The sequence below is a fragment of the Triticum urartu genome, chromosome 3 (assembly GCF_003073215.2).
Source record: "Triticum urartu cultivar G1812 chromosome 3, Tu2.1, whole genome shotgun sequence".
Lineage (NCBI taxonomy): Eukaryota > Viridiplantae > Streptophyta > Magnoliopsida > Poales > Poaceae > Triticum > Triticum urartu.
This window is the reverse complement of record NC_053024.1, coordinates 741474112-741540206: the sequence shown is the minus strand read 5'-3', so window position 1 is coordinate 741540206 and position 66095 is coordinate 741474112. Positions and strand designations below refer to the sequence as shown.

General features: G+C 43.3%; 4 protein-coding genes and 1 pseudogene across 4 annotated transcripts; 4 read left to right on the top strand and 1 right to left on the bottom strand.

The window, feature by feature from the left end:
- Nucleotides 1–10480: 10480 nt before the first annotated feature.
- Nucleotides 10481–13767, bottom strand: LOC125549573 (pectin acetylesterase 5-like). Its single transcript, XM_048712952.1, has 11 exons — nucleotides 13363–13767; nucleotides 12622–12754; nucleotides 12424–12503; nucleotides 12259–12348; nucleotides 11990–12114; nucleotides 11831–11891; nucleotides 11528–11581; nucleotides 11355–11432; nucleotides 11163–11268; nucleotides 10916–11061; nucleotides 10481–10802 (listed from the first exon to the last, which is right to left on the bottom strand). Exons 1-11 carry the CDS (start codon nucleotides 13654–13656, stop codon nucleotides 10692–10694), a joined length of 1278 nt encoding a protein of 425 aa, XP_048568909.1. The 5' UTR covers nucleotides 13657–13767; the 3' UTR covers nucleotides 10481–10691.
- Nucleotides 13768–19887: 6120 nt separating this feature from the next.
- Nucleotides 19888–23101, top strand: LOC125546383. The gene is made up of 4 exons (XM_048710638.1): nucleotides 19888–20289; nucleotides 21316–21656; nucleotides 22312–22598; nucleotides 22696–23101. Exons 2-4 carry the CDS (start codon nucleotides 21330–21332, stop codon nucleotides 22850–22852), a joined length of 771 nt encoding a protein of 256 aa, XP_048566595.1. The 5' UTR covers nucleotides 19888–20289; nucleotides 21316–21329; the 3' UTR covers nucleotides 22853–23101.
- A 96-nt stretch (nucleotides 23102–23197) lies between these two features.
- LOC125546384 lies at nucleotides 23198–26165 on the top strand (annotated as a pseudogene).
- A 3187-nt stretch (nucleotides 26166–29352) lies between these two features.
- On the top strand, nucleotides 29353–32094 carry LOC125546380 (pectin acetylesterase 5-like). Its single transcript, XM_048710636.1, has 12 exons — nucleotides 29353–29569; nucleotides 29628–29710; nucleotides 29965–30091; nucleotides 30252–30331; nucleotides 30406–30495; nucleotides 30601–30725; nucleotides 30800–30860; nucleotides 31121–31174; nucleotides 31260–31337; nucleotides 31416–31521; nucleotides 31602–31753; nucleotides 31838–32094. The coding sequence occupies exons 1-12, from the start codon at nucleotides 29353–29355 to the stop codon at nucleotides 31946–31948; spliced, it is 1284 nt and encodes a 427-aa protein (XP_048566593.1). The 3' UTR covers nucleotides 31949–32094.
- A 17341-nt stretch (nucleotides 32095–49435) lies between these two features.
- LOC125546381 (pectin acetylesterase 5-like) lies at nucleotides 49436–52832 on the top strand. The gene is made up of 11 exons (XM_048710637.1): nucleotides 49436–49739; nucleotides 49917–50049; nucleotides 50508–50587; nucleotides 50663–50752; nucleotides 51446–51570; nucleotides 51649–51709; nucleotides 51971–52024; nucleotides 52121–52198; nucleotides 52281–52386; nucleotides 52479–52624; nucleotides 52722–52832. Exons 1-11 carry the CDS (start codon nucleotides 49440–49442, stop codon nucleotides 52830–52832), a joined length of 1284 nt encoding a protein of 427 aa, XP_048566594.1. The 5' UTR covers nucleotides 49436–49439.
- Nucleotides 52833–66095: the final 13263 nt, after the last annotated feature.

Genomic DNA, 66095 nt, shown 5'->3' with positions numbered 1-66095 from the left:
AAATAATGAAGAAGAAGCTTCCAAAGGATAACGAATTGCCTGACAGTACGTACGAAGCAAACAAGGTTCTCTGCCCTCTAGGATTAGAGGTGCAGAAGATACATGCGCCCTAATGACTGCATCCTCTACCACGATGAGGAGTACAAGAATTTGAATGAATGCTCGGTATGTGGTGCATTGTGGTATAAGATCAGACGAGATGACCTTGGTGATGTTGAGGGCGAGTGCTACCTCTTGAGCTTGCGTTGGTTTTTCCCTTGAAGAGGAAAGGGTGATGTAGCAACGTAGAGTAAGTATTTCCCTCGGTTTGAGAACCAAGGTATGAATCCAGTAGGAGACAACAAACAAGTCACCGAATACCTGCACAAACAATCAACAACTTGCACCCAACACGATAAAGGGGTTGTCAATCCCTTCACATTTATTTGCAAAAGTGAGATCTGATATAGATAGATAAATGGTAAAGTAAATATTTTTGGCATTTTTGGTTTATAGATAAAGTAAAAGATTGCAAAGGAAGTAAATTGGAAACTAATATGATGGAAAATAGACCCGGGGGCCATAGGTTTCACTAGAGGCTTCTCTCAAGATAGAAAATATTACGGTGGGTGAACAAATTACTGCCGAGCAATTGATAGAAAAGCGCAAAGTTATGACGATATCTAAGGCAATGATCATGAATATAGGCATCACGGCCGTGTCAAGTAGACCAACTCCTGCCTGCATCTACTACTATTACTCCACACATCGACCGACTCCTGCCTGCATCTAGAATATTAAGTTCATAGAACAAAGTAACACATTAAGTAAGATGACATGATGTAGCGGGATAAACTCAAGTAATATGATGAAAACCCCATCTTGTTATGCTCAATGAAAACAATTCAATACATGCCGGTTCCCTTTCTGTCACTGGGATCAAGCATGGCAAGATTGAACCCAAAACTAAGCACTTCTCCCATTGCGAGAAAAACCAATCTAGTTGGCCAAACCAAATCGATAGTTCGAAGAGACTTGCAAAGATATCAAATCATGCATATAAGAATTCAGAGAAGATTCAAATAATATTCATAGATAAGCTGATCATAAATCTACAATTCATCGGATCTCGGCAAACACACCGCAAAAAGGTATTACATCGAATAGATCTCCAAGAACATCGAGGAGAACATGGTATTGTGAATCAAAGAGAGAGAGAGAAGAAGCCATCTAGCTACTAGCTATGGACCCATAGGTCTGAGGTAAACTACTCAAGCTTTATCGGAGAGGCAATGGTGTTGATGTAGAAGGCCTCAGTGATCGAATCCCCCTCCGACAGGACGCCGGAAAAGGCCCCTAGATGGGATCTCACGGGTACAGAAGGTTGCGACGGTGGAAAAGTGTTTTCGTGGCTCTCCTGATTGGTTTTGGAATATTTGAGAATATATAGGTGGAAGAAATAGGTCGGCGGAGTCATGAGGGGCCCACAAGGGTGGGGGGGCGCGCCCTACCCCCCTGGGCACGTGATACGTCTCCGTCGTATCTATAATTTTTGATTGTTCCATGCCAATATTCTACAACTTTCATATACTTTTGACTACTTTTTATACTATTTTTGGGACTAACATATTGATCCAGTGCCCAGTGCCAGTTCCTGTTTGTTGCATGTTTTTTGTTTCGCGAAATATCCATATCAAACGGAGTCCAAACGGGATAAAAACGGACGGAGATTTTTTTTTTGGAATATATGTGATTTTTGGGAAGTGAAATCACTACAAGAGATTGGACCTACTGTGACGAGCTCAAAAATGTCATGTAATAGCTAACAACGTCACAAAATACTCATGTGTGACATTTTTCAGGCGTCACTAGCATCGTCACGGAATCCCCGTCACAGATGATTCCTAGTGACGCAGCGCGCAAAAAACGTCACCGGATATAGGACCTTCGGTGACGAAGCTGTCGTCACTAGATTTTTGCTGGGCTAATGCGCACTCGGTTTCCAAATGGGCCTAGCCCAATAATTTAGCAAATTTTATATTTCTAGATCTAATTTGTGTGTGGCCCATAGTCAATTTGGAACCCAATAGTGGAGCCCACCTTTATATGGAGCAGTTGACATTTTATTTTAATTATACTTTTTTCCTCTAATATTAGTTTGGCCTGCTTCGATACAAACAAATTTTGGACTTGTGGTCTTTTTAAGGCCATCTTTCCATTGACCATTTTCACATCACATTACAAGCCAAGTTGTCTCTAAACAGTGTACACATCATACTTACATTCCCCATCCAAAATAACAATAAGCTACACATCCAATACAACATCTTTCATTTTTATTTTTGGAGGTCATCAATAGAGACTTTGTTGGTGTGAATGTTAGGTTCCACCTTCATCAAAACCTGGAACCTTCGTTGGACACCTCTTCTCGTGACTTCTTGAAGGCAACTAGAGTTGATTTGATCCTCCTTTGTCCATATCAACTTCTTGAAAGATGACTTATGAATTATCTTGTTAGAAACAAAGAGCAACATGCAAGTTATAACTCGAGCTCTAGGTTGGAGTCATAACAAAAAAGACATGTTAGTACTTGTCTAATAAGTAATATGAATAGAACTAAAGATATGTATTTGTGAGCAACACAGGTTAAAATGGTGTGAAAAAACAAAATATTTGACAAAGCCATGAAGGAAGAAACCTTCAAGCAGCCTAGAACCGTGAAGAAAGCATGAACTTTTTTGGTTGTTGTCCTTACACACATTGATTGGAAGTGTGATCAATAATTCCATCAGAAAAAATCTGTACGGGATGGTCACATGCCGAATAAAAATCTCATTTAGGCTTCGACCTTTACAGTTGCCGTATCTACTTGCTTGGACAGTAATCTGCACTAGCATATAGTCAGTATCACTTCCGATTGCCACAAACGAGTGTAGTAAATTAGTTCTGCATTAGTAATTTACCCAAATCATGTTGAATCGCTCATAAAACTCCCAACTGCAATTCAACAACATCAATTCATGTGCAAATCTATTCACACTCCCTCAAACAGAGTTGCCACGAGCTCAGAACAGGTACTGGGGGAGGATCATCATAATGAAAATATTGTACTGGAGCCAACTATTTAATTACTAACACATTTCAGATGTACTCCCTTCGCTCCTAAATATGTCTTTCTAGAGATTCCAACAAGTGACTATATATGGAGCAAAATGAGTGAATCTACACTCTAAAACATGTCTACATACATGCGTATGTTGTAGTCCATTTGAAATGTCTAAAAAGACTTGTATTTAGGAACGGAGGGAGTTCTATCTAGATTCTCATAATAATTTCTCTAAAAGATAAATCAGAACAGGTACAATTCAATTACAATTTTCAACTTGGTGACATGTATAAACTAGCTTCCAGGAGTTTAAGATTACTTGCACAGCAATGATTATCTGACCTAGCAAATACTGGGGAGTATTATACAAGCATTTCATGATTGGCCAATAAGAACTCACTAACCAGGAGGACAAAACAAAACTAATTTCTGAATCAATCCCCACACATAAGCAATTCACCTAAACTGAGAACAGAGAGTTGAGCATCGTACACATGTTAACCCAGATTGTTGGTTGAGCTTTATGGTCCTCCTGTGGAACTCCGGCGTACCACTGTGGTCTGTGCTCCATGTCAATATGACGGACAAAATCCAAGAAAAAAATAGAGGGTCAAGAGGATGTACTGACAAGTGTGAAAGATCAGAAGACTACGACCCGACTCATTAATAAATCATACCATGTGGCGGTAGTACCTGATGAAGGCGACAAGGCGGGTATCTTAGGCGAACCCAAGGTTCCGCTCAAGGAAGCCATAGCCAGTTCCCTGCAATCACACGAGAGGGATCAGAGGACGCACGCACGTGTGTACTCACACTGAGAACGCACGTCACGAAGATAGGCTGGGCCGCCGCCATGCGACTAGGCTGGTCCGGCCATGGCTTACGCTGGGTCCGCCGCTGCATGCCATGGTGGGCCCTGACGCCACTAGCAGCTTCCGCAACGGGGTGCCCTCAAGGAACCTGACGGGAGAGGGTCGTCGTCGCGTTTGGTTTCCTCTGATCTGCACCCGCCGCCGCAAGAGCGAAAGAAAGCGAGATCTAAAATAGAGAGGGTTTCGCTCGGGGAGGAGAAAATGCTGGCTATATGTGCGGTGCGGTTGAGCTGGCTTCAACCCACGTATAATTGTTTTTAAAGAAAGATGTTTTGCTGGGCTTGCCAAGCCATGGGCTGTGTTGCACCGGTCAAATACGAAGTTAAGAACTTTCTCAACAAAAAAACGAAGTTACAAACAGCTGCACAGCACGGCCGTGCTGTGCCTTGCCTCTCTCCGCGACGTGACGCCGACTAGAACCCGGGACAGACGAACTGATCGAGACACACACGCCCCGGGGAAGAAATAACTAACCTACTAAGTGTTATACGAGTGTGTGTGTATATATATATAATCCAGGACCATAAATTTTTCCCCGGATGCATAATATTTTTTAGCACAATTTACATTTTTTTTGTGCAGGAGCACAATTTACATATAAATATCTAAATAAAATTCTAGCCTATTAGCAACGCGGTTTGCTCAGACCATAATGGTCCCGGGTTCAAACTCCGTGTACCAAACTTTTACTTGTTAACCTATATTTCCATTTTTATTTTTTGATAGAATGAAACAACATCAGCTTAGGAATGCATCGATTCAAGTTTTTTTACCCGACCACTATCTATTTACATTAGATGGAACAAAATAAGTTTTTCACTAGCTATTACCCATCTATATTAGATGGACTTGACAATTGATGAATAGACTGAAAATTTTCTCGCAAAAAAAAGAAGAAAATAATTATAGAGCTCACTAGACTCTAGAAAAACTAGGTGTGTCATATTCCCCACACTGGTACACAGGTCCTAACGCTCAATAACCCATGAAGCAGCTATGGCGGGTCCCACCGATAGACACTACCTGAGAAATTTTTATCATAACACATTCGTAATATTTGGCGACTCTATTAGGTTCGTCATGGAAATTACCAAACCATCGTAGAAATTGGTAGCCAGGTACACTCAAAGGCTGAAACGGTTGAGTGACGTCTATCCTCGCCGATTGCGGTAATCAGTGACGCCACCCACAAAAACATCACACATTAGGTATTTCCATGATGTTGTCCATCTCCGTCACGAGGATTTTCGTCACAGTATCTCAGTTTTCTTGTAGTGAATCAACACGAGACGATGCTCGAGGGGCCCACGAGGCAGGGGGCGCGCCCTAGGGGGGCAGGCGCGCCCCTGACCCTCGTGGTTACCCCGTAAGGAGGTTGATGCCCTTCTTTCGTCGCAAGAAAGCTAATATCCGGATAGAGACCGTGTCAAAATTTCAGCCCAATCGGAGTTACGGATCTCCGGGAATATAAGAAATGGTGAAAGGGAAGAATTTGAGAACGCAGAAACAGAGAGACAGATCCAATCTCGGAGGGGCTCTTGCCCCTCCCATGCCATGGAGGCCAAGGACCAGAGGGGAAACCCTTCTCCCATCTAGGGAGGAGGTCAAGGAAGAAGAAGACGAAGGGGCCCCCCTCTCCCCTTCTCTTCCGGTGGCGCCGGAACGCTGCCGTGACCATCATCATCATCACCGCGATCTACACCAACACCTCCGCCATCTTCACCAACATCTCCATCACCTTCCCCCCTCTATCTATAGTGGTCCACTCTCCCGCAACCCGTTGTACCCTCTACTTGAACATGGTGCTTTATGCTTCATATTATTATCCAATGATGTGTTGCCATCCTATGATGTCTGAGTAGATTTTCGTTGTCCTATCGGTGGTTGATGAGTTGCTATGATTGATTTAATTTGCTTGTGGTCATGTTGCTGTCCTTTGGTGCCCATCATATGATTGCGCGTGTGGATCACACCCTAGGGTTAGTTGTATGTTGATAGGACTATGTATTGGAGGGCAAGAGTGACAGAAGCTTCAACCTAGCATAGAAATTGATGCATACGGGATTGAAGGGGGACCAATATATCTTAATGCTATGGTTGGGTTTTACCTTAATGAACATTAGTAGTTGCGGATGCTTGCTAATAGTTCCAATCATAAGTGCATAGAATTCCAAGTCAGGGATGACATGCTAGCAGTGGCCTCTCCCACATAATACTTGCTATCGGTCTAGTAAAGTAGTCAATTGCTTAGGGGCAATTCCGCAACTCCTACCACCACTTTTACACACTCGCTATATTTACTTTATTGTTTCTTTATCTAAACAGCCCCTACTTTTTATTCACGTGCTCTTTATTATCTTGCAAACCTATCCAACAACACCTACAAAGTACTTCTAGTTTCATACTTGTTCTAGGTAAAGCGAACGTCAAGCGTGCGTAGAGTTGTATCGGTGGTCGATAGAACTTGAGGGAATATTTGTTCTACCTTTAGCTCCTCGTTGGGTTCGACACTCTTACTTATCGAAAACTGTTGCGGTCCCCTATACTTGTGGGTTATCAGCACGCCCTCCGTCCTTGTGCCTGCCTCGTGGCTTCCTTGACTTGCACTCCAAGTCCTATGGATGTCTTCTGGTCCAAAAAAATCATCGTGAAAGTTTCATTCCGTTTGGACTCCATTTGGTATTCCTTTTCTGCGAAACTCTAATACAAGGAAAAAACAGAAACTGGCACTGGGCTCTAGGTTAATAGGTTAGTCCTAAAAATAATATAAAATAGCATATTAATGCATATAAAACATCCAAAACAGATAATATAATAGCATGGAACAATCAAAAACTATAGATACGTTGGAGATGTATCAACGAGCGCCCTAGAAAGAGGGTTCCTGCCAAGGTGATGTGGTATGCTCCTACAATACCACAGTTGAAACGTCTGTTCAGAAACAAAGAGCATGCCAAGTTATTGTGATGGCACAACGAAGACCGTAAGAAGGACGGAATATTGAGAGTACCCGCTGATGGGTCGCGGTGGAGAAGAATCGAGAGAAAGTGGCCGGAGTTTGCAGATGATGCAAGGAACTTATGGTTTGGTATAAGTGCAGATGACATTAACACTTTTGGGGAGTAGAGCAGCAAGCGTAGCACCTGGCCTGTGACTCTGTATCTATATCCTCCCTTCTTGGTTGTGCATGAAGTGGAAGTTCATTATGATGCCAGTGCTCACCCAAGGTCCTAAGCAACCCAGCAACGGCATTGATATGTACCTAAAGCCATTAGTTGAAAAACTTTTACAGTTGTGGGATATCAAAGGTGTACATGTGTGGGATGAACACAAACATCAGGAATTTGACCTACGAGCGTTGTTGTTTGTAACCATCATTGGTTGGCCTGCTCCTAGTAACCTTTCAGGACTGACAAACAAGGGATACAATGCATGCACGCACAGTTTAGATGAGACTAAAAGTATATATTTGGACAAATGTAAGAAGAATGTGTACCTGGGACATCGTCGATTTCTTCCGGGCAGACATCCGTTAAGAAAGAAAGGCAAGCATTTCAAAGGTGAGGCGGATCGCCGAAAGAAGCCTGTCCCCCGTACTCGTGATGATATATTTGATATGGTCAAGGATTTAAAAGCAATCTTTGGAAAGGGTCCTGACAGACAATCTATTCCGAATGACCTGACGAACACACACCCATGTGGAAGAAGAAATCTATATCTTGGGACCTACACTATTGGAAATTCCTAGAGGTCTACTCTGCAATTGACGTGATGCACGTGACGAAAAATCTTTGCGTGAACCTGCTAGGCTTCTTGGGCGTGTATGGGAAGACAAAAGATACACTGGAGGCACGAGAGGACCAGTAATGTATGAACGAAAAAGGTGGCATGCATCCAAAGCAATATGAAGGTCCTGCCAGCTACGCTCTTACCAAAGCAGAGAAGGAAATATTTTTTGAATGCCTACTCAGTATTAAGGTCCCGTCTGGCTTCTTGTCGAATATAAAGGGAATAATAAATATGGTAGAGAAAAACTTTCAAAACCCAAAGTCTCATGACTGCCACATGATTATAATGCAATTGCTTCTGGTTGCATTGAGGGGGCTTCTACCAGAAAATGTTGATTAGCCATTGTGAAGCTATGTGCATTCCTCAATGCAATTTCTCATAAGGTAATCAATCCAGAAATCCTACCAAGGTTACAGAATGATTCGGTCCAATGTCTTGTCAGTTTCGAGTTGGTGTTCCCACCATCCTTCTTCAATATTATGACACACATCCTAGTTCACCTAGTCGACGAGATTGCCATTCTGGGTCCTATATTTCTACACAATATGTTTCCCTTTGAGAGGTTCATGGGAGTCTTCAAAAAATATGTTTGTAACCATGCTAGGCCAGAAGGAAGCATCTCCAAGGGCCATGAAACAGAGGATATTATTGAGTTTGTGTTGACTTTATTCCTGACCTTAAGCCGATTGGTGTTGGCATGAGGGGAGACTTAGTGAAAAAGGCACGCTAGGACCAAAATCAATAATATGTAGGGACGGGCATTCTTGGGCGCAAGCAGACTACACAGTTCTACAAAATTCTACCTTGGTGACTCCGTATATCAATGAACACAAAAATATTGTACGCTCCCAACACTCAGGGCAGTCTGACGACTGGATTACACGTGCACACATGTCGACTTTCGGCGGTTGGTTGCAACCATATCTCATGAATAACACCATTATTGGAGATGAGATGTACTCGTTGTCCAGGACACCATATTCGACTGTATTGACTTTCCAAGGGTACAAGATAAATGAGAATACATTTTACACGATCGCCCAAAATAAAAAAAGCACCAACCAAAACAGTGTTATCCGCTTTGATGCAATAAAACCAATAGGGAAAAGGACACATATTATGATTACATAGAGAAGATATGGGAACTTGACTATGGACGTGATTTTAAGGTCCCTTTATTTCGGTGTAAATGAGTCAATCTTACAGAAGGCGGGGCAATGATAGACCCGCAGTACGGAATGACAACAGTGGATCTCAACAATTTTGGATACACATATGAACCATTCATCCTAACCAATGATGTCAATAGGTCACGGCCCGACGCGAAGAAGTACTCTTCAATAATGCCTCCAAGAAACATCAACCCCCACCAAAGAACAAAGCTTTCGCCCAAAGCGTTATGCCTCGCCACCTCTGACCCAAGGTAGGGCCTAGGCGACTGTGAACCTTGCAAGATCGATCCTCGTGGCAAACGTCGTGAACGAGACCAAGAGGAACAAAAGGCCATAATGGCCACACCGCCATGCTTGACTACTTGCATCGATGTCCGCACCACCACCACCACTGCAACGAAGGCACAAACAACACTGGCCGTGCACCACCGCATTGACCCGTTAATAGCAACACGCAGATGCGCCATGGTTGAGGCCCACGCGAGACGTATCCAAAGAGTGAGGAGCATGTCTTGTACGACCGGAGGCATGACCACCTACACCATAAGGAGGCACATAACCCAAGTTGCCCGATGGTTCCAATTGACACCACTCCGGCAGGAACATAACACAAACCCAACATCTGATCCATGGCGCCACTATCCGCAGAGCAACCAACCCCATGGCCCAAATCGGGCAACCTCGCGCGCAAACACCACACAGTCACCTTGCCAACCGCGCGACAGAGAACGGTCAACGCCACCATAGACCCGCTGCAGCACGGTGATGGCCCGCAACCACCGGATCCAGGAGCAAGGCCCTGATCCACTGCGACACAACACGCCGCCAAGACTCCACCACGAGGAGAAGGGAAGGATGAGGTTGCCGTCCTAATGCACCGAAGCGGATGAGGTCTCCGCCGTCGCCTCAATCGATGGAGATGAAGACCGGCGAGAACACTCCCATCCACTATTGGGAGATGGGGACCGCCGCCGCCATGGCACATAGGCAGGCAACATCGGCGGAAGGAGGGGGTGGAGGGCGGTGTGGCCGCTCTAGGGCATGCGGCCCCGGTGATGGAGTCTTGGACTAGGGGTACTCACTACATCATCTCCGAGCCAGTGGGCCGGGCCAATGAGCCCCATGGCGTTTCACTAACGGGCCGCATCCAGAAGACCTGCACAACCTGCACAACGAGGATTCCTGAAGGCTTGGCACACACTCCAAGATCAGAAATTGTGTACACCACAATCTTCTAAATATTTGTAACCCTAGACCCCAGGGTACCTATATAAATCAGGGGTAGGGCACGTAGAGGCCATAGACAATCTCGTGGTAGAAACACATTACTTTATACTCCATCCACAATCAATGAAATCCAGTGCAGAACGTATGGTATTATCCCTTTGAGGGAGCCCGAATTTGGGTAAAAACCTTGCGTCTCTTGTTACCATCATACTTAGGCGCGCAGCTCGGGACCCTTTACCCGAGATTTGCCAAAATCGACTCTGACACCCGGTGTCGTTGCTGGGGAGCAACATAAGGGGAAGGGGAGTGTGTTACCTCTGTGTGACGAAACGAAATTTAGGGAGGAGGAAGATCCATTCCAAATATTTATAACCTCATTTTTTCGCACAAATGGGAACTTTTTTACTTGACGCATTGTCATTCATCTGAGTATACTTATTTTCATTCTAAATTGACACTAGCCTTTCACTATGATGGACATCACAAGATAATGCTATCTGCATTTGCCCCTTGACATAATTAATCTCGACAGGATCTAATAATAAATCATGGAGGCAACTGTCCGCTGCATGTTGGGTTGCATGGATACTCGCAGTCTATCTCTTTCTCTCCTTGGCTCCTTCCATGGTACCAATCTCCTGCGGCCTCTGCAATGCTCTGCTCGACAAAATTGTGATAATCCGAGTAACAACATGGTGGATCAGATGCCACAGGTTCCTCACAAAAGAAATAGATGACATACATAATGTGTTTTACGTTAGATGCCCTACCTTATTTCCAAGCCTCGGGGAGATTTCTGAATTCCAAGAGATGCCATATAGGGATTGGCAGTGAGTGAAGCATGAATCAACGAACAATCCCCAGTCCTCCTTATATTCGACAACCTTGAATGCACCCACCATTGTGTTCCTGAAGCCTAATGACACAGAAGCTGAATATTCAGTGCTTCGTTGCACAGAAAAGGCATTGGTGTTGAATGAGAGAGGAAAAATAAACGGAATGACAAGCTAAGCTAACCATCAAGGACTTTGATTTGTGTGGAATTGCAGTTCCGGATATTATCCTTGCAACTCGACCACGGCTTATCAGGAGCCGATGAAACTGGTACAAGAACATTTCGTATCTGTGGCAAAGATTCAATGATACAACAGTAAGAACTTTAAAAGAGAAGTGGGAAGAAGAATAAGAAGAAAAAACATTCCAAATTACCTGCCATGAATCATACGCCGAGTTGAGAATAAACATGGGGGTCCGGATGCTCTTAATAAGCTCCGCGGGGAAGAAACACTAGGAGCAACATTATTTCAGTTAACAAACTGACTGTCGTGATCTATTACAGGAGCAAGAATGGCAAGAAAATCAAACTGAACAACGGAAACTACCTCGGTTGGCTCCTTGTTGGTAAGGCAGTCCTTGGGCAACACTTCTCTAACATTCTGAAATAAATTTATCAAATAAAGAAAAAAAAACTCAACAGCATTTAGTACAAAGTGGCATTAATCACATGGACAGAAAAATATTGCAGTGTTTATTGATTGTTGCACAATACTAAGCACTTGAAAAATCAGAGTTTTATAAAATTTCTGGTATTCAAATTTTAGACAAGTGCAAAAAAGGACTACAAGATGACCACAAGGCTTGATTATAAAATAAGGCATGCCTTTTAAACTTTGAAGCATGCTAACCTGGAGGTGAACAACGCCATCATAGACAGACCAAAAGGACCTTTTCCCAGAAATATCCTTTCTGTCGAAGAAAAAGGTACTTTAGTTCAAGTGCACTGCAATCATCGCGGTTGGAACAATCCTTAGCTGGTGGGTCACATTTGTTTTCAAGAGTCTTACACGTCAAGAAAAAAACCAGCATCAGCGAGGCATTTAACTGAAACATTGAGAGAAAACCGTGCACTGAAATCATCGCAATGCAGTATCGTGGCTAGACCACCAGCAGAACAGCCTGTGAGGAGGGCCTGAAATGTGTGGAAATATGAGGAATGTCGCATGGTGTTGTTCGCAACAAAATAATCAATGTTGCTGCTGAAAATGACAGAGTAATATGTATGTACTGCCGGTTCATGTTTAAAACTACACGAACTTTCTAAGTTAAGTATGACCTGTGTAGCATTGGCAAGTCCTTTTTCCATGAGTTCGTCAATAACCGCTTGGTAGATGCGCAATCCTCTGAAGTGAAGTGTGCTTCCATCCTACATCATCATGAAACAGAACATTACTTGAAGCAACGAAGACAGCAGCATGAGACCAAGACTCAGAAAATTCACCTGTGCTCGACCTTCCGCGTCCCCAGAAAACGACGCCCCATCACAATACCTCACAAACACTTTGTTCCAGTTGTAGAAATCTGATTACACGCTGATCAAAGTTAGTGGGAAAGACATATCAAACAGGTAAAAGAAGTACGATTATGCAAACAAACAGGAAAATGATAATGGAACAAATAGATAGGCATCAGTGATTACCAGGATTTTGCAGCTGGTCACTGCCGAGGATCCCAGCACCGGCAAACCGCATCGGTTTCATGAAATTGGATGAACCGAGCGCGTACATTCTGCGGTTGGAACAATCCTTGATTGTGCTGCACCAGCCTCCACCCTGATTGTTTGTAATTGAAAATAGACAGGTCAGTCAACTATTTCCCTACCTTGAGTCTACCTGCTTTTCTCGATAAAGAACATTTCATTGAATTGATATATCAAGGTGATACAACCGCATCAAAAAAATGCCTGGCCTCTGCATAGCAAGATGCATACAGCCAACAAGTCCAACAAACCCAGAAATAAACATCGTTTTATAGTAAAAAATAAATCAATCTAGCCTAGGGTGCGGCAGTTCCTATCCAGAGATAGAAACTACCTGCTTAACATCCCTATCATGTGGAAGGCATCTTTTTTGATAGAAAAAATTAACAACGAAAAGGCATCTCCTTGTTGGTGGCAACAGAAATTAGAGCCCGGGTCTCTATCTCGAACCATACTTTGGTTATGGAAATTGTACTTTTTTGGTTATCGAAAGTGTATCTTTTGAAAGATCATCCACTACATTTGAGCTTCTTCTTTTGTTTGGTAATTTGAGGGAGACGTGAATAAGAAAAGTAAAATAGCGATACAGTTTATAAGAAAACGGCTCAAGAATGGATGAATCGTGATAATAAGAAGCAACGGGTGATTCATGGGTGGGATGATAGACAGTGCGGTACGAACCTCTAGATGGATGAGCCAGCGGTTGGATCCGTCGCCGGAGCCTCTCTGCAGGTGGTACCCCGGCGGGGTCCCGTCCAAGCACACCGCTCCCTTCTCCTGCGCGCCGGCGAGCAGGGTCAGCGGGACGGTCTCCGGCGGCGGCACGCGGAAAAGCGGCGGACGGAGAGGACCGGAGGCGGAGAGTAGCAGCAGTATCAGAACTGCCGCCGGGAGCCCCCACGCGAGCCAGTCCGGCGGACGCCGGCGCTGCTCCGGGGGCTGGAGGAGGAGCGGCTCGGTTGTCCCCAGCGCCATGGTCGTCGCGTGGCCGGTAAGAGAGAGAGAGAAATGGTTTGATTCCGGCTTATGTTGCTTCCTCTAAAATATTGTTGTAGCCGGCGAGGTGAGGTCTCGTGCACTCCACTCACCACCCGTCCTCTCGTAAGTTGGCGCGAAGCAAAATAATTGCGGAGATATACCCGCCAAATCTTGGAGCTGAAAAGAGCTTTGCTACTACCATTTGGTACAAGCAATAGCACCTTCTACGGTTTTGCTAGATCCAAGTGGCCTCGGATAGATTTCCCTTGCGTATGAATCCATGTCTTCACGTGGGTTGAGATTCTCTCCATGGATATCAAGATCGACACTCAATGGATATCAAGATTAGATCAGAGGGATAGCACCAGCTATGTCATCTCCACATATAAAAAAGTAGTACAAATCAATGTTTTTTGGTCCCCCTCCTTTCCGGTTTATAGGGCTCAATTCAAAAATGTCACCAACCAACGTAGATGATGAGTGGTGGAATAATTTTCGTGGTTTGTAAAAGCACTCAATTAATAAGCTTGTTTTTCTCAAAGAATTGTGTTTACCAATGCATTAATTGCAATGCATGCATGCCTAAAGTATTTCATGCATTGGTCAAGTTTCTCATAATCCTTGCATGCAATGAATTAATGCACCTTGAAATCTGAGCATGTGATGGGAACAATCAAATTGAAACTTATAAAACGGGAAACCGAAAATTTTGAGGTAAGCCCTATAAACCGGGAAGGAGGGAGTAGACAGCAATACAAAAAGAAGAGGGATCCACAACAATAACTTTTTGTCAGGTGAGAGAGTGAGAGAGGACAGAGGCGTGTTGCATGCACAGAACATTGCATGACCAACCGAAGACTTACGTCTAATTTTTATCATATAATTTTGAATGGCTCATTACTTTTGAACCTATATTCTGATTTCAAAACTTTTTATATACTTGAACTGTTGCAAAGACCTTCAAAACAAGACCGATTCTTTATACAATTTAAACAAGTTCAAAATTCACGGAACATATTTCACTCTCTTGAAATATTTTTGATAAAGTGATTTCCATCACTTTCACAAGTTGGCATTTCAGTTTCGTATACTTTTTTTTCAATTTCAGAAGCTACATTTCACTTTGCACTGGGTTATTCAAAAAATCACATGTATTTTAAATGCACACTTTTGAAATAACATATTTCACTCCTTTGTAATAAGCTGTTACACATTTCCAAATATTCACTTCCACATGTTGACATTACATTTCACTTTTCGCTGGCTTGTTTCACAAAAATCACATCTATTTCAATTGCATATTTTTGTAAAAACATAACTATCACTCTTTTGAAATAAACGGTTACAGATTTTCTTTAAATCAGTTTCACATGTTGACATTACATTTTACTTTCTCCTGACTTGTTTCACAAAAATACATCTATTTTAATGAAAACCTTTTCAAATAACATATTTCACTCTTTTGAAATAAACTGTTACACATTACCAAATAATCAGTTTCACATGTTAACATTACATTTCATTTTTCACTGGCTTGTTTCACAAAAATCACATCGATTTCAATTGCATACTTTTGTAAAAACACATTCCACTCTTTTGAAATAAACGGTTACACATTTCCAAAAAATCGATTTCACATGTTGACATTACATTTCACTTTTCCCTAGTTTGTTTCGCAAAAATAGCATCTATTTCAATTGCACATTTTTGAAATAACATATTTTACTCTGTTGAAATAAAATGTTACGCATTTCCAATACCAGTTTCACAAATTGACATAACAGAATAACATATTTCACTTTTTTCAAACTAGTCAAAAAGTATCCAAGATTGATCTTGTTCTAAAAGTCTTTGCACCAGAAATTCAAATATATAAAACATTTTGAAAACGAGTTTATAGATTAGAAGATATGAGTGATTTAGATTTTCTAAGGTAAAAGAAAGTCTATGAATTTGTTTGGGAGAGAGAGAAGTGATGATGCATGCACATTATAGTGACAAAAACTAGTACTATGGGACCCATCAAAACTAACAGACTAAAAAAAATACCAAAAAGTGAGAAAGCAATACAAATAATATCCATGTGCGTGGACCATACCTAGTACGAATCACAAAAAAAGTGGTGTGAGATGTACCGACAAGTACCATTAACGCGCAAAGTGACTTTTTGGGTGTCACCCTATTGGCTAGGCTCACAAGGAGTGAGCTAGCCCACCCGGGCTTGAGTCCCTAGTGGCCGTGATGTTTAGAGATTTCTTATATAAAAATATGCCTCCAAGGGCTAGTCCTGAATGGTCTTGTTTCTTAACTTACAAAGCTAAAGATTTCTTTATTTTTTTCTCAAAACAAAGCTAACTATGAATTGAATTTGTAACAGGTGTATGAATTAATAAATAACACCTCTTTTTCTCTGGGAATTTTCTCTGTTGATTTGGTGCTTGAACTATAAGACAACACCGTACAACCAATGAACTAATAGAGGTGATTGGAAAAGGCTGAAGCCTAGGCCCCACACACTATGTTAATGCATTGCTCGTAGACAATTCCTATTTGGCGCTTTAGGCGCTGGTTACCACTGCTTTTGCAAACCAGCGCCTGAAGCAGCTCACTCGCGCGTCTAGTTGGGCCTGTCCATATTTCTTTTTTTCCTATTTTCTTCAACACGCAAAAAACCTGCAGGTGCATAGGCGTGATTCAAACAACAGCTTCCTGGTAATCAGCACACTACACTAACTAACCTAGCCACATCATCTTTGTGATTACTATAGATTTTCATTTCTTTTCTTCTTTCTTTTTTCTTGCAACTATTTTGATCGTTTTTCTATTTCTTTTTCTTGGAATTGGTTCGTTAATTTTTTTCTCTTCTTTCCTTTTTGCCCATTGCGTGAACATTTTCTTCAAATTTGTGTTTTTTTAATTTCAAAATTGATGAATTTTTCTTCAAGATCGATGAACTTTCTTCCAAATTTGATAACCTTTTTTCAAAATTTCTGATTTTTTTTCGGAATCAAAGATTTTTTTATAGAATTGATAATGTTTTTTCAAATTTGATAAACTTTTCTCAAGTTTGATTAACTTTGTTTCAAATTTGATGAACGTTTTTAAAATTGGATGAACTTCTTTCAGAATCGATGTACTTTCTTCAAATTCATTTTTTTTTCAAATTTGATGAACTTTCTTTCAAATTCGACTGTCCAAGTTTGATGAACTTTTCCAAAATTGATGAACTTTTTTTAAATCTATGAACTTTTTTCAAATTGTGTGCACTATTTTTCAAATTTGATGAAGTTTTTCTTCAAAATTGATGAACTTTCTCCTAATTTTGTGAATATTTTTTCGAACTGGTGAACATCTTTTCAAAATTTTGAATTGTTTTCATGTTCGTGGTTTTATCAAATTTTCAAGTTCGTGGTTTGTTCTATATTTTTGTGAATTCTTTTTCAAGTTTATGTTTTTGAAAAAATTATACTCGGTGTATATGCAATAGGAAAACGGTCTAGTAGTATTGTTTGCTGTTACTAAACATCAATGTGAGGTTGCTCTATCGGTTAATGCGCACGCTTACTAGCGCTTAGAGCGCTAAACAGGAGCACCCTTGCTTGCCTATAGGATGATGCACTACCGAGCCGGCCCAGTTTCAGAGTTGTCGGCTCGCATGCTGTGACTAACTTGATCGCTAGGTTCGCTCGACCCCTTTTTTTTCTTTCATATTTTGTTTAATTTTCTTTTTTATTTGGTTTTCCATCAGTATTCTTTTTTTTTACTTTGGTTTCCTTTTTTTCTCGCTTTTCCTGGCATCCAAAACTCTAAATCAAACTCTCCACACGTCGAGATTCACTCGATGGATATCAAGATTAGCTCAGATGGATAGCACCATCAACGCCATCCCCGTTTTCCCCCCTTTCATGAAAAAGTACATATCGACGTCTTTTGGTTTTCCCCCATCTTTCCATTCTCAATTTACAATGCTAGAGATTTCTCCATTTTGTTTCTCGGAACATAAACTAGCTATGAATTGAAATGTCTGAAAAGTGATCATGAATTAGTAAGATAGCATCTCATCTTTCTGGGAAATTTGTCATGCTGATTTGGTGTCCGAACTATAAATAACTTCAGTGAGAACACTACTACGACCAATCCTTCGTGATGATCGCAAACACATTTCTCGCGTGTTACAAATCGTAATAGGTCTCGCCTATAGTGTGGAGTTACTGAGCTGACCCAACTTTGTAGCTGTGCACAAGTTTTTCACTATTTTGCATCGGTTTCCTTTAGGTTTTCTTTGTTTTTTTATTCTTTTTTTCCTTTCTTTTCCTTTTTAACACATTCATAATTTTTCATACATATTTTACATTTTTATATAAAGTAACAATATTTTTATACATGTTTAATATTTTTCAAATACATGATTAACATTTCTTCAAATGTATGTTTTGATGTCTACTTCGTTCATATGCATTCTACATATTCCGTATACATCTAAAACACAGTTTTATATACATGTAACATTTTTAAGTACATAACTAACATTTTTTCAAGTACATGTTTTGAACATTTCTATTTTGAATATGTGTTAAACATTTAAATTTTTATGCTGAAACAATATACAAATATATGTTGAAACATTTTTTGAATGATTCAGATTTTTTTCTAAAATTATAAAAATGTTTTTTACATTTTATAATTCTTTTTAAATATCACAAATATATTTTTGAAATGCTTGATTTTTTTAAATGTAACATACATTGTTTTTAAATTACACTAAACAATAGTCTTTGAATTATACAAACATTTTCTTACATTTCATAACGTTTTTTTAAAATGCCACTTCCATTTCTTGATACATGTTAACATTTCTGAAATCTCATTTTTTTAATAATACAAACATTACTTAAAAGTGGAGAAAACCTTTTTTTTACAATGTATAGACATTTTGAAAATATGCAATGGACACTTCAAAAATAACTGAATTATTTTTGCAAGCTATATTAGCTTGCAGAAACGTTTTATATTATGGGACGAAGGGAGTACTTTACAAAATATAAACAGAAGTTTAAAAAAAAACATGCATGCCATCAACGTGACAAACCACAAGGTTATTAGGCCACACCACTACTGGCTCCCTGTAGGCGATGTGTTCTTCTATCTCCGATAACTTAAGAAATGGACTTGCCCTTCTTCAGGCTTCCTCACCATTTTGTGTGTGCTCACGCAGGTGGCGCTGCTATGACCCAGGCAACATGCGAAAAATATTGGTGTCATCATGGTTCTATGGGTTTGCACTACCTCCGGGGGAAAACTATGCATTTGGCATTTTTTATCTAATGGTATTTGGCATGCTAATTAACAATTTGCTTTTGTTCAATTGATTGAAATGAGAACTATTCTGAAGTTTGAAATATGCGTGATAACTAAAGTAGTGACATATAGAAAATTAAGTTAAAATAGTATGCATGTGTATTTCCAAATTCACATTCTTTAATTTGTATTGAATGTTAGATCCTTTTTGTTCTTTTGTTCCATGTTTATATATGATAAAAGGTACACTCTACTACTTAAGAAGAACATAAGGTCTCATCTTATGTCAGTTTTTCTCCCCATCACTGATTCTTTCTGCTTTTCTACCCCCTTTGGATTTTCATGAAACCAATATTTGGTAACCGTATAAACTAAATCAACCTATGGTATAGCAATAACTCCACGGTCCATAAAAAAATTGTTTCTTATGATAAAATTGGTACTACTACTTTGGTAACCAAACAATAGCAATAAACTCACGGTCCGTAAACAATTTCTTTAGAAATTAATCTATTATCTTCCATATAACACAATAAAGCAGATCAATCATGGGCATATACATATTTTGTCAGCTTAAGCAATGGCAGAAAACCCACGCTTCGTAACCAAAACCTAATCTTATTTTGTGTATTTATTATTTAGGATCAAGATTTATCCTGTATGATCCTCGTATTGCCTTAAAAAAATATGTTTTTATTCTTTATTAGAGTTGCCTCGTCAGCTTGTATCGGTTCAGTCGTTTGCACTTTATTATAAAGCGGGGCAAAAATCTGTTTCGACGAACATGCACGGATAGGTCAAAAAAAAATTTGAAGAGAAAAGGCAAAAATGATAAGCAGGTACGCGGGCCTGGATCTTGACCAGGGCATCTAGAAGGCCCATCGGCGCAGATATTTCCGACAGAGGGAACAAAGTGGCCTCGTCCTCGGTCCAGTCGTCGCCGTCGCCGTCCTCCCACACTCCATTCCATCCTCCAAACACAAGCCAACAGAGGCTTCCATTCCCATCCATCCAGATCTCGCCGCCCCTCCCCATCCCTTCACACCGCCGGCTCGGCCACGATGCAGCCGGTGCCGGGGGCCACACCCTCCTCCTCCTCGTTCGGCGACGCCCGGCTCAAGCCCCCTTCCCCTTCCCCCCGCCCTTGGCACTCCCATCTCTCCTAACTCCCTCCCATCCCCTACTCGCCCTCTCACCCAGCTAACCCCTCTGCCTCTGCCTCGCCGCCCCTCCCCCGGCATTTCTCGACAGCTCGGACCGGACCGGATCTGCTTACTCCGTGGGCTCCGTTCATCGCCGAGTGCTTCCACCCAGCTCTCCTCAGCAGCTCAGGTACTTTACAACCAGGGATCGTGCCCCGCCGATCTGCGCCCTCACAGCATGTGCGATCCTGCCCTGTTTGTTTCTAGTAAGATCGCACAGAATGAGCCGGCCACGATTGTCGGATGTATGAGGCGGAGTGCCAACTAGAGAGTTCACAGAGTATAAAAGGGATGGGGGACTGGGGAGTTCAAGGGCTAGTAAACTCTTCTGCCCAGCAGGATGAATCATCACTGGCCAGAGTTTTTTTTTTCTTCCTCGTAATGCAACAAGTTCCACCCTAGAGAAAGAGTAGAGTGGGTTAATAGAGGCATTTCACAGATTTGTTATCTGCTGATATTGTATATGTATCTCTGTACGTCATTTCCATTGTTGTTTTTGGTATTTGAATTAGGGGAACATGGTTGCTATGTAGTACTTAATCTGTTCAACCAATGTCATTCATCATGCAAAACTTTTTTCATTATGAAGTAAACCTTGCTTCAGAAATGACAAGTTGGTTGGAAATTTGAGCGGTCACTGCCACTTCTTGTCGCGTATTATGATCCCTCAAATGTATTGTAAGCACGAGTAGAATGTATCTCCATCCACTCCACACTCACACTTTGGTGATAACCATAAACTTTATCAATTGATGATATGTGGTTTCACATTCACAGATTTGTTAACCACTGATATGATATCTGTTATTTAGTTTGCGTTGTTGTTTTTGGTATCTGAATCAGTGGAAGTTGACTGGTTGCTATTATCTCTTCTGCCCGTCCTTGACGTAATGTAGTTAATTTGCTCAACAAGTGAGATTCATCATGTGAAGAAACTTGTTTGGTTATGAATTTAACCTTGGCACACAACAAGTTGGTCAGAAATTTGACCAGCCACTGGCACTTCTGGTTGCTTCTTATGACCCGTTGATTATATCTTAGACACATGCAAAGAGATCCCTGTCCACCGTCACACTCCGCTGACGACCATACCTTTATCGATTGATGGTCTGTAGTTTCTATGCATTTCCGCTAATATCTATCTGCCTTCTTGTAGTGACAAGCGACTCCATGGGTGATTTGGCTTGTGATTCTGAAAGAGTGCTCATGGAGGGTCACGGTGCCTCTTCTGTCTGCAAGGATGACATGCTTCTGCTAGAGGAGGCACTTCCTCCAGCTGGGCAGACTCCAGGTTCTTGTGTGGAGCTCCGTCATAACCTGGAGGGAACTCATAAACAAGCAAGGGATGCTGGTTCTTTGGACACTGAAGTTGATATCTCAGGTTCTCCCAGCTCAGGAATAAAGAGAGGCAAAGGAGGTGATGGAAACTCCCATGCAATCTCCAATTACAGTGAACCAAAGTCCTCTTCACCTTATGAGCGCTTGCCGTCCTTTCCGGTGAGTTCAGCATGTTAGATTATGCCGTGATTGCTTCAGCTATGTCGATGCTTTTAGCTTACTCTGTGTGGTATCTTTATGAACGGGGAACGGGTGCTTGAGATCTAGTGCAGCCACTAGCTAAAGGGAAAGTAGGAAGGACACCAGGAAGATGGGTATTCTTGCTATAATATCCGGAAACTGATTTTCATAGGTGAAAAACGTTTAGCAAACTCAAAAGGCAGTGATAATTTCTTGTGGCGTGTCACTAACCTCTCAGCCGTGTTCATGTTGTGAAACATGTTCACCTATCCGCATTGAGAATACGGAAGTTCTAACTGACTTGTTTGATGTGACCATGCCATTTAATGTTCAGTTCCCAGGCCAATTATACTATTTGTTGCGCCTAATGAATTATTTTGGCCAGTTGTCTAGGTTCATCAATCTATGGTGTGAATTTGAATGAGCTAAGCAAACTAAACTTGTAATGTTAAATTGATCATGAAACTGCGCTGAGTAGTTCTGTTCCTACCTGCTATGATGGTGCTGTAGTGGTATTGGTACATTTAAGCTGGGCCTTCACGGTAAGTTGATACTGTAATCGTGGCAGTTTTTCTGATTTATAATACAGTTTTATCGTTGCCTGACTCACATTCCCTTCCTATTTTCTGTCTAGTCGACGTCAAGGCTTCTCGTCTCCGCTATGAAAGGAGGCCGTGAGAGAAGCAGCAGTGAAGCATCGCCAACTGGAGCCCGCCACGTGAATTGGGCCTCAGATGTATATGACCCCCCAGTCACCTCTGTCGACCACACGGTGAAGGGCCACCAGCAGCGCTCCAGGTCCAGGAAGAAGGACAAGGGCAAGCAGAAACAGAAGCAGAAGAAGAGGAAGTCGCGCGGGAACGGCAAGAAGAGCGGCCTCCATGATGCCGCCCACAACCCGCCTGCTCTCGACGTGCCCGGGTAAGACCACAGACATTTCGTATTACCACCTTCGGTTCCACGCTCCGGGAATCATGCGTGTGAAATCATCGTACGCTGACAGACATTTTCTCCTCAGGCCATCTTCGCCCGACGAACTAGGCTTAGGCGAAGTGGAGGAGGCCGAGGTGCTGGACTACAGCGCCTTCGACAGCCAGGAGCCCAAGTGCGGAGGCGGCTTCCCACACGAGATCGCCGCGGCGTGGACGTGTTTCCCCGCTGCCGAGGCGTCATGAGGGCCGACGGTGGCCCAGGACCCCGGCCAGACCCCAGAGGAGGTGTAGATAGATACGGTTGGTGTACATAAATAAGAGAAATCCAGGCTGTGTGAGTGCGATGAGATGAGATGCCCTTTCTATATAAGCTTTTGGCTGGCGTCCTTTATTAGTAAGTAGTGTAGCGTGCTACACGTTGTGTGCTGCTGTTTCGTTTGTAGCCACGGACTGATGAGATCTGCGAATAATTGAATCCCCTTTTGAGGTTGATGCCGAGTCCTTGTGCTAATCTTATCTTGGCTCCAGTGTCATCCATTGCTCATTGGTCTGTGATCAGCAGCAGCAGCTGTTCCTGCTCGACAGTAGTGGTATCAGGTCACATCAGTCATGACTGTTGAGCTAGCTAGCTGGTTACTTAAAGCGGCAAGGCTGGTGTGTGTTCACCATGAGAGGAGGAACGAAGCTCAAATCCACCAGAGCAGAGCATTGATCCCTCCCTCACGGCCATGGCCGCCGCCACCGATCAGCCCCTCCTCCCCCAGGAGCAGCCCCGCCGTCGCCGACTGGTATGGGGGCTCGCGGTTGCTGCCCTTCTGCTGGTGCTGCTGCTCGCCGCCACCGGCCCTCTCCGTCCTAGGCTGTTCCGCGCGCCGCCGCCAGCAGAGCGCGTCGCGCTTACCCTCCTCTCTGGCGCGAAGGAGAAGGGTGCAGGTACACTATATACTGTATATCTAGGTTTCTTCCTTCCAGCCATTCATCTGGAGTTAATTTGGTCTGGTTTCAGTGTGCGTGGACGGAACACCGCCCGGTTACCACCTGCAGGGGGGCTCCGGCTCCGGCGCCGACGGCTGGCTCGTCCATCTAGAGGTACGTACCATACCATCCATCAATTATGCTATAATATTGCTCTGTTTTTTTCCCTTTTCATGAGTTAGGCAAATCAAATTAGCGGCCACCAAAATTATATATTACAACAAAATGTCATAACCAAAATCTGCTTTGACATGAGAGAGACCCGGCTCCTAACTTCTGTCGCCATCAAGCACATGCCTCCCAATGTCACCTTTTTCTTTTCTATCAAAAAGGTGGTCTTTAATTAGCAAGTGGACTCAAGGCAGTGCAAATAGTTGATTACTTGACATTCATGCATGTTTTTCCAATAAAAAACGACCATTCAAGGGAGGAGGCTGGTGCAGCACAGTCAAGGAATGTTCGGGCAGCAGACTGTCCACCAAAGGTTCATTCAACTTCATGAAACCGATACGGTTCATGGGTAATGGGATCCTCGGCGGCGATCAGCTACAGAATCCTGGTAACCACTGATGCCTCTCTCTTGTAGTGACCCCTCACTATTTGTTCCATCTCTTTCCATGCCCTTTCGCTAATTTTGGTCGTCGTGTTGACAGATTTCTACAACTGGAACAAAGTCTACGTGCGGTACTGCGATGGGGCGTCGTTTTCTGGGGACGCGGAAGCTCACAGGTGATTTTTTTTTCTGAACCTCTGTCTGATGTATGTCGCCGTTTTGGTTGCTCGAAGTAATGTTCTGTTTGTACTTATGTAGGATGGAACCACACTATACTTCAGAGGATTGCGTATCTATGAAGCGGTTATTGATGAACTCATGGAAAAAGGACTCACAAATGCAACACAGGTCATCATACTTAATTTATTGGATTAATATAAAATTAGCAGCGGAAATGAAAAGAACTCATTTTTCTATGCATTTCAGGCCCTCTTTACAGGCTGCTCTGCTGGTGCTCTATCCATGATGCTGCATTGTGATGATTTTCGTGCAAGATTTCCGCAGGAGGTTTCAGTTAAATGCTTTGCAGATGCTGGGTTTTTCCTTGATGAGTAAGGCTCTTGAAAATAAATGTACCACTAGTGTTGCACCTGAACTAAATTACCACTTTTTTTCTGGCAGAAAGGATATATCCGGAAAAAGGTCCCTTTGGTCTCTCTACGACAGAGTCATTCACCTCCAGGTTAGCTGCCCAACATTCTTGAAACTTTAGCAGACATGTCTCATTTATATTCAAGCCTTCTCGTCATCTTCTGATTCTTGTTGTACTTCTCTACAAGAACAAGCTTTCGTAAAACTCTGTTTTCTCATGTGGATAGTCTTGTGCAATATTTTTTTTATCCTAGCGATTGATGCTATTTGGCACAAAATGCCATTGAGATCTTTCCGTCTTCATTTTTTTGCTAAATTTATTTCAGAATGTTAGAAAAGTGTTGCCCAAGGACTGCCTTGCCAACAAGGAGCCAACCGAGGTAGTTTCCATATTATAATTTGGTTTGCATTGGCCTGTCATCAAATTATGTCAGTAAGTTCGTTAGCTGAAATAATGTTTCTCGTAGTGTTTCTTCCCGGCAGAGCTTATCAAGAGCATCCACACCCCCATGTTTATTCTCAACCCTAGTTATGATTCATGGCAGGTAGTTTTCAATATTTCTTCTTGTTTTTATATCCATGTGCCCGTGTTAGAATTCTCAGTGTCTTGTCCATGATTCTTCGCTAGATACGAAATGTTCTTGTACCTGATTCATCTGCTCCTGACAAGTCATGGTTGAGTTGCAAGGAAAATATCCGAAACTGCAATTCTACACAAGTTGAAGTCCTCGATGGTTGGCTTAGCCTGTTAATCCATTTCTTTTTTTCCTCCCACCTTCAGCACAAATGGTTTCGGGTTCGTGAAACACTAAATTGTTGTTCTTCTCCATCGATAGGATTAAGGAATAAGATGGTCAATGACTTGAAGGTCGTCGAAGATAAGGAGGACTGGGGCATGTTCATTGATTCATGCTTCACGCACTGCCAATCGCTCTCCGGCGTGTCTTGGCATTCACCAACCTCCCCGAGGCTTGAAAATAAGGCATGGAGTTAAAGAAATGACTACCAAATCACATTGCGTAGCCATGTTATCTTTGGTGCACCATATTCTTGTTGTATTGATATATTTTGGTCACCATCTTTTTGGAGCAGACCATTGCAGAAGCTGTTGGAGACTGGCACTCTGGAAGGAGCCAAGGAGCGAAAGAGATTGACTGCATGTATCAGTGCAACCCAACATGCAACAGTTTGCCGCCTCCACGAGATGTTACTGCATTTGACCATGTCGAGATCTACTAAGTAAAGGTTCAAGCATATTGTACTGGCCATAAAAATGAAAATAATATTCATCATGAATGAAAATAATCATCATCAGGATATTCAAGTTAGAACTTCTGGTGTAGACTTGGCTACACTCTGTTTCAGATAGTTTTGCTGCTGACATTTGTAATGACTTTGATCTTGCTGTTATTAATGATTAAGGTCTGCAAGTGACAATGCGCCCAGTGAAAATGTGCATTGAATGAGAACTAAAACTGAAGTTATTTAGAGTTTAAAGCGCCAGATGACGCCCACGTTGCCAGAACCATGACTTGATTTCGAGACCGTATGGGTTTCAACTCTAGCATATCCCAACTTGTTTGAGACTCAAAGGCTTTGTTGTTGTACTCCCTCCATTTTTATATACAAGGCCACAAACTCAAATTACATGTACCAATGTAAAATGTAATGCCTGCTTTGCAAGTCAGCTTTTCTTTTTGTTTACCGGGATCGTATGGGTTTCAACTCTAGCTTATAACAACTTGTTTGAGACTCAAAAGGCTTTGTTGTTGTATTTTATAGTTAAAGCGCCAAGCCGGTATGTGGAATTTCCAAAAGAAGGAGCGGAGTTGTTTTTCTTAGTTCACCAAACGCTGCTTCAAATTTCAATTCACAGCCAGCTTTCGTCTCAAGAAACAAAAAGGAGAATTCCCTAACATTGTAGGCTGAGAATATAAAAAGGAGTACTCCTTTTACAAATAGGGATGGCGTCTGATCCGATCTTGAATTCTTGATATATATCCATCATGCGAGTGAATCTCGACGCGCGGAGGCATCGATTTAGACGTAAGAAAAATCCGTGCGAGGCCATCATGATATATATCCACCCGGAGCAGCTTTCTAAGCTGTGTACATCATGTTTTTTGTGCAAAACCAGAGACATGCATTTTTTGGAATAAAAATAATAATGACCTTCATGTTTGGAATTCCTTTTACTTTCTTGGAAAAGGCGTAAACATAGATTAAACGGTTGTGCTAAATCTCAGCCGCAAGTCTCAGTCGACGCACCGAGCGTTGGATGGACATTGCTTCAAGATTCACGACTGTTACTTGTCTCGTGTCGTTTCAGCCTGCTACGGCGTGATTGGCCTGTTCCTTTTTCTTGGTTTTTTTTTACTCCTTGTGTTGGGCAGGGATACGTGATGCCAAAGAGGGGGCTCTTCTTTATCTGCTAGGCCTTTTTCCTAGGCGTGCAAGAAATCTAGCTTGTGTGTGATTTTGTTTTAGACTCTCTGTATGTGTGTTTGGATATCAGAGGAATCTATCAAGCTATATGTTTTTTTTCTCAATTTGGTGGTGCGTGACCGGCATGTTTCTTTTTCTTGTGCTGTTTTTTTGTTTCTCTGGTGTCGGTCAGGTATGCGCTATGAGCTGGGCTTAAGAGTTTCTTTTCTTATCTGGTTAGAACTTTTTTTTTCGGGCAGCAATTTTTCAGCGGGGGAAACAGACCGCTCGAAGAGGGGGACGGAAGCAGTTGCGAACTATCCGGACAACTATTTGTATCGATTTCTACTGTTTCTTTATATTTTTTCTACAAAAGACTTTCAATATATTTTTCTTTATGTGTTTCTTGTGATGTTGATTTTTTACTTGTATTTTTAGCATTTTCTTGTTTCCCTTTTCCTCTTCTCTTTTGATTGCTCTTTTCAAATTTTTTTTGCTAATAGCACGATTCTTGCTACTTTTGGTTTTTTTTATTAAACAACAACTTGTAATTTTGAAAATTGAAAATATTGTTGTATGGTTGGACAATCACCTCGAATGCAACTATATGTCTTCAACGTGACTCTAACTCGGTGGTGTTTTTTAGGGAGGAGGAGAGTTGCATGTCTACCACTAGTTACGCAACTGCAACTATCGTGTCCCAACTGCAACTGCATATCTTTGACGTGACTGCAACTCTGTGATGTTTTGTTCGGGGAAGGGCCAATTGCATGTCTGTCACTGGGCATGCAACTGCAAGTGTCGCTCTCGACTGCAGCTCTGTGGTGTTTTGTCGCGAGAACAGTTGCTTGTCTGTCGATAGGCATGCAACTGCAAGTGTCACCACCGACTGCAATGGCATGTCTTCAGCGTGATTGTAATATATGGTGTTTCGCAACTGCAAGTGTCACCCTTGACTGCAACTCTGTGGTGTTCAATTGAGGGGGGGGGGGGGGGGGGTGGGGGGCGCTGCCGGGGGGGGTGGGGGGGGTGGGGACCCCCTGCCACTAAGCATGCAACTGCAAGTGTGTCCTTCGACTGCAACTGCGTGTCTTCCATGCGAATGCAAGTGAGTGGAGTTTTGTCGAGGGAGAGGGGCAGTTGCGTGTTTGCCACTAGGCACGCAACTGCAAGTGTCGCCTCCAAGTGCAATTGCATGTTTTCCAAGCAACACATTTTCACATGTGTGGTGTGATGTCTCATAGTTAGGCTTTTTTTTTCATCCATTTTCAAATCAAAAGGCACTAGACAAAATAAGAAAATACAACAGCCAACCACTACCCCCAAATAGAAACGTGGACAGCCCAAAATAACGAGGGCAACACCAGAGAAAAATAGAACAGAAAAAGGCCCAAGAAAAGCCCAAACAGAGTAGATCGTGCCACGAAAACAGGACAATGCAGATTGTGCATGACGTGTAGAATGACGTCAGCCGACTGAGACTTCGCGAAGTCTCAGTCGACTGAGTCCTAGCCAGACCCTAGATTAAAAGTACAAATATGATTTTCAACCTAATTTTACCATTTTTTAATGCACTTGATAGTAAATTATATTCACTAAATGCTTAAAAGTTCATTAAATGCCTAGAGAGAGGGAAAGAAAGCAAAAAAAAACTAATGTAAAAAAGAACATAGCATAAAAGGAAAAAAATAAAACAAACAATCAACAAAAGAAAAGAAAGAAGAAGAAAAAGGAAAAAAAAATGTTCGCCGCGAATGCCAACTCGGCAAAGCTGAACACGCGGCAAAGCACGTCTTTGCTGCTATGCAGGCAACACTCTGCGAAGCACGTCTTCACCGAGAGTGTCAGGCTTTTGCTGAGCGTTTTCTTTTTCGCACTCGATTTCCTTATCATTTACCGTGTGTCAGACATTATGCACTCAGCAAACCGGCCGGTACTCGGTAACTTGAGAATGGAAAACGGAGAAAAAAGAACAAAATGCAACTATAGGTACTTTCTGTAAATGAGGATGACGTAGATGTTGCTATCTGTCTGATCTAATCTTGGATGTAAGAAAATTTGGCGCATTTGTTTAACAGCGGGCCAACTTACAAAGGAGGACGGGGAAAACGACGAATGGGGCAACAATATTTCATGAGAAGAAGCCGCAGCAGCAGTGATCCAACCATTCTTCTCCTTATTCTCTTGTCCCTTGACTGCAATGGCACCAGGGACAGCCCAGGCCGAGCAGCTCCTCCTCCACACGGCGCAGCGCCGGCGTGCGCGGGATTGCCGCCATGCATGGGGCCTCTCGGCGGCAGTCCTGCTCCTGCTGCTGCCTTCCGCCGCCGGCCTTCTCCCTCCTATGATGTTCTGCGCGACGCCGCCGGAGACAGTCCCGCTGACCCTCCTTTCCGGTGCGCAGGAGAAGGGAGCAGGTACGCCGCACTATATTAGATTCTACCGTCCATTCATCTCAGATTAACTTGAGTTCAGTGTGCTTGGACGGGACCCCGCCGGGCTACCACCTGCAGAGAGGCTCCGGCACCGGCGCAAACAACTGGCTCATACATCTAGAGGTTGGTAGTATCACCCACCCATTTTCCTACTCTATATATGTTGCTATGCTTTCCTTAGCCACCAGCAAAACAAAAAATGTCATACTGATGATGACGTGATCTTACAATATTAATAACTAAGCCTAACCATATGTTTTGTTTATACCTTTGTACCATGATGTTGATATTCACTCCCTTTGTTCACGTACAAAGTAGATTCAAGGCAGGTCAATTAGTTGATTGAACTATATATTTTTCCACTGAAAAACACCCAGGGAGGAGGCTGGTGCAGCACCGTCAAGGATTGTTCCAGCCGAAGAAATTCCGAGCTCGGTTCATCCAACTTCATGAAACCGATATTGTATGCCGGGATCCTTAGCAGCGATCAGCCACTGAATCCTGGTAATCATCAACGCTTCTCTCCACAAACCACACCCTTCCATCATCTGGCCCATAATTTTACATTGCCTCTCTTCCTGTTTGGTTGGATAAAGTGAGGCTTTCGTCTCATTTTTACCTCTTTGATATGTCCTTGCACTAATGTATATTAGTGCTCGATTAGATTTCTACAACTGGAACAGAGTGTATGTGCGCTACTGCGACGGGGGATCATTTTCTGGGGATGCGGAAGGTCAAGCGCCGGTGATTATTCTGAATCCTGGTACGATGTCGCTATTTTGGTTGCTTGAAGTGATGTTATGTTGGTGATGATGTAGGATGGAAGTACACTTTACTTCAGAGGATTGCGCATCTATGAGGCAGTTATTGATGAAGTCATGGAAAAGGGACTTGCCAATGCTACAAAGGTCATACCTAATTTACTTAGTTCATACAGTTTTTAGACGAAACATTAGATGTGAACAAGAAAAATATGAAAATGAAAAAATTACTTATCTTTCTACACATTTCAGGTTCTTCTTACAGGTTGCTCTGCTGGTGCTCTAGCCACGATGCTACACTGCGATGATTTTAGTGCAAAATTTCCTCAGGAGGTTTCAGTTAAATGCCTTGCCGATGCTGGGTTTTTTCTTGACGTGTAAGATTCTTGATAGTAAATGTAATCCACTAGCATGGTATGTGAATTGAAGTACCACTTTTTGTTTGATATAGAAAGGATATATCTGGAGAAAGGACCTTTTGGTCTGTCTTCGATGGTGTTGTTCAGCTCCAGGTTAGCTCTTGGAAATGCCTCAAACTTTAAAAGACATTCCGTATGTTATGATCAAGTCGTTTGATCACCTCATCCTTTGTGTACTTCTGTAAAATATGACTAATAGATCAAGCTTTTTAGAACTCTGTTTTTCTTTTCATGTGGTTAATTTGTGCCAACACTGACTAGAATATTGCAAAATTTCATGTAATGGATGCCGCTTTGTACGAAATGCCATTGAGTTCTTTTCCCCTCTATTGTTTTTGCTAAACTTATTGCAGAATATTAGAAACGTGTTGCCCAAGGACTGCCTTGCCAAAAAGGAGCCAAAAGAGGTAGTCCCCCCTTGTCTAACTCGTTCTAATTCCCATGCTTACATCTGTCATCATATTACGTTGGTAACTCTGTTTCTTCCCCTAGTGTTTCTTCCCCGCTGAGCTTATAAAGAGTATCCACAGCCCAATGTTTATTCTCAACTCTGCATACGATTCTTTTCAGGTATTTTGAAATCTTTTCTTCCTCTCCTTCTTCTCTTTTAAGTTTCTCATTGATTTATCCATGATTCTTTCTCCATAGGTACGATATGTTCTCATACCGGATTCGTTGGCTCCTGATAATTCGTGGTTGTGTTGCAAACATAATATCCGGAACTGCAATTCCACACAAATGGAATTCCTTAACGGTTAGCTTGTCTAGTCAATCCATTCATATTTCCTTCTTTGTTTCTCGAAACAAATAAATAATCTGCTTCTGCATCGATAGGATTCAGGAACGCGATGGTGGATGCATTGAAGGTTGTCGAAGATAAAGAGGGATGGGGATTGTTCATTGATTCATGCTTCACTCACTGCCAAACGGTCTCTGACATCTCTTGGAATTCGCCCTATAGTGAGTCGTATTACAATTCACTGGCCGTCGTTTTACAACGTCGTGACTGGGAAAACCCTGGCGTTACCCAACTTAATCGCCTTGCAGCACATCCTCACTATTTTGTTCAGACAATTGCTGAGGCTGTAGGAGATTGGCAATGTGGATGTAGCGAAAGAGTGAAAGAGATTGACTGCGAGTACCCATGCAACCCAACATGCAGCAGACAGTTGCCGCCATGATTTATTACTACACTTCACTGGATCGCAACGAGATTTACTATGGGAAGATTCAAGAAAGAAGGGGCAAATGCATCTAGAATTATGCAGTATTGGATATCATAGTGAAAATAATGAAAACTTAGCATGAAAAGAGTATGCTCAACTGAATGACAACACGTCAAGTGAAAAGTTCCGCTGTGTGAACATCTGAAATTATTTACCGTACATGCACTAAATTAGCATGGGAAATTTCTGAAAAATATATGTTTCTTCAAAATTTCAATTCACATTTATTTGTGGTTTGGGAAAACATAAAAGAGAAATCATAACATGTTCCAAGTTTAGAATGGAGAAGGGTGAAAACGAAAAAAATCATTGTGCAGATGATTGGTTCTTTTTGTTTCTCGAAACAAAAATTTGAACTTGAGAATGATTTTTATTAGATGTTCGATATATCCTCAATATTTTCTATATGTTTGGCTGGGTCAGCGCTTGTTCATCAGGATCATAAAAAAAACCCACAGTCGGGCGCTCGCCACACATACGCCGATGATGCTCGTCTTGTTTCTCGAATTATCTTCGAAGGTATTATTCTTAATTTATTTATTTTGGGCTTAAGAGTGTTGTTGTATGGTGGGCGGGTACTAACTATTAAGTAGCAGTCTGGGAGCTCCTATCTGCCGCTTATTGCGGCAGTCTGTTGGGCAAACGCACAGACGACCGACTGGGCTGACGCATGAGCAGATCTGTACGGAGAAGCGATCAAGCATTGTAGCATAAATTCACAAAAAATTGTGTGTTTCCAACTATCAACCAGAGATAATCAACGCGTAAGATTACTGGGCAGTTCAAGTTAATAAGAACAAAAACAACGCAGATCCAAACTTTTTTCCTTCTTTTTTCAGATTTTCAATTTTGTATTTTTGTTTTTTTTTTGCTCAAAATTCCAAAAAATGCTCTCGATACTGAAATTTGTTCAGAAATTCAATTTTTTTTTTCATATTTTAAGAAATTATTGGTTTCTGAAAAAATGTTTAGGATTTCAAAATTTGTTCATGTTTGTTTTAAAAAATATATAAAAATTAATGAAACGAGAACATTTGTCAATATATTTTGTTGAAAAACACAAACATTTCTAAAAACATGAACATTTTTTTGAACATCTGAACATTTTTTAAAACGTGATTAATATTTTAAACTCTTAAGAAAATTAGAAAACGTGAACATTATTTAAAACTACCAAACAAACTTCAAAATAGGAACATTTTTTGAAATTTGGGAACAATATTTTAAAACACGAACTATTTTTTGAAATACAAATGTTTTCTGAAAACACAAACATTTTTTGAAATTGCAGAACAAATTGGAAAACATGAAAAATTTGTTTAAATATGAATATTTTTTAAATTTTCTTCTTTTTATGAAAAAAGGAAAAAAAATTGGAAACGCAAAAGTGTTTTGAAAAAGCGAACATTTTTTGAAACGGTGGAAATGTTTTGAGAACGTGAACAATTTTTGGAAAGATGAACATTTTTTGAAAATGATTTTTCTTAAATCCCAAATTTTTGTAAGATGCAAAAAAATTATAAATTTGTGGACAATTTTAAGAAACACAAACATTTTTTGAAATAGAAACAAAAAATAAAAATGAAATAAACAGAAACAGAAAAAATGAGAGAAAATAAAAAAGAAACAGGAAAGAAGAAAGAAGAAAAAAGAAGAATAAATTGAAACAGAAAAAAAACCGGTTTAGGAACCTCCTAGAAGGTTCCCAAAACCGAAAAAAGCAGCTAGGTGTTCGCACACGAACACGTCACCGTGTACCTCCAACACCGAGGGTGATGCACCGCAGCTCACGTCGAAGGAGACCCGTCCGGAAGCGCGGTACGCAAGCAATCCAGCGGGTGCTTTTGAGGACCCGAAACCCCACACGCCCGGGAGGGACCTCGTCAGGGCGCGCAGCGGCTATGGGCTGCCCTAGGTCGGCCTAACCGCCCCTAGGGATTCGAGATTCGCCGCCCTGCAATGAAGAAGAACGAACGAAAAACGAGGAAGAAGAAGAACAAGGGAGAAGGAGAAGTAAAGGTAAAAGATATAGATAGATTTATTCGATTGTGTGGTGTTGTCCAATCGGCCGTCACCTCTTATCTATATAAGAGGCGGATGGACTTCCCATACAAGAAAAGGACTTGCCTTGCCGTCTAAATCATCAAAATCGAACCAAACTCAGACTTCTCACGACCTCCGGCCCGGATGTCCGGCTCTAGGCCCGGATGATCCGGCCTAGCCCAGTTTTCTGATTGCAGCTCATTGTTTTGGCTCTAGAATCCACATACGACCTCGGATTTGGACGTTTTTTGTATCAAAATCAACGGTCTCGACGAGACGCACAACTTTCATGCTGAGCACTTTTCGATCCGAGGCCATCTTGATGGTGTTTCGGGCCGTTTTCTAAAGTCTGTAGTAGAAAAAGCTGTACGGACGTCCGGACTTCTATCCGGATTGTCCGGCCTCCATCCCGATCATCTAAGAATGGACCCAGATCATCCGGCTTTATCATAAACCTTTTGTTGTTTTCAGTGCTTCAATTTCCCGGATGATCCGGGCCCCGGCCCGGATGATCCGGCCAAACACTGCTGCAGCGCACGATTTTGCCTGTAACTTTCGCATACGACCTTGAATGGGGACGATTCTTATATCAAAATCGTCCGTTTCGACGAGACGAAGAACTTTGCAGTTGAAACGTTTCCCATACGAGACCATCTTGGGGGCGTAATCAGCCGAATAGTGTTCTGAATACAAAATCTGAGTACTTCAAACATAACTTCGGCCTTAGAGATGAGACCGGATGACTATGGCCCAAATATCAAAGTTTTTCCTTTTGACGATACGGAACTTTCTCACTTTGAGCACTTCTCCATTTGAGGCCATCTTAATTAAGTTCTTCACCGTGCCAAAATCTGGTGTCAACACATGCCCTCTGTTTTTCGGCAAACTTGTGTGCCGAAAAATAACTTGCACGATGCTTTTCCTAAGGACGATGTCAACACTCCATCGTCCATTTTATGTTCTTAGGACGATAAGTATATATCAGCCATTTGGATTAGCAACAAAATTAAAGCTAATCAAACATATGATGATTTGGTAATACCCTTTCATGATGTAAGAAATTATATTGCATCCATGGTTTAAAATAAGCCCATTGAGGGTAACCAATCATACCTGATGAGAAATTCCATGGCATAGGCATCAACGACATTGTTGAAGAAAATGGATAATGTGTGGACCAAAGATGTTGAAACCTTTGGCTTGGTCCTTCATAGTTTTCACTCTTTTCCTTCTTCACATTTGCCGCACTCCTTGTAAAGGAAGCTTGCACATAATTCTTATTTTCAATACTTCCTTTGGGAACCCATGCCATGTTTCTCTTTTCAAGTTCTTGTGCACTAAGCTTTTGCAACTTCTTCTTTTGCCAATATGATAAGCCGAGTGGGCACCCCGGCTGCGATTTTGTTTGAAGTAATGTCAATTCTTGTTTTACCTTATGCACTCTCAACTTCTTCCCTTCAGATTTGGCACTTGATTGATTTGCCTTATTGCCTTTTGAGCCAATGTCGACACTTTACTTGGCTCTTTTTCATTTGAGATCATATCTGAAGTGGCACTCTTACGACCATCTCGTTTGACGCGGTAGACTTGCTTGACCACCTCATTCTTGTTCATTGAGCTCCGGACCGATTCCTTATGATTGAAATTGTCTTTGACATGTGATTGTTCAAATGTTGATCTTTTTGGAGCTGCATAATGTTTGTGAGATGATCTAAAATAAGATGAAGAATGCGCCCATGTATCATACCTGTCCCACGATGGATATGGATTTACATGGTCATAGGAAGGTATCCATGGCATTGGCATTGGCGGCACAAAGTATGGATATGAATATACCGCATTAGAGTTCTCATTTTGCCAATACCGATCCTTGGGTTTGCGCCTATGGGGTGATCTTGATGCCTTTGCATTAGTTGGACGATAAGCACTGTTCTCCTCACTTATCTTCTGATATTTTTCCAATAGTTGTGCGAAAGTGACTTTCGACTTTTTATCTTTGTGCTTACGTCGGCCTTTATTTTCTTTGGTTGTGCTTGCACCGATCTTTGGATTTTCTTGTTGCCCCCCAGTCCTTGGCATCTCCATTGTAACTCCGATGGAATTCTCGCCCTCAAGATTATGTTCATTATGCTCTTCAATAATTTCTTTACTTGAAAGCTTGATCCCATCACTTGCAGTTTTTACCTTCTCTTTAAATGGATCGGCTTGAAGCAGCCGATGCAAAAACCTTTTACCATTGGGACCAATTGGAATGGACTCGTCATTTCTTGGTGTCTCAACAAATTTCAATCGTCCTTTATCAATGGCCGATTTAACTATTTGACGAAACATGTTGCAATCCTCAATACTATGCTTGAACGAATCATGCAACTTACAATAAATTTGTCCTTGGATAGATGTCTTGACATGGTGATCAAGAATTCTAATGTAATTATTTTTCAACAACAAATCAAAGATTTGATCGCAAATGTTTGAATCGAAGGTATACGTTTTGTTTTTAGCCGATCTTGGTGTGCGAACGGCTTTGTAAGTAAGCAAATGAATGGTTCAGATTTAGAATCTCCCCGTTCGGCTATGCATTGTGTTTTACACCCTATCTCCGATGTATTTGGATAAGATATTATATTAGCATCGGATTTCTCAAAAGAATTTGACCTTGGCTTTAAATTTCTGAAACGAAAATAGTTAGAATACACATGTCTCAATTGAGACCAAGTGCAAGCCAAGTAAGAAACAAGGAAAGCTACCCAATTAGATATGAAATTTTGATAAAACAATGGGAAAAACTTTGGCTGCAATAATAGGTCACTATCGGTCTTTATAAATGGCACAATAGATTGACCGATATGTTCTATAACAGTTTTATTGCTAACAAGTAAATTTCCCTTCGTCATTGGTCTTTCAAAATTACTTATGAGAATTTCTCTTATAGAAGCATCAACGATAAAGTTGCAACCAAATCGGAAGATAGGTAAATCACTTGCCAGACATACCTTTTCAAACACATTGGGAGAGCATGATGGTTGTGTTACTTGAACGATAGGTTGTTCCTCTTTCGAATAGCTCCCCAACACCTTGTCATCCTGTTTTTCTAGAATAGATTCGACATACGTAATATTTGATTCGGTCTTTTCAATAGCCGAATTAACTTTGTTATCTGAATCACCATCTTTTTTGATAATTCTATCCACACCCAATGCTTTCTCTTTTTGACATAATCTAGCTTGAATTGCAGCAGAATTAATAGGCTTTCCCTCTTTTATTAATTCATGTAGAACAACATTGCATTCGTCCTAAAAAGACGTAAGATTTTTCTTAATGACCCAATCTGGATAGAATTGCCCCCCGACACTTTTAGACTCTTTTGGTAACGATGTCACCAAAATTCTGTAATTTTGCAAGGGAAACATTGTATGCTACGATACTAGGTGAAGACACATGTGATCCTATAGAATTTTCACTTATTCGGCTATTAGCGTGAAGGTGCGAAGCCGAATTATGAATACCCATAGTTGCATATGGTGCCAAACAATTAGTAGCATGAGGTGTAGCATATGATGATTGAGGGTAATTGGCCGGATAACTAGTAGTAGCATAGCCAATTCCCGTATCCACCGGCATGTTTTGATTAACATATTGCAAGCTAGTTGCCGATGAATAAAAATGTGAAACACTTTGTTGCATACTATCAGAAGTTCCTATGTGAAGTGTTTCAACTTGATTAACATAACTCATCATGTTGTTCATCGGCATATGGATTTGTGGGGCTGCTGATGCATGAGAGTTCGTATACATATGTTCCATGTTGCTAAAATTATATGAGGTAGAAGCATGGAGATTTTGTTGCATCGCCTCTTGCACATAATTAAATGCATGATTGATAAAGCTAGGGCTAGCCGATACATTATGCTCATTAAACGATCTAGCAACAACATATGCATTATTTGCATCTACATAAGTGAATTGGGTATTCATGTTACCTTTGTAGATTGCAAACCCTAGATGACGATCTCTTCGTAGCAAGAACGGGCCGGAGACCGTTCAAAGCTTCGATCCTTAGCGGAGTCGCCAAAAAGTGTGTTCGCACACGAATACTTCACCGTGTACTTCCAACGCCGAGGGTGATGCACCGCAGCTCACGTCGAAGGAGACCCGCCGAAAGCGCGGTACGCAAGACAATCCGGCGGGCGCTTTTGTAGACCCGAAAACCCACGCGCCCGGAAGGGACCCCGTCAGGGCGCGCGGCGGCTATGGGCTGCCCTAGGTCGGCTTGACCGCCCCTAGGGCCTCGAGGTTCGCCGCCCTGCAATGAAGAAGAACAAACGAAGAATGAGAAATAAGAAGAATTAGGGTTGGCTTCGATTGTGTGTTGTTGTTCAATCAGCCGTCACCTCTTATCTATATAAGAGGCGGATGGACTTCCCGTACAAGAAAAGGACTTGCCTTGCCGTCCAAATCATCAAAATCTAACCAAACTCGGACTTCTCACGACCTCCGGCCCGGATGATCCGGCCTAGCCCAGTTTTCTGATAGCAACTCACTGTTTTGGCTCTAGAATCCACATACGACCTTGGATTTGGACGTTTTTATATCAAAATCAACCGCATCGACGAGACGCACAACTTTAATGTTGAACACTTTTCGATGTGAGGCCATCTTGATGGTGTTTCGGGCCGTTTTTCTAAAGTCTGTAGTAGAAAAAGCTGTCCGGACGTCCGGACTTCTATCCGGATTTTCCGGCCTCCACCCGGATCATTCGGGACTGGACCCAGATCATCCGGCTTCATCATAAACCTTTTGTTGTTTTCGGTGCTTCAATTTCCCGGATGATCCGGGCCCTGGCCCGGATGATCCGGCCAAACACTGCTGCAGCGCACGATTTTGCCTGTAACTTTCGCATACAACCTCGGATGGGGACGATTCTTCTATAAAAATCGTCTGTTTCGACGAGACGAAGAACTTTGCAGTTGAAACTTTTCCCATACGAGACCATCTTGGGGGCGTAATCAGCCGAATAGTATTCTGAATACAAAATCCGAGTACTTTGAACAGAACTTCGGCCTTAGAGATGAGACCGGATGACTATGGCCCAAATATCAAAGTTTTTCCTTTTGACGATACGGAACTTTCTCACTTTGAGCACTTCTCCATTTGAGACCATCTTAATTAAGTTCTTCACCGTGCCAAAATCTGGTGTCAACACTAGAAACCTGCTGGCAGGTCCCAAAACTGGAATGGTTGAAGTGCTGGGCGGGCCAGCCCAGATCCTCTCTCGCTCTCAAACCCTTGCGAAAGCTCGACAACTTGATGCAACGTGCGTCATATAGGATTTTCCAGCTGCTTGATTCTATTAGTATATATGTATGCCTAATCGGCGGGGGACCCGTGTGACCGAACCGGCTGCAAATGCTCAGGGCCGGCCCTGAACCACAGAGAATAAAAATACAATTTCATGGCTACAATACTGGGCCGGCCCAGTATCACCGCGCTAGACGTGAGCCAGAGTTCTGCCTTGTAGTAGGTGATAGATCGATTCTTACTTAGCGCAAAAGGTGTCGTTTACTAGGTGCGGTGTTTCTGGTGTGCCCGTAAGAAGTTCTGGCTTAAGTGGCGGATTGGCCTTATTTTGGTCGCATGAAGTGGATGTAACTTTGAACAACTATTCAGATCAGCATATAGATGTAAAGGTAGAGAATGTGGGGTCGGATCGCAAGACGTGGCATTTCACTGGATTCTATGCTAAAGCCCGTCGAAGTGATAGAGCCCAAAGTTGGGATCGATTGAGGCAGTTGAATGCACAAAGCTCTTTTGCCGTGGCTATGTGGTGGAGACTTCAATGAGATCACTGATAACAGTGAGTATTTCGGGTCACATGATAGAGCGGAGTGGACGATGGCAGGTTTCCGCGAGGTGATAGCGGATTGTGATTTCCATGACTTGGGATTCACGAGTATCCCTTACACGTGGGATAATAGACAGGATGATGATGCTAATGTGAAAGTAAGACTGGACCGATTTCTTGCAAACCCGGCCTTTTTGAGCTTGTACGAAGCAACCAGAGTTCGGCATGTGCCTTCCCCAAGGTCGGACCATTGCTTAGTGTCAGCCCGCATTAAGAAATTAGATGCGGATGATGGGGGGGGGGGGGGGGGGGGGGGGGGGGGGGGAGGGGGGGGACAACGTCGGTTTATGTATGAGGACGCGTGGCATCGGGAAGAATCTTACGTATCCGCAGTGGAGAGTGGCTGGATGCATGGGACGGGGAACTTTTCCCTCGGGGACCTCCAAAGAAATCTTGTACACATGCAAGGACACCTCACTGACTAGAAAACAAAGAAATTTGGTGATGTCAGAAGGAAACTGAAGAAGCTGAGAAAGGAATTTGAGAGGGAGAAGAGTAATTCCCTGTACAGGGGATCATCTCAGCGGGAGAAGGATCTTGCCAGGCAGCTGAATGAGCTTTTACTGAGAGAGGAAATAATGGCGAAGCAAAGATCCCGAGTCAACTGGCTGCGTGCGGGAGATCGGAACACTGGATTCTTTCATGCACAGTCTACTGCTAGACGCGCGCGCAACAGGATCTCGGCGCTGGTGGACTCCAATGGACAGGTCTGTGAGAGCAAGGAGGCCATCCATGAAGAGGTCCAGAATTTCTATACCAATCTCTATACGGCACAGGAAGAATTAGTTATAGACGAGGTGCTGCATCATGTTCCGGCTAAGGTAACTGAGCAGATGAACGAGCGGCTGTCGAGACCGTTCAAAGAGGAAGAAGTGAAGGCAGTGCTATTTGGAATGGCGCCTTCGAAGGCTCCGGGCGAGGATGACTTCAATGCAGGTTTCTACCAACGGCATTGGCACCTAATCGGGGAGGATGTGACTGCTGCTGTCCTCACCTTCCTGAATGAGGGACAAATGCCGGAGTCGGTAAACAGGACTATGATTGTTCTAATACCAAAGGTTAAAAATCCTCAAAACATTACTCAATACAGACCCATCTCCTTGTGTAATGTTATTTATAAGATGTGTTCGAAAGTTTTGGCTAACCGTCTTCGTGAGATTTTAGATGAAATCATCTCTGAAGAGCAAAGTGCCTTTGTGCCAGGACGGCTCATAACTGATAATATCTTAACGGCATATGAGTGTGTCCACGCAATGAAGAGGAAGAAAGGGAAGCAGGGATGGTGTGCAGTTAAGATCGATATGATGAAAGCATATGATCGAGTGGAGTGGGACTATCTACAAGGTATCATGGTCCAACTCGGTTTCTCTGAGGACTGGATATCTCTGGTGATGAAATGTGTCAATTCTGTATCCTTCCAGGTCAAAGTTAATGGGGAGCTCCTTCCTTCTTTCCACCCGTCGAGAGGCCCGCGTCAAGGTTGCCTGTGTCCCCTTACCTGTTTCTGTTATGCGGGGAGGGCCTTTCATGCATGTTGAAAAACTATGACGGGGGATGGATTGACAGAGGCATTAGAGCAGGATTGAGGTCCCCATGGATTTCACACCTGCTATTTGTGGATGATTGCTTGATATTCATGAAGGCAGATAGTAGAAGTGCAGTACGTCTCAATGAGATTTTGACTGCCTATAGCCTTGGCTCAGGTCAAAATGCTAATAAACACAAAAGTTCAGTGTTCTTCAGCCCAAAGTGTGGGGCATCGACGAAGAGAGGTGTTAAGAATGTACTGCAGATTTAGAGAGAGGCCCTCTCAGAGAAGTATCTGGGCTTGCCAACCGCAGCAGGGAGGATAACAGACCAGAATTTTGAGCATATCGTTGAGGCGAAAGGTCTAGGGTTCAAGGATGGGATTTCCGGAAAGCATCGAGTGCGGGGAAAGAGGTGCATATCAAGTCAGTGGTCCAAGCACTACCGGCCTTCTCTATGAGTTGTTTTAAACTCACTAAAGTCTTGTGCGGTAGAATTATGACAGTAATGTCCAAATATTGGTGGGCAGGATCTCTTGACAAGAAAGGTATGCATTGGCAAGAATGGCCGAAGATGACTACCCCGAAGTCTAAGGGGGGGGGGGGGGGGGGGGGGGGGGGCTAGGGTTTCGCGACCTGGAGCTCTTTAATGATGCAATGTTAGCCAAGCAAGCTTGGCGACTGCTAGTAGACCCAGAAAGTTTATGTGCAAGGGTCTTGCGAGGCCGCTACTACCCAGAGGGGAATTTCCTTCAGGCTGGGTGTCCGGCTAGCTCATCTCGCACTTGGCGGGCGATTTTACAAGGGCGGGAAGTTCTCAAACAAGGTTTGATCCGCCGGGTGGGGAACGGACAGACAACTGAGATTTGGCATGACCAATGGATAGATGGAACGACCTCAATGATGCCGATCTGTAGGTTGTCTAATGAACCTTTGCAGCTCGTCTTTGACTTGCTGCACGAGGAGAATGGGCAGTGGAACATGGAGCTGCTACAGAAACTATTTTTGAGGACAGATGTCGACGCAATTTTGAACTTGCCGAGACCAAGGACAAATGAAGATGATTTCTGGGCTTGGGCCTGGGACCGATCTGGCGTCTTCTCAGTCATATCGGCGTACCGAGTGCTAAAACAGAAAAAGGACGAGGGTCACAGCTTGGCGGGCAGTTCATCGGGAGAGGAAGAAAGTTGGAAGCGTCTATGGAAGCTGAATGTTCAACCCAAATTTTGAATCTTCTGGTGGAGGGTGATGAAAGGTTTCCTACCTGCCAAGGCGGAGCTCGTAAGGAGACATATTGGCGAGGATGTGATTTGTGTGCTGTGTAGACATGAGGATGAGACTTTGTTTCATTCTCTGGTTACCTGCACCCATGCACAAGTGTTCTGGGCAGAGGCACATATATTTTTTGGCTGTAGCCTCCCTACGATGCTACCTTTGACTTGGACAAGGGATCTACTCGACCCCAGCTTCATTGCAAAGGAGGATGCAGCCATTGTAATCTCAGTGATGTGGGCAATATGGAGCGACCGCAACAAGTATACTCATGAAGAGCGGCAGTACCAGCCGCTCAGGTCTATGGAGCTAATACAGGAGCACTTGAGAGCTCTGAATATACCAGCCAACGACACAGTCGCACATCGGCGTAAAGAAAGGTGGAAAGCCCCGGCAGAAGGTGTGGTGAAGCTAAATGTGGATGCTGCAACTGATGCTATGGGATGCAGAGCTGGGACGGCGGTAGTTGCAAGAAATCACAAAGGAGAGTTTCTGGTAGGGAGATATGTCTCTTATGAGGGGCTCACCGATCCATTTGTATGTGAGGCGATGGGGTGCAGAGATGCTATGTTGCTAGCTATGGACAGAGGATGGCCTAGAGTGGAGATCATATCAGATTGCAAACCAGTAGTAGACGACTGGAACGCTGGGATACACTGTTCGGTGAGTGGTCCTATCTTCAGAGAGATGTCTTCCTATCTCTCGCTTTTCCAGGGGGTAGAGATTCAGCACAATGGAAGAGAAGACAATGAAGTAGCTCATGTTTTGGCTAGGCATGGTGTTACTGCCGTGAGGAGCAGTATGACCTTTTTTATCCCCCTGTTTTCCTAAGTGCAGCTTTGCACTCGGATTGTGTACGGTCTATGAATGAATAAAAACGCCTAAGGGCCGTATCTCAAAAAAGGTGCGGTGTTTCTGCAACCACGCTCAGCTGCACCCCGTCGATGAACAGTAAAATTGTAAAAAAGCAAAGAAGATCATAAAATTCTGAAATTTATACACATGAAAATTGAGAGAAACTTCTAGGTGCGTGCAAAAAGTAATAGTGTTTGGACATTCAAGGAGCTCATGGCAAAAATAACAACTTTGGCTTCTCAAAGAAACAATCAAAAAGTGCAATGCACATACCGGATTTTTGTTTTTTCACAAGCTCCTCAAATGTCCAAACACCTTGACACTTTGCACGCACCTAGAAGATTCTCTCAACTTTCATGTGTAAAAATTTCAGATATTTGGGAAATTTGTTTTGCTATTTATTTTAAATTACAGCTCGTTAGATGCGGCTGCTCCTGGCTCAGACATGGATTTCTGTCGTTTACTGCATTATTCGTACACGACACCTAAGCATATATTCCCATGGGCTGCCCCATGTAACTTTCTGGCTCACCTAAGATTGTTGGGTGCAACTAATTGGAGGGCACTCCTCACTGGGTGTCCCCGTGGACACTTGTTCTGTGTGGGACTGCCCCAGCATGCCATGAGGCGCATGCTAGCGCCGCCACATGTCACGTGCTGGTTGCTTCTCGCATCGGGATGCTTTTTCTTTGATTTTTTCTTGGGGTTTATGTTTTTATTTTATTTTCATTTTTAGTTTTTTCTTCAGCTTTTCTGGTTTTCTCTCTGTCAGAAGCATGAAAACACGTAATGCTTTGCGTGAAGCACAATTGTGCTCCCGCGTGAAGCACAATTATGCTTATCACGTGAAAGCATAACTGTGTTTTTTTTTTGAAAAATGAAGCATAGGTGTGCTTCTGCGTGAAGCACATTTGGTTTTTTCTGAAAACTAAAGTATAGTTGTGCTTTCGAAGTCAAGCATAGTTCTGCTCTTCTCGAATGAAAAGTACAACTGTGCTTTCCGAAAACTGAAGCACTGATGAGCTTGTGAATGAAGCACATATGTGCTCCACATGAAAGCACAAATGTGTTGTGCTTTTACCAAAAAGTGAAGCACAGAATGTGCTTTCGCATGAAACACAATTGTGCTTCCATGGTATTTTCTGTTGTGTTTCTTTGACAATTTTCTTTATCAAAACCTATCAACATAGGATCTGGTCTCCTAGATCTTGACACCGGGAACACAACGTTGAAAACAATTCGTGATTTGGATGTATGATTCAAGAGATAAAACATTTGAAAAAGGTGAATCTACGAAGAAAGCACAAACAAACCGATCTGTGCCTCCACGTATGGGAAGACATCCCACCACAAATTACCAAGTTGCGACAAGTGTCTTATATGCAACGCGTCACTTCTCACCAACACAAAAGGGACAGTGACCTTTACAAGCGTACCCTTCATTATTGATTTTGAAGATGTTTTTACAATGGGCCCCTGTTTTCGCTTGCCTGAGAAAGCCTTTGTTTCCGAGGCCTAAGAAACCCGCCATGTGTGAACTTTTGGTAGCGGGTCTTTTTGGCCCATCTCATCAGCGCTATCTGATTTTTGGGAGAAACTAACCAAGGGTTATCTCTTGGAGGGCAGCCGCAAGGGCCATTTTTTGGTCTAGGAGCGCGCCACGTGGTGTGTCCAGCTGCCGCCACGTGTCGTGTGCTGGGTGCTTCCTTTGGATTTCCGTTTTTATTTTTCTTTACGCGTTTTCAGGATTTACATGGGTTTTTTCGTCTTTTCAATTTTTGTCAGATTTTCCCTAGGTTTTGGAGATTTTTTTTGCGAAACACTATTGTGTTTCTCAATTTTTTTTGCTTCCATGGGAAGTATAGATTTGTTTTAGCGAGAAGCATAGATTTGCTCCCACGCGGGAAAAAAATATTGTGTTTCCGTGAGCTGTGATTCTTGGAAAAAAGTGCTTTTATGAGAAATACAGATTTGCTTCTCGTGGAAGTACAAAATTTGCTGGAAAAACCACAACCATGCTTTCGGACTCCAGTTTTTTTCTTCTTTTTCTCGGTGTTAGTATTTTTTTTTCAGTTGCCAATTTTTCTATTTTCGTTTTTCTTTTCGGTATCATTTTCCCAGTTTTTTCCTTTTATCATGAAAAATAAGTTCATTGAAAACCTACTAACATGAGATTTGGACGTGAGAAATCCAACAATGAAAACGGTTCAAGATTTGGACGCATGGTTCAAGAGATAAAACATTTTGAATAAACAAATCGATAAAATAAAGGGAAAACATTGCATGTGCATCACTTGTAACACCAGAGGTGGGGTGACCTTTAGAAAGGGGTAACCCTTAACTTGTGATTTCGTTGATTTTTTTACATGAAGAGAAAGGTGTGATAGCTCTCGGGTGCAGGGACACCCTCTATAAATAGTAAATGCGAAAAAAGTCAAAATATGATGAAACCTTGCAACATCAAAGATGATCAAACGTTTTAGGTTCTCGCAAATTTTAATAACAAAATATCAAGCAGAAGGTGTACACATGAGCTTCTCATTTGGGTGCTAAACGTTTTAGGTTCTCGGAAATTTTCATCACAAAAATTTGAGCACAGAATCTTTTTTCTTGTTTAGAGCTCCTCGAATGTTTTTTCGGCATGAAAACTTCCAAGCACCTACAAACTTTGATCATATTTGATGTGGCAGAGTTTCAGATTTTTTTATTTTGTTTTCTAGTTTTTTTGAATGTACTGTTCATAGAGGGTGTCCCTACACCCGGGAGTTGAAAAACCAGTCTCCTACGTGAATGGTACGGGGATGACATAGACGAAAGGACTAAAATGTACTCAACTTTCTTGATGTAAGTTGATGTCTGATCTAGACTTGATATGCATTGTCTCTGTACAAATCTCAACCCGTGGAGACATCAAACCTCGATTTAGAAATGAGAAAAATCTATCTGGGGTCATTTGGAAGTAGCAAAACCGTGGAAAGGTACGATAGCTTTCCAGCTCGTTGGTTTGGCGGGGTTTGCGAAAGAGGAGACGAGGAGTTGAGTGGAGTGCAGCACGAGTACGGCATTCTTTAGAAGAGCAAGAAGCAGCTGCTGCTGAAAACCAAGTCATGCAACCTCCGCTAGTGCAGCACACAGCCACACCATTTTTGGCTTACTGGCAGCGTGACGCGACGGCCATGGTGCTGAGGACAGGGGAGCCGATCCTCCACCTGGAGCAGCGCCAACGTCGTCCACCAGACGACCGTGTCCTCATGCTGCTGTACGCCGTTGGCCCTCTCCGTCCAATGCTGTTCGGCGTGCCGCAGCCAGAGCCCGTCGCGCTCACCCTCCTCGCAGCCGCACAGGAGAAGGGAACAGTGTGCTTGGACGGAACCCCCGCCGGGGTACCACCTCACATCCATCTGCAGGTACGTGCAATCCATCCTTCCAATATTCCCTGAATCTTTTTCCCCTCTATATACATGGGACCCACTGATCAGACCAGTGGGCCCATGGCGGGAGAAGATGGCGCCATCGACTGGTCAAACCTGACCAGTGTGCCCATGGGACCCACTGTTAGTGACCCAACGCTGTACCGCTTCGTCTTAAGTGAAGGCGCCATTTACTTCGTATGTTTTCTTACTCAGAAAACGTATTTCTCGCTGAACCGTTTTCATTTTAGAGTTAAAAAAAAATCAGATTTTTGACTAAACTTTAACTTCCCTTACTGTTTAAACCGCAACTCCAAATGAATTGATTCTTTTTCTGACATTCTTCAATTTTCATCTAGTTTATGTCGGTATTTATTTCAAAAATTTCCAAACAACTTTTTTGTGCTGTTTTGTATTTATGTGGTAATTGCATTATTTTGAAAATAGGAAAAATGGAGGGAAGATGATTTTTACAAAATCATGGAGTGAATCAACCTTTCTGCAGACCCAAGGCAAGCATCTTGAACAATTGATATGATGATTGCTTGCTAGAATTTAGAATATGTTTATGTTAATTCAAATGAATTTGCAAAGTTGATAATCATGCATGTATGATGACTAGCTAATGTTTTGATTTCACTTAAACATGTAACATTTGTGGATGTGGTTATTGCCTCGTGCCACACATGCTTTATTGGATCAAACCAAGTGCTATCCAGACACGTAAGATGAAATTGACACATGGACATGACACAGAGGCAAAACTTGACACATAGACATGACACAGAGGCAAAAATTGATGAGGTAACATTCAGTCATATCAATCCATCCACGTTTACAACGGCATGACCATCTAGATTGGTCATAATCAGCTAGAAATAATTTAGTCGACCACTGCTGCCTGCTTTATGCCCATTTCGTATAAGGCAATTACGACCTTCCTGACCAAAATGGTCGTTATGGTTTAGGGTTGGACCCTCGCAAACAGCTTACGACCAATTGGTTTCAAATGGTCGTAGATTTACGACCAATTCACCCAAGTCACTAATAGAAGGTCAAAAGTTGACATATTTCTTGTAGCGGCAGCGGTGGCGAATCATCCATGCTTTGTTGAGCTGCCATTGTTGGCATTTATTTATTTTTCTTTCTCTTTTGGGCTTGATCTTGGAAGTTGCTTTATAATATAAAGCGGGGAAACCCTTTTTCTGCAGGTCGCTGCTGTTATGGGTGTGTTCATGCCGTCGCTGGTACTGTACTTGCATGCGCATGTATGCATGAAAGCAAGCTTAAGCACGATTACTTCTTTGCTAATTAGTAATTACCCCACGTACGTATCCAATAGATCCTTGGTAAGAGACAAATATGAGACCAGATTGACTACAAACCCAATTGCTATACTCTAACCAGAGTACATAAGAACAATGTGTAAAATTCTTGCCTCCTCTAATCAGAGATTCAGAGTACATGTTTGAATTTCTTTTTGTCAGAATTTCACCAAGGTCGATTGGTTTATTTCCATTTGCTTATAGTTAAACTTTCTTTCTACTATTTATTTTTGTTACTATTGAACATGTAAACCAGAGGACAGGAGTTTGTCGAATTTAGCTTCTACTAATGCCTGCTAAAAGTTCCCGCAGCAACGCACGGGTGTCATCTAGTTTTTATAAAGTGGGCTCACAATATGCAACATCAAACTTAAAAAAAGAACTTTCAACTGCACGGGTTCCAAATTTTAGAAACCAAATCATTGGGTCTGCCATGCTCGCACAAACTTCATGGAATTGGATGATAAAGTTTCCGAAACATTAACTTTCAAAAGTTTCATGGATAGTTTTCAGAAATTTGAGGATAAATCGCGAGAGATGGAAATTTTCGCCCATTTTGTGAAAAACCTATCTGTAGGAATTGTGAAGTAGCATTTTGGATATTAGTAGTTAGTTAGCTAGCTTAGTGCGTGGAGTTAGTGGTTAGTGGTAGTGGAGTACGACGTGAGACCGTGCGTGGTGGCTGGCGTGCGTGCATGAGTTTTGTGTACGTGTTATTTAAGTGATCAGATGAATGAGAAAAAGTTTAGGCCGTGAGGGCTGAGGAAAAATGTAGCCTATGTGGTTTTCATCCGGAGACAAGGCAAAGCTAGCTTTGTCCTTGATGAAGTGTGTGTCTGTATTCGTGAGAGAAGAAGAAAGAGTTGTGTGAGGCAACGTGAGGAAGAACAAGGGAGCAAGGAGCAGCTCCAACAAAAGGGACGATTGCTTTCCAGCTGGAAGATTTGGCGGGGTTTACGAAAGATGACGAGGAGTGGAGTGGAATGAAAAACGAGCACTGTGTATTTTAGAAGAGGAAGAAGCAGCAGCTGCCGCAACCAAATCATGCAACCTCCGCTAGTGCAAGACACATCCACACCATCTTTAGCTTACAGGTGACGTGACGCGACAGCCATGGACATGGTGCCCGCTTCAGCGGGGCCGCTCCTCCACCTGGAGCAGCGCCCACATCGTCCATCAGACCACCGCGGATGGTGGGGACTTGCGGCAGCAACCCTGCTCCTCATGCTGCTGGTCACCGTTGGTCCTCTCCGTCCTAAGTTGTTCGGCGTGCCACAGCCGGAGCCCGTCGCGCTCACCCTCCTCACTGCCGCACAGGAGAAGGGTGCAGTGTGCTTGGACGGAACTCCATCGGGTTACCACCTCCAGAGAGGCTCCGGTGACGGCTCCAGCAGCTGGCACGTCCATCTACAGGTACGTACCATCCAGCCATCCATCCAATGTTCCCTGCATCTTTTTCCCTCTACATATCTTCTTTTTTGCGAAATCTCCTCTATATATCAAAAGACATGCATGATGGGGATGTCTAGCAAGTTGACTCAAGGAAGGGCAAATAGTTGATGGACTTGTTTGTTTCTTTTAACAACCAAGGGAGGAGGCTGGTGCGGCACAGTCAATGATTGTTCCAATCGTAGAATGTCTGATCTCGGTTCGTCTAAATTCATGAAACCGATTCACTTCGCTGGCGCTGGAATCCTCGGCAGTGACCACCTGCAAAATCCTGGTAATCACCAATACTTCTGTTCCACACACCAGTCCATATCTATTTAATTTGTTCCATTTTTTCATGTCCTTCTCTCTGTTTGCCTGAATATTTAATACTTCTTGCTATGCCTTTGCACTAATTGTCATCAGCGCAAATCAACCTGTGGTTGAGTTGGTTAGGTGGACAGTGATATCCCCAACCCACCAGGTTCAAATCTTGGTGCTCGCATTATTTTTGAATTTATTTCAGGATTTCTGGCGATGCGCTTTCAGTGGGAGGAGACGTTCCCGTCGACGACGAGGCGCCTACGATGACTTCATAAATCATAAGATGATATGCCGGCTTAGTCTTTCAGAGGTGCTCATAGGGGTAGGGTGTGCGTGTGTGCGTTCATAGGGGTGAGTGTATGCGCATGTATATGAGCGCTTGTGTCTGTACTGATGCTCAAAAAAAAATTGTCATCAGCATGTTATTAGATTTCTACAATTGGAACAAAGCCTACGTGCGATACTGCGATGGAGCTTCGTTTTCAGGGGATGCGGAAGGTCAAGCACAGGTGATTTTTCTGGATTCTGATATATGTGATGTCGTTGTTTCGGTTGCTTCAGGAGATGTTTTCGTAATGGTGTAGGATGGAACCATACTATACTTCAGAGGATTGCGTATCTATCAAGCGGTTATTGACGAACTAATGGAAAAAGGACTTGCCAATGCTACACATGTCATATTTGTTGGAACCGCAGCCCTCTCTCACACACGGCTAGAAGTAGAAAAAGATACAAGACACAAGAAATTTCGGGCCGGCGCACGAACGCCGTCACAGGCGCACGAGCGCCCCAATCCTTTTCCTCTTTACAGTGGCTACATGGCTACCCTCGACTCCATACCGGCGCAACTCGATCAATACATGGAGGAGGGGTTTTTATACCCGTGCACACACACCACACGGCCGGCACACCCGGCAACTAACTCACGCACTAAGCTAACCACTACATGCACGATTCATATCCATGCATGACCACATGACTCGCCGGGCTAGCCCATGCATGCACTAGCATGACCCGGCCAACCATCTAGCTAGCTTGCAACTAACTCCCTCCAGCCGCGTGCACGCCGCACCTGACTCCAACAGATCGCAACGGCTCCCCGCATGCAGCTCCTCCACTTCACGAACGCAACCACGGGCTCACGCCGGGGGACACACATGCTACGGACTCAACCTGGTCATCTTCATGCCAGTCGCCATCGCCGTGTGCATGGCTTATTGCCATCAATACTTAATTTACTGGGCTAATATAAATTGAGCAAGAGCCATTAGTACAAAAGTTGCATTCTGTGCTACAAATGTTAGTTGTGATTTGTGAACAAGAACCATGTAAAAATGATTTTTTTTTCATATTTCTACGCCTTTCAGGCCATCCTTACAGGTTGTTCTGCTGGTGGTCTAGCAACGATAGTGCATTGCGACGATTTTAGTGCACGATTTTCTCACAAGGTTTCGGTTAAATGCCTTGTCGATGCTGGGTTTATTCTTGACGTGTAAGACTCTTGAAAATAAAATAAAAAAGTAACCCACTAGCATGGTATCTGAACTAAAAGTGCCACTTTTTCTAACAGAAAGGATATATCTGAACAAAGGTCCTTCCGATCTCTCTATGGTGGAGTCGTTCATCTCCAGGTTAGCCACTGGACTTGCTTAAAACTTTAATAGCATGCCTTATTTTGTAACCAAGATTTCTAGTTATCTTTCCCCCCTTTTTGCACTTCTCAAAAACACGACTTTTAGAAAAGGCTTTATAAAACTCTTGAGTTTGCAAGTGGTTAGTTGTGCAACAGTCGGTAAAACACACAATATTTTTCTGTCCATGTGATGATGCCACTTTGTACTAAATGCCACTGAGTTTCTTCTGTATCTCACAAAATTTGCTAATTTATTTAGAATGTTAGACAAGTGTTGCCCAAGGACTGCCTTACCAACAAAGAGCCAACTGAGGTAGTTTCAACTGAATAACATGATATGCTTCGCACTCTTAAGCATGCCATCAGGTTATGCTAGTAAGTTCGTTAGCTGAAATAATTGTGTTCCTAGTGTTTCTTCCCTGCGGAACTTATTAAGAGCATCCACACCCCCATGTTTATTGTCAACTCTGGGTATGATCCAGCGCAGGTAATTTTATATTTTCTTCTTCTCGTTCTTATTTCTACTCCATTAAAAGTTTCACCATTTAATTGCTTATCCTTCGCTATAGATACGAAATGTGATCGTACCAGCTTCGTCGGCTCCTGATAAGTCGTGGTTGAGTTACAAGGATAATATCCGGAACTGCAATTCCACACAAATTGATGTTCTTGATGGTTAGCTTAGCTTGTCAATTTTTCACTCTCATTAAGCATCAATGTTTTTCCCTGTTTGTGAAACTCTAAATATTCTGCTACCGCATCGATAGGACTAAGGACCACGATGGCTGATGCACTAAAGGTTGTTAAAGATAAAGAGGACTGGGGATTTTTCATCGACTCATGCTTCACTCATTGCCAAACGGTCCTTGATGTCTCATGGAATTCACATAATTCCCCGAGGCTTGGAAATAAAGTAGGCAGTTCGAAATCCACAATAAATCACATTATTTGCTATCCCATGTTGTTTCTTGGATTGATATTGTTTCACTACCATCTTATATATGGAGCAGACCATTGCAGAAGTTGTTGGAGATTGGCACCGTGGAAGGACGCAAGGAGTGAAAGAGGTTGACTGCAAGTATCCGTGCAACCCAACATGCAATAGTCAGTCACCTTTATGATTTGGTATTACATTGCATTGGTTGAGGTTTACTATGTAATGTAAAGAGTGCAAGAAAGAAAGAGAAAAAACAGCAATCATCAAAGTGAAAAGTAATGATCATATGTAATAAAACAAGTGTGGTCAGATGAATGATGGTGGATCGTGTGAAAATGTCCACGGAGCAAAAAAAAAATGTATTTCAAGCACCAAATCAGTATGGAAAATTTCCCAAAAATGATGAGTTATTCAGTTAATCTATCTTTCTATATACCAATATATCTATCTATTATATATAAAATGTACTTTACGGGCTAACCAGATAAAGCATAAATAGCTTAGAAAAAGGTGTGGCTCATGGTCGCTCGTGCAACGGTGTGGCTCATGGTCTTGCTCAACTTGGTTATAACAACAAGCGCACTGCAGTGTGGCTTAGATCGGTTCCCTCTAAGATTGATTTGCTGTATTCAAACGATTGTAACCACACTGGTTAAGCAATGAAATCTCTTTTTTCTCGCAAAAAAAGCTTAGAAATTACCACAAAAATTAGAAACATCTGACCATTTAATAAATTGACTGGAACTCTGTAGCTTTTCGATATAAATTAAAGAAAATTACCCACCTTTGCCATTACATAACCCACCGGAGGTTACAGATTCCACGAGAAGTTATTTTCCTTAGGTTGCCCTCACGTCTCCCATACCTAGCTGATGGACTAACCTAAGAAATCTATCTATCATACCATGCACGACCTGAGCACCTCCATGAACCCATGACCTAGGCGCCTCCTCCCCCTGCTGATCCATTGATTCATGTGTCGCATCCTCATGGGAGCTGCCACAAACGCTCGACCTGGATGCCCCAAGTCACCTTACCGAGCTATTCCACCCCTCCCTGACCTCCATTGGTTCCTCTACTACGCCCTCTTGTGAGCCGCCACAAATGGTCAATCTGGGAGCCCAATCAAGCCTCCTCCCCAAGCATCAATGGTTCCTCTATTGGACCCTCAGGGAACTGAAGTCTGCACGTGGTGACAAACCACATCTATGGTCCACCGATACCATATCATCGCGTCTTGCATCATCGTCTTTGATGGAGTTACAAAATGTAATTTCATGTAACTCCCCCTTTGATTATTTCCCACCGTTGATTTTAATTAACAAGGGCATTACGGTCCTTTTTTCCAGTAACTTTGTCAATTCGCTCTGTCAATCCCTCGCATGTCGTCCAACCCATCTCGCGAGAGGGAGGCGCCGCCGCGAGGACCCGGGAGACGCCGCCGGCACCGCCGCAAGGTCCTGGAGGCGAACCCGCTGGGCTTGGTCGTAGTGGCCGCTCCCCTACGGCCCCGTGGACGCCGCCGCGAGGTCCTGAGGCGATGGCGCTGGCGCGAGGTGCTGGAGGCGATCCCCTGGCTGTGCTTGGTCGTAATGGCCGCTCAACGGAGCAAGGTACTGCGCCCCCTGCCCCCATCTCTTCCTTCCCTCCCTCCCTGCACCTTGTGCGGGCGGTAATCTGAATTCCGTAGATGAAATAATCTGGATCTCTGTCAGTACTGGTTTGGCAATGCAAACAAATGTGTTTAGACAGTACGTACATTATAACCTCTGCCTATTTCTTGGTCTGAAACAAAACAATCTACCTAGCTATGCATTCATCAAGGGAATTCAGTGCTAGATCGTTCGGTGATGCCAACAGCAGAGAAAATGAACTAACAAGTTTTGAGTTGTGGGTTGGATGTAGTTGGGTTGAGCTTTTCTTAATAATTTGGGATAAGTATATTTTTCATCCTCGAAATCGTCCCTCAACTCTGAAACCACTAAAACTCAATCCGTCAACTATTTAAACCGGATACTTTTAGTCCCTCACGACGCTTAAAGTGGTTTCAGTATGACGTGGACCCGGTTTTCGTCCCTCGTGATGCTTAAAGTGGTTTTGTTTGTCCAGTTTGGTAACAACAAATTGTATACTAACTAGATGGTTTCAGTTCCAGACCATTTTATAAATTGAATGGGATTCATAGCAGATTGTTCACATGATTTTAGACAATTGTGTAAACTGAATGCATTGCAAATTGTTCACTTGTTAATAGATGATTGGACAGAGTACGGAACCGAACAGATTGCATGACAAACATAGTCTGACAACCACAAACATAGTACTCCCTCCGTCCGGAAATACTTGTCATCAAAATGGATGAAAATGGATGTATCTACAACTAAAATACATCTAGATACATCCATTTCAATGACAAGTATTTTTGGACGGAGGGAGTACTGATTAGTCTTACAAGCAAACCACAAGGAATTTCTCAAAGTCTGACAAAGTAAATGAGAAATACTACAAGCAACCACAAACATGAATTCTGACATAACCACAAGGGATAACCACAAACATGAGTACAAGTACACTAGTCCAGTAGTTTTGCTGGGACTTTCTTTGCTCTTTTATTTCGAAAAAAGTCCATTTTACTACCCTGAAAAAAGTTGGTGGTTCACATAACCCCCTGATCTTTATTTCTGTTCCCTTCATCCCCTAAACAATCCCATACCGGACAAAATCGGTCCCTATGGTGGTTTGACTCAAATGGCTGCTGATGTGGCAGTGGTCAACGGTGGTTTTGACCACAGGTGGGCCCCCCTCATCAAGCTGGGCTGAGATAGAGGAGCTCTAGCCTCCCCTTGCGCCCGACCCCGCCGCCTCCGGCCGACGCCGGCGACCGCCGGAGTTCCAAGCCGCCGCGCTGAGCGCCCTGCTTCTCCTTCCTCCCTTCTCTTTCCTCTTCCTTCCCTCTTTTCTAACCCCAAATCTCCCGCATATCCCTTGTTCGTCGCCTGAAGCTCATGGTCGCCGTCGCCGCGTTGATCCCGCGGCCGCCGGCCTCCCCTCGTCACGCCAAGACGTCCAGTAGCTCCGCCATCGTCGTCTCCTTCACCCTTGCCGAAGGGCTCGGGCTAGGAGGCCACGTACGCTCGCCATCGCCATCGTCTTCGTCCACGGCGGCCGCATCTTGTCATCGATTTCGTTGTGTCCATCGACACCCGCGCTCGCTAACCTCGTCCACGAGCTCCGCGGTGAGCTCCTCTGCCGATTCCCCCTTCGATCTGTGCCCGTGTGCGCTGCAGCTGCAGCTACCTGTTGGAAATATGCCCTAGAGGCAATAATAAATTGGTAATTATTATATTTCCTTGTTCATGATAATCGTTTATTATCCATGCTAGAATTGTATTGATAGGAAACTCAGATACATGTGTGGATACATAGCCAACACCATGTCCCTAGTAAGCCTCTAGTTGACTAGCTCGTTGATCAATAGATGGTTGCGGTTTCCTGACCATGGACATTGGATGTCATTGATAACGGGATCACATCATTAGGAGAATGATGTGATGGACAAGACCCAATCCTAAGCCTAGCACAAAGATCGTGTAGTTCGTATGCTAAAGCTTTTCTAAATGTCAAGTATCATTTCCTTAGACCATGAGATTGTGCAACTCCCGGATACCGTAGGAATACTTTGGGTGTGCCAAACGTCACAACGTAACTGGGTGGCTATAAAGGTACACTACAGGTATCTCCGAAAGTGTCTGTTGGGTTGGCACGAATCGAGACTGGGATTTGTCACTCCGTGTAAACGGAGAGGTATCTCTGGGCCCACTCGGTAGGACATCATCATAATGTGCACAATGTGACCAAGGAGTTGATCACGGGATGATGTGTTACGGAACGAGTAAAGAGACTTGTCGGTAACGAGATTGAACAAGGTATCGGGATACCGACGATCGAATCTCGGGCAAGTATCGTACCGCTAGACAAAGGGAATTGTATACGGGATTGATTAAGTCCTTGACATCGTGGTTCATCCGATGAGATCATCGTGGAACATGTGGGAGCCAACATGGGTATCCAGATCCCGCTGTTGGTTATTGACCAGAGAGGTGTCTCAGTCATGTCTGCATGTTTCCCGAACCCGTAGGGTCTACACACTTAAGGTTCGATGACGCTAGGGTTATAGGGAATAGATATACGTGGTTACCGAATGTTGTTCGGAGTCCTGGATGAGATCCCGGACGTCATGAGGAGTTCCGGAATGGTCCAGAGGTAAAGATTTATATATGGGAAGTCCTGTTTTGGTCTCCGGAAAGATTTCGGGGTTTATCGGTAACGTACCGGGACCACCGGGAGGGTCCTGGGGGTCCACCAAGTGGGGCCACAAACCCCGGAGGGCTGCATGGGCCAAGTGTGGGAGGGGACCAGCCCCAGGTGGGCTGGTGCGCCCCCCCACAAGGGCCCAAGGCGCCTAAGGGGAGGAGGGGGGCAAACCCTAAGGGCAGATGGGCCTTAGGGCCCATACCTGGTGCGCCTCCCTCTCCCCCTCCACCTGGCCGCCACCCAGATGGGATCTGGGGGCTGCCGCCACCCCTAGGGAGGGAACCCTAGGTGGGGGCGCAGCCCCTCCCCTCCCCCTATATATACTTGAGGTTTGGGCTGCCCAAAACACACGAGTTCCTCTCCTTCTTGGCGCAGCCCTACCCCTCTCCCTCCTCGTCTCTTGCGATGCTTGGCGAAGCCCTGCTGGAGTACCACGCTCCTCCACCACCACCACGCCGTTGTGCTGCTGCTGGATGGAGTCTTCCTCAACCTCTCCCTCTCTCCTTGCTGGATCAAGGCATGGGAGACGTCACCGGGCTGTACGTGTGTTGAACGCGGAGGTGCCGTCCATTCGGCACTAGGATCTCCGGTGATTTGGATCACGACGAGTACGGCTCCTTCAACCCCGTTCTCTTGAAAGCTTCCGCTTAGCGATCTACAAGGGTATGTTGATGCACTCTCCTTCCCCTCGTTGCTGGTCTCTCCATAGATAGATCTTGGTGACACGTAGGAAAATTTTGAATTTCTGCTACGTTCCCCAACAATGGTATCAGAGCTAGGTCTATGCGTAGTTACTATGCACGAGTAGAACACAAAGTAGTTGTGGGCGTCGATATTGTCAATTATCTTGCCGTTACTAGTCTTATCTTGATTCGGCGGCATCGTGGGATGAAGCGGCCCGGACCAACTTTACACGTACGCTTACGTGAGACAGGTTCCACCGACTGACATGCACTAGTTGCATAAGGTGGCTAGCGGGTGCCAGTCTCTCCCACTTTAGTCGGAACGGATTCGATGAAAAAGGTCCTTATGAAGGGTAAATAGCAATTGGCATATCACGTTGTGGTTTTGCGTAGGTAAGAAACGTTCTTGCTAGAAACCCATAGCAGCCACGTAAAACATGCAAACAACAATTAGAGGACGTCTAACTTGTTTTTGCAGGGTATGCTATGTGATGTGATATGGCCAAGAAGAATGTGATGAATGATATGTGATGTATGAGATTGATCATGTTCTTGTAATAGGAATCACGACTTGCATGTCGATGAGTATGACAACCGGCAGGAGCCATAGGAGTTGTCTTTATTTATTGTATGACCTGCGTGTCATTGAACAACGCCATTTAATTACTTTACTTTATTGCTAACCGGTAGCCATAGTAGTAGAAGTAATAAGTTGGCGAGACAACTTCATGGAGACACGATGATGGAGATCATGATGATGGAGATCATGGTGTCATGCCGGTGACAAGATGATCATGGAGCCCCAAGATGGGGATCAAAGGAGCTATATGATATTGGCCATATCATGTCACTATTATTTGATTGCATGTGATGTTTATCATGTTTATGCATCTTATTTTCTTAGAACAATGGTAGTAAATAAGATGATCCCTCATGAAAATTTCAAGAAAGTGTTCCCCCTAACTGTGCACCGTTGCGAAAATTCGTCGTTTCGAAGCACCACGTGATGATCGGGTGTGATAGATTCTAACGTTCACATACAACGGGTGTAAGACAGATTTACACACGCGAAACACTTAGGTTGACTTGACGAGCCTAGCATGTACAGACATGGCCTCGGAACACAAGAGACCGAAAGGTCGAGCATGAGTCGTATGGTAGATACGATCAACATGAAGATGTTCACCGATGATGACTAGTCCGTCTCACGTGATGATCGGACACAGCCTAGTTGACTTGGATCATGTAATCACTTAGATGACTAGAGGGATGTCTATCTGAGTGGGAGTTCATAAGATGAACTTAATTATCCTGAACATAGTCAAAAGGTCTTCGCAAATTATGTCGTGGCTCGCGCTTCAGTTCTACTGTTTAGATATGTTCCTAGAGAAAATTTAGTTGAAATTTGATAGTAGCAATTATGCGGACTAGGTCCGTAAACTGAGGATTGTCCTCATTGCTTCATAGAAGGCTTATGTCCTTAATGCACCGCTCAGTTTGCTGAACCTCGAACGTCGTCTGTGGATGTTGCGAATATCTGACATACACATTTTGATAACTACGTGATAGTTCAGTTAAACGGTTTAGAATTGAGGCACCGAAGACGTTTTGAAACGTCGCGAAATATATGAGATGCTTCGAGGGCTGAAATTGGGATTTCAGGCTCGTGCCCACGTCAAGAGGTATAAGACCTCCGACGATTTTCTTAGCCCACAAACTAAGGGACAAAAGCTCAATTGTTGAGCTTGTGCTCAGATTGTCTGAGTACAACAATCATTTGAATCGAGTGGGAGTTGATCTTCCAGATGAGAGAGTGATATTTCTCCGAAGTCATTACCACCAAGCTGCTAGAGCTTCGTGATGAACTATAATATATCAGAGACATATATGATGATCCTTGAGATATTCGCGATGTTTGACACCATAAAAGTAGAAATCAAGAAGGAGCATCAATTGTTGATGGTTGGTGAAACCACTAGTTTCAAGAAGGGCAAGGGCAAAAAGGGATGCTTCATGAAACGGCAAATCAGCTGCTGCTCTAGTGAAGAAACCCAAGGTTGAACCCAAACCCGAGACTAAGTGCTTCTGTAATAAGGGGAACAGCCACTGGAGCAGAATTACCCTAGATACTTGGTAGATGAGAAGGCTGGCAAAGTCGATAGAAGTATATTGGATATATATTGTGTTAATGTGTACTTTACTAGTACTCCTAGTAGCACCATGGTATTAGATACCGGTTCGGTTGCTAAATGTTAGTAAACTCGAAATAAAAAGCTGCGGAGTAAACGGAGACTAGCTAAAGGTGAGCTGGCGATATGTGTTGGAAGTTTTTTCCAAGCTTGATGTGATCAAGCATCGCACGCTCCCTCTACCATCGAGATTGTTGCTTGCGTTGAGCATAGACATGATTGGATTATGTCTGTCACAATACGGTTATTCATTCAAGGAGAATAATGGTTACTCTGTTTATTTGAATAATGCCTTCAATGGTCTTGCACCTAAAATGAATGGTTTATTGAATCTCGATCGTAGTGATACCTATGTTCATGCCAAAAAGATATAAGATAGTAATGATAGTACCACCTACTTGTGGCACTGCCACGTAAGTCATATCGGTATAAAACGCATGAAGAAGCTCCATGTTGATGGATCTTTGGGCTCACTCGTTTTGAAAATTTTGAGACATGTGAACCATGTTTATTGGTGTATATGCATGAAGAAACTCCATGCAAATGGACCGTTTGGACTCACTTGATTTTGAATCACCTGAGACATGCAAATCATACCACATGGGCAAGATGACTGAAAGCCTCGTTTTCAGTAAAATGGAACTAGAAAGCAACTTGTTGGAAGTAATACATTTTGATGTGTGCAGTCCAATGAGTGCTGAGGCGTGTAGTGGATATCGTTATGTTCTTACTTCACAAATGATTTGAGTAGATGTTGAGTATATTTACTTGATGAATCACGAGTCTGAATTATTGAAAGGTTCAAGTAATTTCAAGGTGAAGTTGAAAGATCGTCGTGACAAGAGGATAAAATATCTATGATATGATCATAAAGATGAATATCTGAATTACGAGTTTGGCACAGAATTAAGATATTGTGGAAATTGTTTCACAGCTAATACAGCCTGGAACACCATAGTGTGATGGTGTGTCCAAACATCATAACTGCACCCTATTGGATATGATGCATACCATGATGTCTCTTATCGAATTACCACGATAGTTTATGGGTTAGGCATTAGAGACAACCACATTCACTTTAAATAGGGCACCACGTAATTCCGATGAGATGACACCGTATGAACTATGGTTTAGAGAAACCTGAGCTGTCATTTCTTAAAAGTTTGGGGCTGCGACGCTTATGTGAAAAAAATTCAGGCTGATAAGCTCGAACCCAAAGCGGATAAATGCATCTTCATAGGACACCCAAAACAGTTGGGTATACCTCCTGTCTCAGATCCGAAAGCAATAAGGGATTGTTTCTAGAATCGGGTCCTTTCTCGAGGAAAAGTTTCTCTCGAAGGAATTGAGTGGGAGGATGGTGGAGACTTGATGAGGTTATTGAACCGTCACTTCAACTAGTGTATAGCAGGGCACAAAGAGTTGTTCCTGTGGCACCTACACCAATTGAAGTGGAAGCTTATGATATTGATCATGAGACTTCGGATCAAGTCACTCCCAAACCTCGTAGGATGACAAGGATGCGTACTACTTCAGAGTGGTACGTAATCCTGTCTTGGAAGTCATGTTGCTAGACAACAATGAACCTACGAGCTATGGAGAAGCGATGGTGGGCCCGAATTTCGATAAATGGCTCGAGGCCGTAAAATCCGAGAGAGGATCCATGTATGAAAACAAAGTGTAGACTTTGGCAGAACGGCTCGATGGTCGTAAGGCTGTTGAGTACAGATGGATTTTTAAAAGGAAGACGGACAATGATGGTAAATGTCACCATTAAGAAAGCTCGACTTGTCGTTAAGATGTTTTCCGACAGTTCAAGGAGTTGACTATGATGAGACTTTCTCACTCGTAGCGATGCTAAGAGTCTGTTGGAATTATATTAGCATTATTTACGAAATCTTGCAGATAGGATGTCAAACATTGTTTCCTCGACGATTTTCTTGAGGAAAGGTTGTATGTGATACAACCGGAAGGTTTTGTCAATCTTGAAAGATGCTAATAAGTATGCAAAGCTCCAGCAACCCTTCTAAGGACTGGAGTTAGCATCTCGGAGTTGGAATGTATGCTTTGATGAGATGATCAAAGATTTTGGGTGTATACAAAGTTTATGAGAAACTTGTATTTCCAAAGAAGTGAGTGGGAGCACTATAGAATTTCTGATAAATATATGTTGTTGACATATTGTTGATCAGAAATGACGTAGGATTTCTGGAAAGCATATAGGGTTATTTGAAAGTGTTTTTCAATGGAAAGCCTGGATTAAGCTACTTGAACATTGAGCATCAAGATCTATAAGGATAGATCAAAACGCTTAATGGTACTTTCAAATGAGCACATACCTTGACATGATCTTGAAGGTGTTCAAGATGGATCAGTCAAAGAAGGAGTTCTTGCCCGAGTTGTAAGGTATGAAGTTAAGACTTAAAGCTCGACCGCGGTAGAAGAAAGAGGAAGGACGAAGGTCGTCCCCTATGCTTTTGTCATAGGCTCTATACGGTATGCCATGCTGAGTACCGCACCTGATGTGTGCCTTGCCACATATCTGGCAAGAGGGTACAAAGGTAATCTAGGAGTAGATCACCAGATAGCGGTCTAAATTATCCTTATAGGAATAAGGATATGTTTCTTGGTTATGGAGGTGATAAAGAGTTCGACGTAAAGAGTTACGTCGATGCAAGCTTAACACCTATCCGGATAGCTCTGAGTAGAGATACCGGATACGTATAATGGAGCAACAATTTAGAATAGCTCCAAGTAGAACAGTTATTTGAAATGGCTCCAAATGTAGCGTAGTAGTTGCATCTACAAGATGACATAGAAATTTGCGAAGTACATACGGATCTGAATGTTGCAGACCCGTTGACTGAAACCTCTCTCACAAGCATAACATGATCAAACCCAGAACTCTTTGGGTGTTGGTCACATGGGGATGTGACCTTGAGTGTTAATCACATATCGATGTGAACTGGATTATTGACTCTAGTGCAAGTGGGAGACTGTTGGAAATATGCCCTAGAGGCAATAATAAATTGGTTATTATTATATTTCCTTGTTCATGATAATCGTTTATTATCCATGCTAGAATTGTATTGATAGGAAACTCAGATACATGTGTGGATACATAGACAACACCATGTCCCTAGTAAGCCTCTAGTTGACTAGCTCGTTGATCAATAGATGGTTGCGGTTTCCTGACCATGGACATTGGATGTCGTTGATAACGGGATCACATCATTAGGAGAATGATGTGATGGACAAGACCCAATCCTAAGCCTATCACAAAGATCGTGTAGTTCGTATGCTAAAGCTTTTCTAAATGTCAAGTATCATTTCCTTAGACCATGAGATTGTGCAACTCCCGGATACCGTAGGAATACTTTGGGTGTGCCAAACGTCACAACGTAACTGGGTGGCTATAAAGGTACACTACAGGTATCTCCGAAAGTGTCTGTTGGGTTGGCACGAATCGAGACTGGGATTTGTCACTCCGTGTAAACGGAGAGGTGTCTCTGGGCCCACTCGGTAGGACATCATCATAATGTGCACAATGTGACCAAGGAGTTGATCACGGGATGATGTGTTATGGAACGAGTAAAGAGACTTGCCGGTAACGAGATTGAACAAGGTATCGGGATACCGACGATCGAATCTTGGGCAAGTATCGTACCGCTAGATAAAGGGAATTGTATACGGGATTGATTAAGTCCTTGACATCGTGGTTCATCCGATGAGATCATAGTGGAACATGTGGGAGCCAACATGGGTATCCAGATCCCGCTGTTGGTTATTGACCAGAGAGGTGTCTCAGTCATGTCTGCATGTTTCCCGAACCCGTAGGGTCTACACACTTAAGGTTCGATGACGCTAGGGTTATAGGGAATAGATAAACGTGGTTAGCGAATGTTGTTCGGAGTCCTGGATGAGATCTCGGACGTCACGAGGAGTTCCGGAATGGTCCGGAGGTAAAGATTTATATATGAGAAGTCCTGTTTTGGTCGCCGGAAAGGTTTCGGGGTTTATCGGTAACGTACCGGGACCACCGGGAGGGTGCCGGGGGTCCACCAAGTGGGGCCACAAACCCCGGAGGGCTGCATGGGCCAAGTGTGAGAGGGGACCAGCCCCAGGTGGGCTGGTGCGCCCCCCCACAAGGGCCCAAGGCGCCTAAAGGGAGGAGGGGGGGCAAACCCTAAGGGCAGATGGGCCTTAGGGCCCATACCTGGTGCGCCTCCCTCTCCCCCTCCACCTGGCCGCCACCCAGATGGGATCTGGGGGCTGCCGCCACCCCTAGGGAGGGAACCCTAGGTGGGGGTGCAGCCCCTCCCCTCCCCCTATATATACTTGAGGTTTGGGCTGCCCAAAACACACGAGTTCCTCTCCTTCTTGGCGCAGCCCTACCCCTCTCCCTCCTCGTCTCTTGCGATGCTTGGCGAAGCCCTGCTGGAGTACCACGCTCCTCCACCACCACCACGCCGTTGTGCTGCTGCTGGATGGAGTCTTCCTCAACCTCTCCCTCTCTCCTTGCTGGATCAAGGCATGGGAGACGTCATCGGGCTGTACGTGTGTTGAACGCGGAGGTGTCGTCTGTTCGGCACTAGGATCTCCGGTGATTTGGATCACGACGAGTACGACTCCTTCAACCCCGTTCTCTTGAACGCTTCCGCTTAGCGATCTACAAGGGTATGCAGATGCACTCTCCTTCCCCTCGTTGCTGGTCTCTCCATAGATAGATCTTGGTGACACGTAGGAAAATTTTGAATTTCTGCTACGTTCCCCAACACTACCCCCGTGCGCTCGCTCGCTGCTGCTTTGCTTGTGGCTGCTGCTTGTGCCGTTGTTGCCTTGCTTGCTGCTACTGTCGGGGTACGCGCTGCATCGCGGGGGTCAATCCGGTGGTCGTAGGTCCGCCGGGGGTGGCCTTTGCCACCGAGACGAGCGCCCGAGCTCCTCTCTGTCCCGCGGCCGAGCGACAGAGGAAGGAGACAGACCTGTCAAGCGGACCCCGCCTCCTTTAGGCCCCACCCGTCAATCTCAGCCACACCTGCCAAGGGAGGCCCACCCGCAGGTCAAAACCACTGTTGACCAATGCCACATCAGCAGCAAGTGGAGACAAACCACCCAGGGGGTTCTTTCATCCGGTATGGGTTTGTTTAGGGGGTGAAAGGAATAGAAAAATAGATGAGGGGGTATTGTGAACCACCAACTTTATTCAGGGTAGTAAAATGGACTTTTTTCTTTTATTTCCTCCAGCTTGAAAACTTGCAGCACCAGATGTAACATTGACTGTAAATGATCAACTAGACTGCACATTTACTGTCACATTTAAACTTGAAGCAGACATCCGAAATATTACTGCACATTTACTGTAAATGATGAACTAGACTGCACATTTACGGTTACATTTCCAGTCAAAACCAGGCCACGTAGGCGATTTTAGTCAAAACCGGGTACACGTCGTACCAAAACCACTTTAAGCGTCGCAAGGGACAAAAAGTATCCGGTCTAAATAGTAGAGGGACTGAGTTTTAGTGGTTTCGAAGTTGAGGGATGATTTCTATACTATCGCCAGAGTTCGAGGATGAAAAATATACTTATCCCTAATAATTTTCTTAGTTTTTCATGGATTCACTATTATGTGTCTCATTGCCTTTTCTACATGATTTTAGTTGTTTGCCCGAGGCCTATTTTGGGAAACCAATTGCTTTGATGTTACACTTTACTGTCGTCACGATTGAAATTCAACATAAGAGAGTACATTTTTCATACGCCACATGATTGACACCAATTGTTTATTTGTATGTTATATGAAGTAAGACATGGCCAATCGATCCTAACTATCCTCTGTCCTTTGCAGGTGACGACGATGTTCTCTGAATTCTGATCTCTCTCCCGTGTTTTCGGACAACAATGATCAGTAGTAGCAGTAGTCCTTTGCACAATTTTACTTCTCTGTGTGCAGTTTAAAAGCTAGGAAAAAATGGGAGCCATGAATACCCGCATTGCTCTCATATCATCTCCATGGATGAAAAAGGGTGTATAGTGCCATCGTTGTTCATCCTCTCCCTTTGTCACGAGACTTGTCTGAATCAACTTAGCTGACAGAATGGCTACCTGTCTCGTTTTTTCATCAGCCATCACCTCTGCAGTTTTCTTGGCACGAAAATTCAACAAATGTATGTGTTGATGGAATCTGGAGATCTAGAAAAGAAAGCTTATATTACTAACTTTTGTTTGTGTTTTTGTCAGCCGTGAGTGCACGCACGC

What these genes read in the sequence shown, in the direction of transcription:
- LOC125549573 (XM_048712952.1), bottom strand. Translation starts at nt 13,656, where the DNA reads ATGGCGCTGGGGACAACCGAGCCGCTCCTCCTCCAGCCCCCGGAGCAG. An exon ending in GCTGGCTCATCCATCTAGAG is followed by an intron (nt 12,755 to 13,362) that starts GTTCGTACCGCA and finishes ACAAACAATCAG; the next exon opens with GGTGGAGGCTGGTGCAGCAC. An exon ending in TGACCAGCTGCAAAATCCTG is followed by an intron (nt 12,504 to 12,621) that starts GTAATCACTGAT and finishes GCGTGTAATCAG; the next exon opens with ATTTCTACAACTGGAACAAA.
- LOC125546383 (XM_048710638.1), top strand. Translation starts at nt 21,330, where the DNA reads ATGGGTGATTTGGCTTGTGATTCTGAAAGAGTGCTCATGGAGGGTCAC. An exon ending in AGCGCTTGCCGTCCTTTCCG is followed by an intron (nt 21,657 to 22,311) that starts GTGAGTTCAGCA and finishes TTTTCTGTCTAG; the next exon opens with TCGACGTCAAGGCTTCTCGT. An exon ending in CCTGCTCTCGACGTGCCCGG is followed by an intron (nt 22,599 to 22,695) that starts GTAAGACCACAG and finishes TTTTCTCCTCAG; the next exon opens with GCCATCTTCGCCCGACGAAC.
- LOC125546380 (XM_048710636.1), top strand. Translation starts at nt 29,353, where the DNA reads ATGGCACCAGGGACAGCCCAGGCCGAGCAGCTCCTCCTCCACACGGCG. An exon ending in ACTGGCTCATACATCTAGAG is followed by an intron (nt 29,711 to 29,964) that starts GTTGGTAGTATC and finishes AAAAACACCCAG; the next exon opens with GGAGGAGGCTGGTGCAGCAC. An exon ending in CGATCAGCCACTGAATCCTG is followed by an intron (nt 30,092 to 30,251) that starts GTAATCATCAAC and finishes GTGCTCGATTAG; the next exon opens with ATTTCTACAACTGGAACAGA.
- LOC125546381 (XM_048710637.1), top strand. Translation starts at nt 49,440, where the DNA reads ATGGACATGGTGCCCGCTTCAGCGGGGCCGCTCCTCCACCTGGAGCAG. An exon ending in GACTTGCCAATGCTACACAT is followed by an intron (nt 50,753 to 51,445) that starts GTCATATTTGTT and finishes TACGCCTTTCAG; the next exon opens with GCCATCCTTACAGGTTGTTC. An exon ending in CCAACAAAGAGCCAACTGAG is followed by an intron (nt 52,025 to 52,120) that starts GTAGTTTCAACT and finishes TTGTGTTCCTAG; the next exon opens with TGTTTCTTCCCTGCGGAACT.